General features: G+C 34.9%; 2 protein-coding genes and 1 long non-coding RNA gene across 4 annotated transcripts; 1 reads left to right on the top strand and 2 right to left on the bottom strand.

Moving 5' to 3' along the window:
* Positions 1–14,226: 14,226 nt before the first annotated feature.
* On the bottom strand, positions 14,227–54,034 carry LOC145771382 (uncharacterized). 2 transcript variants are annotated; one of them, XM_082583138.1, is made up of 30 exons: positions 53,946–54,034; positions 43,400–43,643; positions 41,223–41,339; positions 40,417–40,740; positions 38,937–39,125; positions 38,224–38,427; positions 37,823–38,064; positions 37,158–37,334; positions 35,961–36,186; positions 35,399–35,495; positions 34,616–34,765; positions 31,255–31,422; positions 30,722–30,846; positions 29,878–29,947; positions 29,311–29,366; positions 28,782–28,939; positions 27,772–27,868; positions 27,096–27,175; positions 26,539–26,673; positions 23,736–23,873; positions 23,176–23,324; positions 21,374–21,509; positions 20,164–20,270; positions 19,783–19,895; positions 19,369–19,445; positions 18,575–18,709; positions 18,102–18,245; positions 17,378–17,517; positions 16,615–16,750; positions 14,227–16,187 (listed from the first exon to the last, which is right to left on the bottom strand). In XM_082583138.1, exons 1-30 carry the CDS (start codon positions 53,985–53,987, stop codon positions 16,113–16,115), a joined length of 4,251 nt encoding a protein of 1,416 aa, XP_082439264.1. In that variant the 5' UTR covers positions 53,988–54,034; the 3' UTR covers positions 14,227–16,112. The 2 variants fall into 2 exon arrangements, 1 of the variants encoding a protein (XP_082439264.1); XR_014289200.1 differs by lacking the exons at positions 14,227–16,187; positions 16,615–16,750; positions 17,378–17,517; positions 18,102–18,245 and having other exon boundaries at positions 18,672–18,709; positions 19,734–19,895.
* Positions 44,717–46,325, top strand: LOC145771395 (uncharacterized). The gene is made up of 4 exons (XR_014289201.1): positions 44,717–44,770; positions 45,034–45,095; positions 45,240–45,406; positions 45,848–46,325. It is a non-coding gene; the product is annotated as an uncharacterized LOC145771395 (long non-coding RNA).
* LOC145770097 (uncharacterized) lies at positions 54,006–67,669 on the bottom strand (the record flags this gene model as incomplete). The annotated part of the gene is made up of 7 exons (XM_082581685.1): positions 67,486–67,669; positions 66,896–67,021; positions 62,195–62,314; positions 61,349–61,516; positions 58,960–59,085; positions 54,267–54,389; positions 54,006–54,145 (listed from the first exon to the last, which is right to left on the bottom strand). Coding segments are annotated over exons 1-7 (987 nt in total), but the record flags the coding sequence as incomplete, so codon positions are not given.
* Between the last annotated feature and the right edge of the window lie 4,420 nt (positions 67,670–72,089).

The raw sequence follows: 72,089 nt of genomic DNA, 5'->3' as shown, positions 1-72,089 counted from the left end.
CGCTCCCCTGTTGTAAATAAATGTCGCAAAATCGGCAAAAATGTACAAATATTTGAGCAAACTATGTTAAATAAAAAGTCCTAAACTGTGTTAATTAGAAAAATCAAAACTTGAATGAAGCATGTATTGTAAAGGTTTCATTTGCGTTCTGATATTGAAATGTTGCTTGGATAGTGAGGAAGTATTTTTGGTTATTCATGTAACAGGTTGATTTGGTCAGCCACCAGCTATAAAATACGAAATTATTTCAATCTGATTATTGATTCTGATATCTGATGTCAATCTGATTTTCAATGAAATTATTTCAATCAACTTATTTGTTTATACAACTGCAACAGGTTAATTTGGACGATCACAAATTGTAAAATTATTAAAGCTTTGGTAGAGAGTTTGCTTTGTTGAACCATAGAGAAATAAAATATAGTAACTTTAGCAGGTTTAGCATACTTTATTACACACAAAAATATAACATAATTAAATTAAAATAAACTCAAACGGTTTCGACACGTACGTGTGTCCTCATTAGGAATTAAATCTGCAATACATAAAATGAAAAACCGTAAGATAAGTTTGACTTTGCACTGTAACTGTAACGACACTCTGGACTGAAAAGCACAAACCGAATAAATGATACGAGAATGATAACGAGTAAATTATGTGGTAGGAAACAGATCACGTAAGGTGTAGACTACAGGCATTAGACAAACAATTAAAACACACACTAAAGGAACGATGAGCCACAGGCGAATAACTGCCGGTTGAGAGATGGATTGTTACGCTTGATTCTCGTTATATTTTTGTGTGTAATAAAGCATGCTAAACCTACTAAAGTTACTATGTTTTATTTCTCTATAACCTTTTTTTATAACAAAGAACCTTTTTGTTAAAAGAACCCTAAACGAACCTTTTTCATTTACAGTGTAGTACTAAGCATTTTGATAAAAAACGTCGTTGTTTGCCAAGGAAGTTTGGTTTTGTTTTACAAGCTGCCTCTAAAGATTTGCTGTGGAAAATTTAAGCTTGCAGCCATATGATGTTTTTGGATGAAAGCTTTATGTACCGGTGAGCGTATTTGTAATCTGCAGGTCGCTGCAGCAGATTGAGTGTTTTGACCAGACGCTTTAAACACAGACAATTTTCTCTTTGAACAGGCTGACTACAGACATTTTGATCTTTCTAGCACTCAGCCAGAGAGTTAATTCTTGCTTTGAAGTTTGTTTGGTAGCCTAATTACAAAAGAAAAATGAATTATGGCAGGGTTGGAAATCGAGCCCACGTGATTAAAATGATTGTATACTAGCCATAAACCTGTATACTAAACTGTCGACTGCGAAGCGTTCGTTTAAGTTACTTTCAAATGTGCATGAGTCGCATGAATGTAATCAGCTGATTTTACTCTCGCCTCCTGATTGGTTATTTAACAAAATGGGAGTATAATAGTAAAGTTTAATTACAAAGTAACATAGTTATTTTCAAGTTTGTTTAATAACTTGAACACAGAAACAATTGAATAAAAACACATGAAAAAGCATTTTAAGCAAACACAGAATCTAAATAACACGTTCATCTGAAACGGATTTCCGCATTCAGTTTTGAAAGCTTGTGCACGTTGTCTATCTCATACAGTATATTTTCGTAGGCTACGCATACCTAAATTCACACTTGATACACTAAGAAAGAGAACAACATTTTTGCAATCAAAGCAACCGAATCAAATAGAAAACGTTGATGTTAAACACAGAAGCCCAAGATACATTCTTTGTTTAGACAGTTTGTCACTTACATCAGCGGTTTCCAAACTTTTTTCTGTCACTGATCGGTGTTAAAATTAAAATAGCCTTTACACTAGCCTTAAAACACAATTTAAAGGTATTGGTGTCTTGGTTTTTGAAAAGCCCTAAAAAACTTCATTGGCAGGCTATTATTTCTTAAATCTATTGCCGAAACCACGTGTTCCCAGTGGCACCAGTAGTTAAGTTAACCACAGGGGATAGAGCGAACGTAGCGAGCGAGAAGTTTTTGCAAAAATGTAGAAAATCTACGATTTTTTTATTGTAATTTTTTGGAGAGCATGTGACTAAGTGGCCACTCCCTATAACCGCTAGTGCTTTGATAGATATACAGCAGGTTAAAGGTAAAATTTATACGTATTAATTGCATGATTGCAATTGCTTTTATTGTAATCAATTTATGCTATTGCCAAGGACATACTTTCAAACAATTCAACTCTTGACCACCATTTTGACAGAGCGTTCTTGCGACCCGGTACTGGGTCGGGATCCGGTGGTTGGGGATCCCTGACTTACATGTTTCACAATTTTTTCCACTGAAACCATCCGGACAAGTACATCTGTAGTTGCCGACACAATCTTCAAGCGGCGTACAAGTTCCACCATTTTGGCATGGATCGGATGGACACGATTTTTCACCTGACAATATAAAGTTTTATAAGCTAGCGAGTTAAGCAGTTTATTTCATGCTCTTGCGACAATTCAATAAATTTGACATTTGTATTATTGTAGCAAGTATTTCTTAAGGTTTGTTTTCAATGATTCATGTTTGGTGTGCCTTTAATATTCTTGTTTTTGTTTTACGTAATTATATTTGATTGTCTTATAGAATAGTCTCGTTTAATAAGTCCAATTTGAACAGGTTCACCCGCTTATTAATCCCAAGTTATTTCGGCCCTAAACTACTCCCGTTCATTCCTTTAGCCTAATAGAAAATGTTTCCTGCTCAATACGGATTACTGTTTTATGTCGGAATCTTTTGTCGGTAATATGGAGAATTCTGAGCTCACGTGGTCAGAGTAACACAATTTTACATTCAACGAATTATTTAATCAATTAAAAGTCAAAGTCTGAATTATCAAAGAAACTAGACGATAGCGATAAATCACTATCTCACGTAACACTTTAATCTGCTTAAAGTTAAAATGAAGCTGCTAAGTCTTTCTTACAAATATCATGCCTAAAGTAGCAATCATAGTTGAGAGAAAACCTTCTACAACTGAATAAATGTATGTGATTCAAGAAAAAATGCTAACCACAAATTGTCTTCACTTGACGACCGACACAAGAAAAGTGATCAGAAATAGGAGTATACAGACGAAGTTCATACGCACGCAAAAAAGGAAAAAGGTTTAACGCGATAGCAGTGTTTCACCAAAGAAAATATAAGAATTGTCCACTTGTGTATGGATCTATGATTTTTAGGATCCTGATCCGATCTTGTTCTTGCTTTTTGTGATCCTGATCCGATCAGGATCCGGCCGTTTGTAGATATCTCAGCTCCGAATCCGAAGCAAATCCGAAGTAATTTTATGTCTGAAACTCTTTTATAATACTGTTTCACCACACGACAGATTCACACTTTTTGTATAAGTTCTTTACAAAATGGATTTATGAAATTCAGTCGCCAAAAACTGAGTAGGCTAGTATGGTGCTTAGCCTACTACTGTACATCGTGCATCGCCGCCTGATCACCTCTTATAGCACTTATGGTCCCTGAATAAAAGCTTCCTGACCTGCCATGTGTTTTCATCATTGTAATGCATAATTGCAAACTACATGACATAATCACTGTGGTTACTGAAATATTCATTCAAAAATTAAAGGTTATTTTTATTTCTAACGAAATCACAAGTAGTAATGTACACAGAAACCAAAAAATTGCTGTGAATATATACCGACGAGTGTTCAGCAGCAGTTGTGACAGCACTTATTTTTACATTGTTGGCAAAAAACTGCTGAATGCTAGGTGCACACATTTTTGCTTCAGCTTACAGTGCACATACTGTCCGTGTTTTCATGTCCATCTTGGTTGGATAAATAAGGCATCCATCTCTTTGTTTTTGGTGGCTGCCTTTCCGGCTTACAAATTCGTTACGTAGGCTACTGTATTTCAAACAACTGTGGGCTTTCGCCAAGACAAGGCTAGAAATTATGATGGAATAGACGCTTACCATTACAATGGTTAGCATCAAGTGTGGTTGCCGGTGCTGATTGCAATCCTTCAAATCACTTTGTCAGCTGCATTATTTTCGTTCACTCTTACTGTTTCATGGTATTCTTCAACACAGTCCCTCTTTCTACTTTTTTTCCTTGTGTGCTTTCATTTTCCAACTTCCAATCGTCTCATTCTTCTTTCGATATAATCTTCATTTTTCAGTACGATTGGGACCTGTCTCTCGCAACGTATCTTTCAGTTCTTTGACTTGTATTCGTTTTCTGATAAAATTATTATGTACTCGGTCGGTCCTGTTGTCAATCCCAAAAACCAACGCAGCGTTTTCCGTTCAGCCGCTTACATTTTTCTGGATCTTCGTCAAACATACCATCTGCATCTTATACAAAATTGCTGGTCTTACCATCACTTTCTTTCTAGATATGCTATATTTTCATTATTCTATGTAACTAAACACAATTTAGGATTAAACAATGGGACTAGATTTAACATTTTACTTACCTATAGTTATGCAAAGAGCCTTAGCCCGCGAAACTTTATAAACTCAAAGTAGCAGCATTCAAACTTGCTGATCGGACCGTATGGCCATTTTAGGGTTAAACGATCTACTCGTTTTATTCAGTGTCTTATCGACTCAGAAACTCCCTATAGGTACATGCAATACACATCACACCACCCACTTCAACACAAATTAAATATTCTTAAAACACTTTACAACCGCGCCAACAACTTGGTCACCTCCGCAAAGAACAAGAATAACGAAAACAAACAAATTTATAACACTTTAAAACTTAATGGATTTCCCAAGAAAATGGCAGAACCACACACTCACTTCTCGACCAAACGTCAGGTCAAACAAAGCAACAGCAAAACTTATAACAGTTTCACCACCATTCCATTCATACAGGAGTTTCTGAGTCGATAAGGCGAGCATTGAATCGCGCCGGTGTTAAAGCAATGGTTAAAGTCGCTATGAAACCATTTCGAACCATCGGCAATATGTTATCACTACCAAAAGACCCTACCCCTTTTCACAATAAATGTGGTGTTGTTTATGAAATTCCGTGTAATGATTGTGACGCAGTTTATATTGGCCAAACTGAACGTAGTATAAATTCCTGGTTAAAAGAACATCGCAGAGCTGTCAAAAATATGGAACATGAAAAATCAGCCCTTTGTTCACACATGCTAAAAGAGGATCACAAAATTAACTGGTCAGAAACAAAAAACTTTTGAAAAATGAAAGTACCGTAATTATTATTATCAACGCACCACCGCAGAAAGTTGCTTCATCAACATCACACCCAAACATTGCAACGTACTCAACCGGAACGACGGATACCTTTTACCAAAACCTTATAAATCATTATTATCTCGACATGCAAGCTTCAAGCCTACTTAAACACAGTTGGAAACGTTATTGTAATCTAATTTTGTCTCGAATTTCTAGTGGTCTTCAGTGCTTCGAATTTATGTTGATTGTTGGAAGGTTTTACGTAATTTAACGTCGAAAGTAACCATACATCATCAGCCAATTTTTAAAACAGTGTGTTCTATTTCTCTTGCCTTCAATTGCATTTTTTCTGTTGGTCGTCACTGCTTCGAATTTTTATGTTTATTGTTGGAAGTTTTTACGTAATTTAACGTGGAAAGTAACCGCTCACACATCATTGGCCAATTTTTTAAAATAATTGCTTTTTTTATATTTTTTCTTGCCTTCAATCGCACTGCAGTATATAACCTTGTGAAATTTTATTTTGTATGTTATTCGCTCTGAGGATGCGCATTGTCATGGTGCGCGACACGTCAGTGAAGCAATAAACCATCTTGTTTGTTGTTACTTTTACTTTCAATTTCATCAGATGAACGTTGCAACTAGTGCTAGAAACGGAGATGTCGAAATCAACACCAGCTACGTTTTGGTGACACTACTGGTACACAGCTTGTGTTTTTAATGACATCACCAAAGAAAACAACAGATGAATTGTAAATAGAACGATTTGAAGTAATTTTTTGATGCAAGGCGTTTTACAAGCAGAGGTGTCTGGGCTGTCCGTACTAATCCACATAACATTGTGCGTGTAAAATCTGAGGTCAATTAAACTATGCACTTCAATCTAGGATTGCTATGGAAGTCGTTACAAATGCTAGGAGTTGTTCAATGATTAGGCATGCTAAAATATATACAAGCACATACCAAAAGAAAATCCAAAAAGGTTAGCTTGACTTTTATTCTCTTTTGAAAAACTACAACCATTTATAGCTTTGCAATATGCCAGAGGAATATAGGCTACGGCAAAATCATCCCGTCGAGTTCTTGTGGAGCTAGAAATAGCGTCCAAAAATATTTTCTGATACAATGCCAAGAGATGTTTAGGTGGAAGTAAAATAAAATTCTGAAGTTTGACAACAAAGCCAAAGATTGGCAACAGACATATTTGTGCATAATTGAGAGACTTTTGAAATATTTACATCTAAAATCCTTTACAAAACGTCTGGATGGAGCCTAGTCATTGACGAACAGTCAGTTGTTCCAACGAAATACAGATGCCCATTTATTATTTTTATGCCAAATGAGCCAGACAAATTTGGAATGTAATTTCGGATTTTAGCACAAGTCAGATCTAAGTACTTTTGCAATTGTTTGCCTTAGGCAGCAAATTTAACCGTCTATAGTTTATCTTGGAACTCGTTGATGAGCTGAGTAGTGCTTTTGCAGACAAAAATACAACAATCGAAAATGAAAAACAAAAACAAAAAAAACAAAAAAACAGAGAAAGGTCCCTCTAGCTTTTCCAGAAAGTGACAAAAATGTGCTGGGCAACAATAACACTGTAATTATTTGCCAGCAGCCCAGCACTGCCGAAAACCAATCTGTGAAAAATATTTGTTGGTAATGAAAAAGTTATTGAATGCAGGGAATGCGCCGCGCAGCAGTAATAACTGCTAAGACATTATCAACAAAATTATAATTTTACTTTTTAGAACTCTTAATTTGTTGTCCTGACTTAGATTGAAACCTAACAAACTACACATGCCTGCTGAAATAAACGTTTTACACTCGACTTAGAGTGATATTGTTTCATTAATAGTGTAGGTGTCGACTTCGATACTTTTTGTCGTTAATGAGGTAGACCAGTGGTTCCCAACCTTTTTTCAAAGCCATCCATATTTGAAAAATAAAATAAATTGTTGCAATCTTGCGACCAAAACCATGTTGACATATAAAATGTCATGTTGTGAAATTTTTATGATGACAAAATTACATTGCTCATAAAAAGCAGTCAATTTTACTAAACATTTATTCATTATTTCATAATTACACATTAATGAGAAAGCTGTGCTTTCCTTGTCGTCAGTATTTTTTTGAATTCGTGGTGTTACTTTACTCAAGCACAGTCGCAAGTTAGCTTCAATATCCAACAGATTTTGATGCTTCATTTTCAACACACACATTGCACTAAATCCAGTCTCACAAAGTCGTTGTAGCAAATGGAATCAGTTTTGAATTACAAACTTTGAAACGGTAGGAAACACTTTGTACATAGAAGCCCAAAAGTGGTTATTTGCAGAATATTTTGGATATTTTTCTTTGAAGAATGCAAAAGAAATACGAGTGGTTTCTTCAGCCGTCATGTCCAAAAACTCCTCAGCAACATGGAGAGGTAGTTGAGGCAGATCCGTGCCAGCAAATTCATCAATTATTCAATCATTTTCATTAGTAGGAGCCAGAGTATCACCATAATTGTCTACAAGCTTTTGGCCATGCTGCTCCAGGTGTTCGATGATGGTTTGCTTAACATCAACTTCTTTGCCACAAATATACTGTGTTAGTTTATGGATATCGTACTTATCTCTGGCCACATAGCTTTTCCAAAAAATCAGTTTTTGTAGTAAGCAGCAACTTTAGCAGCGTGATCAATTACTGTAAAACCAGGACCTTGCATTAATAAATTCAGACTGTTCAAATCTTCCCGACAATTTTTTTCATCTAATGCTGCAGATTTCTGTTGCCTCAGAAAGATAGCAATTTCTTCTTGCAGATCACAAACGCGCGTAACAACATGACCCGTGATGGCATCACACTCCCGTGTGCAGCAGTAATATTTTAACTTATTTGTCTCGCCCGCTGGCCAAATGCGGCCCATGATACGTTTTTGTATGGCCCGTGCCTGTTATTGTATAATTTGTTATTTTTGGCCCGCAGACACACAAAAACCAAATTCAACTTGTATTTTTTTTTTAATTAATCAAGAACTGCATTTTCTCACAAAGCCAGTTGAGAAAATTTTAAAATCATTGTTGCGTCATAATTGCGAAATCAAGTATCATTGTCTGGAAAACATACAGTCGAGCATTCATTTATTTTCTTGCTAGCAAGATCAACGACTCTACAATTTGTCGCAATTGTAAAGGATTATTGCTTTTTTCTTCTTTCTGTTTGAACCCTGATGATGCTCCACCTGCAACTATTTGAGCTTCTTTGTGAAGCCGGCAGTAACATCTTTTTCTCGTACTTTTTTATCCTCAGCTGGATAAAAACAAATTTAAAAAATAGCGAAAGTTTGCATGGAAAATGTTGAGCTCGTTCGGTTCCACATATTTGCGTGAGCAGACGTTCTCGTTGTGAACTTAAAACAAGAACCGCTTGAGATCAAAGCTGAGCGACCCCCACCAAAGTGACATTTTACGCTTGTCTACCACTAACCTTGGTATGGAAACCAAGACGTCAGTTTCATCCTTCACATTAACACAGATGTGTTATACAAAGTTTCTTAATATGTTAATTTCTGATGGAAAAGCAGATAACTTATATAGTCTAACATCATATTCTGTAATATTTAAACCTGCATATTGCTTTGTTGCATGAAAATTACATTAAATTATATTAGCATAGATCCACCTTTTTTTCAAATGTGCCATTCGCAGCTTACTCGTTAACAATTCCCCGCAACAGCATTATCTGTTAACCGGGTTATTGTGATTATTCTTGAATTGTTTGTTTTTGTCTTTTTGCATGAATGGTAATTAATATGGACTTCTTGATCTGATGCAAATAAAATAATAATAAATATAATAATAATTTAAGCAAAACAAAATTGTCAGAGGCTGTTGGTCCGTGGACACTTTTGCATAATCGCGTCTGGCCTGCCTGGGAAAAGGTTGAATACCCCTGCTTTACATCCATGAAGCCTCTCATTTTAATTATTGATCAAGACATAGCTTTGGGTTTAATTATCGAATAAAAGTGTTTCAAAGTTTTGTAATACAAAAATACTGTTGGGTTTTAAGTAGTGCGATATAATGTTTATGGGATGAGTCAGAGTCAATCATCAAACACAGTTGTAATTAAAGGTAAAGTTGGTCATGTACAAAGTTACTGGGTCTCGGGGAATGAAGATGAAAGCTGTCAATCAGCATTCGGCATTGAGAGTGGGTTGACCAGTTTCTTTCTTTAGGCGCCTTTTCATCATCAACTCCCCTCAACCAATTTATTACACCAATGGCGATCGGCGTTTTTTTAACAATCAAGTACTATAGCATGAATGGAAGGCAAGCGCGTTATACAGTACAATGTCCAATGCCATCTCTTCATTGCATGTAGGCGCTGTACATGTATGAGTTGTTACATGAACCTATTTTGATGCAATTTAAGTATCCACACTAATTTTTCCAAGCGTTATTACCTCAAAAATTTCGAATCAGTTAAATTAACATTTAAGCATTTTTATAGAATTAAATTCAGTTACTCATAATCAAACTTGGTAAGTTACCCTCACGTCCTTGACAATAACACCACTGATGATCTTGATATACTTTGTTATAGGAACACCACCGACGCATTGCGGAGGCGGCCTCAGTTTTGCACGTGGTGTTGTAAGTAATTCCAGTGAAAGTAAATGGGAAGTGGCAAGTTTTGTCATCAGGTCCGCAACCGCATTCACCTGGTTCGTGTACATAAGTATTCAGGTTGTTAAATTTCACTCAATCAATTATCAAAATTAAAATAAATTAACTTTAAATAGACAAAGTTCTTAAAATATTTAAAAAGAACAAAATTATATTTTCTTGAAATATAGGAAAATGCGATAACAAATAATTAATTACTGCGCTTTCATCTGTTTCACTTGTTTCATTTTAGGTGATATGCTAACATGAAATCAAGCCATTGGAAAAAATTTAACGATCACAGACATAAAAGAAACTTTAGTTACGTGTTATAATCAGTACAGTACAATCAAAGTTTCATGATAGTTTTATGATAGTTTTCAAAAACAAATTCATATTGTTGGTAAAAAGTTTGTTTTTATAAACATTGTAAATATTCAAGTGTAGCCCACATATTCAAAAATAATGAAAAAGACAATCTAACGCAAGAGAACAGTTGCACGCTCAGCAAGCTGGTGCCAGAGAGAACCCCAAATGGGCATATTTCAAAATTGTGTGACAGAGTAAGAAAAAAAAAAGAATGTAACGCAGTTAAGTCTGAGTGAATTCAAATGTTAGGGTAAAGTCTTTACAGCAAATATTTAACCTTACTGTGTTTTTATCATTACAGACAAACTTTTTCTTAATTTCTAAAATCTCTACCTTTGCAACAGCAACTACACAACTTACTGTTAGTGTTGTCTACAGCTTTAAATGAAGCTGTCATGGACTCTATACAACGGTAAGTGTATCAGACTAGTTAGTGGAAATGTGATTGGTAAAATTCAGATCTCAATCCTTTCATCACCATACTGTCATCATCATCAAAATAGTGTTGGCTGCATAGCCGAGTGGTGAGAGCTCTGGAACGGCACTCGAAAGGGCGCCGGTTCGACACCGCTCAAGAGCATGCGGCTGTGTCTTTGGCAGGACACTTAGAGGCATGCCTGAAGGTAGACATGAAGATTGGCTTCCTTGCCTTCCCGTCCACTTAATCTAAATCTTCAACCACCGGGTGTAAGCCTGGATACGACAAATAAATAATCAAAAAAGTGTTGCAAAAGATGTTTTCAAAAAAGAAGAGTTATTTCATAGCCTATTTTAATGTATGCCGTTTTAGCTTTGTAGTTTTCATGTGCACCACTATTTTAGATGTTTGAAAGAACTGCATTCAACTCATCCATTTGCAAGAAGCAATCATCACTTTTGTGAAAGTGCAGCGTTTAATGTGATGAATTGTAAAGAGATTTCGCAACAGATCCGATGCGCTAGCCTGGCTAAAAAGTTGTTTTGAACTCAGTCGAACATGCCCCAACTGATAATAAAAGTTCTATCTTTGTAACTTAAGATGTTATTTTACGTATTTGGGCCAACTTTGGGTGCGCTTTCTTTAGGAATAAGTAACCCACTTGGAGCATCCAAATTTACTTGTCTTAAAGTCTATAAGTAAAAGCACAAAATCTGGCGAAGGCTTTTTTCTTGTACTTTATGAAGATGATTTTGTGAATTTGGAAGTTATACCCCCAATAATGAGGTTTAGCCCCACCTTGAGGCCATTAGAAAAGTAGTTTCAAACTCAGTTGAACATGCCCTAACTGATGGCACATGTTCCATCTTTGCACACTATAAATGTTATTTTTACATATTTTAACCCTATCTGCTATTCGTACGCGGAAAGTACGTCACGGGCTATCTTAGCCCCGTGCTAATTAATCGTTAATAACGTGAGCTATCTAAGTCACAGAGCCAAAATATTTTACGAGATAATAGCCATGTGTATAGTTCATATAGAAATTAAATTTTGACCCAACAAATTTATTAAAATAAACTGTGCACAATTGTTTGAGATGAAAAAACGTCAGAAAGTCAGTTTTTGCTCTAATTTCCGAAAAATAGCTTCAAAATCGAAATGTTTTGAATTATAACATAGAATAATGAAAAACATTACTTTTGCTCATAAATATAAGGCATTTTTGGGCGTTTTTACATTTCAAAGTAGTTGCACTAACATTTATATTGCACTAACGTTAACATATATATAACTAGCATTGCACGAAAATGTCTAGCCAACTGAGACGAAATGCTAATTGTGAAGGGAAGGAAGATAGAAAATTGACCAGTGTACGTTTAGAAAATTGGCAAAGAATAAAAACTAAAAGTCAAGAAATTTCGCATTTCTAGCATATTTCATTCTGTGAAATATTTAACTAAGAGAGTGGGGCGTCTTCAAAAAACCCCGCGTCGCTACAGATAGGATTAAGCCAGTTTTGTGTGCTCCTTATTTAGAAGTGCCCTACCTGTGGCATCCAATGTTATCTTGCTCCAAAGTTTAAAAGTGAAAGCATAAAATATGGCTAAGTTTTTTTTTTTTTTTGGTTATAAAGATGTTTTTTGACTCCCAAAAATAGATCTTATTAACCATCCAGCAATCTACAGTAATAATATTTAAAATATTTTTCGTCCACTTAAAATAAATTACATACCGTCGCCTTGAACAATTTGAAGGACACGCACTAAGAAAATCAGGAGCATAAACTCCAAGCGACTTGATGTTTTCAGCATTGTAATATCAATTTTCTTTACACTTACATATAAATCAATTCATAAGTTATTCATTCAAACGAATCATATTTGTAGCTGAAAATAAAATGTACGTATAAATAAAATTTGATTCTCATACAGTGTGGTGTGAATCATTGTCTGGTAACACATTTCCTTGAGTCAAATGATCGAATGTCCATTTGAGTGTCAGATCAAGACCTTTTCAAAGTTTTCTCATTAGGCTACAGTGCAACGAATTGCTCACTGGTGTTAGTCGTTTTTGTGTTGAAGTGTTGGTTTGGAGTGTAGCAGAATGTATGCCTGTCAGTTTAGAGACGTGCAAACGAAAATTCATAATATCATTTTCTATACAAACCAGAAAATGTAATAAATGTCCATTAATCATTGATAACACACCAGGCAGTGGCTAACTGAAGAACGCCCTGCTTTTAATGCAGCAATACAACGTCTGAATTTTGTACACTACATTGGTTTTGTTTTGTGCTGCAATCGACTCCATTATTTTTTTTATTGTTGTTTGCAATTATTTGTATATATTCATTATTTCTATTGCCAGCTTGACAACAAAAATTACAAGAAAAGAACCAAACCGTGTTGATGACGAAGAACTATAAAAGCCGCTTGCTGTATGTGATGAATAGGCATATGCAAAGAGATAGGTTACTACAAACGAGAACAGCGCAGACAACTTTTTTGTATGTGTTTGCTGCATATGAAGTTATTACAGGTATTACTCATGCCTCACGATCTACTTTGAGTTCACACAATTTTTCACTTGTACATTTTTCTAGACTTTTGATATGTTTGGCATATACAGTAATGTTTTGTTGTGATGGTCAGAAATAAAAACAAAATGAGCTGAAATGATCGTCTAACAGATCTCAAAACGTATGAATCAGCATAATAATCTACTAGGCATACGTATATTATTGAAATGATCACAATTTTCCAAGGTTCATAACAAAGAAAATAACCTACCCTTAGCTTTTAGGTTATTTAGGTTTTAAGGGATTAGACTGAAAATTGCTATACAATAGTACAATAGTTAAAAAACAAATTTTAACAAAAGTTTAATAATTTCGTTTATTCATTTTTTTTAACAGAAAAAGTTTGAATTACTCTGGTCACAGGTTGAAGTAGACCTTGGATACAGTGGATCCCAGTATGCAAAAAAAATTTGAAGAAAAATGGTAAACGAAAGCATTATCTTAAGGTTTGTTCTTATTGATATTTCATCAACACATCTATAATTCAATCTATCCTTTGTTGATTCGATTCCAGGAAAACCATGCTGTACTTTTTTCGAAATGATCAATTGGAATTGGAATTATCAACTAATTCTCAATGATCCTCGTAACCTACGTTCATTCTTGCAAGTTTGAATCACAAGAAAGCACAAAGTTTATCTTTAGGTATCCAACTATCCATAGCCTACTGTACTCGGTGAATTGATAAACAAAAACTCTCTAAATGTAATATAATGTTTTATTAACTGTTTAACAAAAGCATAAAATACCAAATCTATTTTCAAATTTTGATATCCTCCAGTGTAACATTTCTTCTTTATGTTCTGGTTTATACACTTTCCTTTCCTTATAACCAGGTGATTACAGCAAACAAATCTTCAATGTATAATTAGAAACAGAAACTAAATATACTAAACGTTCTTTTGCAAAAGACTACTTCCTTACTTCCTTAATAAGAACGCCAACTTTCAGTAAGTATTTTGTGACGTCGCTAACTTAGTTTCCTGATAAAATTTGTGTGGGCTGCTTTCTTGTACAAAGCCAAACAAACCTCACAGCAATTGCACAAAAGAAAAAAATTAAAACAATAGCTTTGCATTGTTGAGCTCAAAATTGCGTAGGTTTATGACACATGAGCTGTATCATCAACAGATTTTTTAAAATCGATTCTATATAATCGTTTAAAAAACAACTTTTCACCATGAAATGAAAAAATAAAGCAGAAAATCTAGATGCTCTAGTCGATTTAATAATATTTTTCACCTACTTATTGACTTCAATAGAAAATCTATTTTCAATCAAACTACACTAACAATATTGTATGAGCTAACCTAATTTCCAGGTAAAACTGTTACTGCACTTATATGTTTCATTTATTTATTTATTTATTAAGCTACATACAACATAATCCAGGTAACCTACTCTCATTGCTGATGCTAATTTATTTTTTTTGTAAAAATGTACATTGTACAATGTTTTTTCTGTGTAATGACGTTTGCTCTATGACGATTGTCGTAAATTTTCTAACCGGTAAAATCTTTCACTTTGCAATAACGTAAATGAAAAGCAAACATTTAATAGGCTACACTTGAAAACGCACTTGCGATAAAGTGCTACTGAACTGGCCGACCGCGGTCCGAATCCGGATCTTCTGAGTGTTAATGTTGGACCTCGGGCTTTCGGAAGAATAAGCTCATTGCCACGTTTCTGGGCACAGATTTCTACTAGTCTTCTGTGATTATCCTAGTAGCTTGGGGCGGGGCCCTCCAACAGTGTGTGAAAAATCCTAGAAGAGTTACATTTTGGTTCGTTACTATCATTGATACTTTACCTTTCGTGGTTGCGTATGAAATAATTTATTCACCGGACCGCTAAAAGCATTCAATTTGTCACACTGGACCTTTATTAACATTAGTTGGGTAACCCTGGTATACACTAGTATACATATGCAATGGTGGACCAGTAAGTTTACCCAAATACTTTCTACTTGCAAATATCATTAATAATAAAATGAGTTGATTGTGTTAAATTAGTTTCCATGCCTATTTCACAAAATGTATATTTTCAAACATCCTACAGCTTATGCTGTAAAATCACAATTTCTGTTTTATGAGTGGAGCATTTAGCTATAAGTATAAAACGATTACGTTTAAGTTATCAAGCATTGGGCTACTAAACGTTACAAAGTAACAAATTAAACTCCAAAAAGATAATAAAATGCAGTTCCAGTACCAAAAAAATCCACAGCCATGTCAAGGTTACAATGTCATTGCAAAGCTTTTAGCTATTAGATTGTAAGTTAGTTGAAAGTCTAGCTGTTAGTTGAAACAAGATATGTAACAATCATATATAGAACACACAACATTGCAATCTACATTTTAAGACGACTGCAGTTCTCACGTCTGCTCGTTTTGTTTTTTCTCTAAGTGTTTTTGAAAAATTAATATAATGTTTGTATTTATGCCGAGGCATTATTATCGTGCAATACTAAAAATGCATAAACGATGATAAGATACGACACAAACACAAAACAACACAATTTTAAGACGCAAACAACATAATTTTAAAATATTGCGTAATAATAACAATTACATCTTATTCATAAGAAGATGGTAATAATACCGTAGGCCTACAGGCGTACAACTGTGAAAATTATTTTAAGGTTTTTAAATTTATAATAAACAATATTTCAGACACGGTTCAATTTAACAGAATGTGCAGACGTTATCAACTACACTATACGTAAAATTTTAAGCAAAATAAAAAGTTCTCAGGAATAAACTCGCTGCGTAAGATTACATATGGTTATAGCAGTTTGGCTTATTAGTTTGAAAGTATGCTTCAATCATGAGCTTGAAAATCTTCTGCTGGGAGCTTTAATAAAAGACGTTGAACACGAACTTGGTTCTTTTAGCGAAAGTTGTCATAGAGGTCAAAGGCTGCAAGGTGAGCTTCCATTGTGGTGTAACAAAGCTGATACAGCTCCTACAAAAAATTTAACAATTAAACTATGCATTGACATAAAAAATCGAATTTTATTGTTTGTTAAACAAAAAACAATGTTTGCAGTTAACAGTTTACAATATGTAACTCAAGAAATATGTGAAATATAATTTTTTCGATAATATTTGATGTATATATAATATAATATCAAACATAAACAGGAAATGCTATTAATATTACAAAAAGTGCTCAATGCCAAGCAAAGCGAATTACATCAAATATATCTAACATTCGATAATGTTTAACTATTTCTTCAATTTAAATACAGCTTTTAAGCAGTGATATTTTTTCAGTGCCAGAATTTTGCTTTATAACATCCCTTTACACTTAAAATAACTCTTTGTGCAATGAATATATTGAATTATGGATCTTCAAAACATTCTTTGCACCATATGAAATCGTTACTTACCACAGAAGATACAAGTCCAGGTCTCATGTCTCTCAAGTCCTTGACTGCTCGAAAGACGTCGACCTTCTGTTCTACATTCCATCTCTCGATGAGATTTAACAAAGCACTAAACACCCCAGTTTGCTTCAAGCCGTCACTGAAATTTGATGTGTGGTCAGAAAGGTTAAGTTGCTCGTATTTGAGTGTTTAATTCATTATATTCAGTTTCTGCCTTCAAATTTAGAAAAACCGATACTGAAGGGTCCCCAAAACAGTAACTAAAGCCACCACTGTCATGGTTAGGATGATTTAAAATGCAATTAGCCATTAGAATACTTGATAAGGTTAAAACAAAAATTTGCATTCATTTATACTTTGTCTGGTCAAAACGAGTAAATCAATACAATGTAAAGAATTATTGCTGACGTAGTTGGTCAGCAATAATTTTAAAATATAATATAAAAATAATTATTGTTGATGTTGTTGGTCGATCTGCCAATCGTTTGACCTGGTAAGAGTCCTTCCTTACATTTTGCTTACACATTGTACAACAACATTATTTGGCGTTTTCGCCTATGACTATAATATATATATTTAAATATGTTTTGTAGCATATTTCAAGCAACAATTTGCTTATGCATATGAAGCTCATAAAACTGGACACGGGTTAGACTAATACGTTAAACTTTGTTTCGAAACGTTTGGTTTGCCGTATTCACCACACAAGCACAAAAATGCAATGTGCGATTTAATCAAAGCACACAATGGATGTCACGTGACTAACCTGCAGTGGACCAGCATGTTTCCTTCAGCCAGATCGTTGTTAAGCATCTTTGCGTCATTGATGACGTGAAGAATATCTTTACCACTAGGTGGCTCCCCAAAGTTTGACCAGTTTTCGTAATGAATCTGTGTCACTCGAATCTAGAAGGAAAACAAAGAAATATGATGACTTTCAATTGATTTGAAAATGTGATGCATTAGCCTAATGAAAAAGAACACATTGTACATTCTATTTCAAACAATATTCAATTAAGTGACTGAAACAATAATAAAAGAAGGTTTATCAAAAATATCTTGATTTCTATGACTGTTTATGTTGAATCTTAGGTATCGAATTTTAGCAGCAACCAACATTAAATTCTATCTGGTTGTCGTCATGAAATAATGTTTTTCTTCTTCATCCACGTCTTGCCAAAAATATGAAGGTGTAGCATTTTATTTAAAACCTGACAAATTAATTTGTTGAGGAATTGCATGTTACCTCTTTGCATCGGTAACACATGAACCGGTGTGCAAATAATTAGCGTTACCTTGTTGCACAATTAATGTTACTTTTCGTTTTGTCTGCCCATTCGCTAAATGTCTCGCCAAAACAATGTTTTGCTAGACCGCGTCGAACTCAATTAATCTTTAATTTTCTTTTTGTTGATAAATAGAGACGACAGCAATCGACTGCATGTGTTTAGTTCATATGAAAGGTTTCACGAATAACACAACGAACGTACTGTGAGATTCTTCCTTGAAAGATCAAATCGCCGCAAAATGCAATGATTCCAAACCTCAATTTCGTCTACGAGTTTGATATTCAATGTTTTTAGAGACAGTTCAGAGCCTACATTTCCAATCGGCCAATAGCAATAACACATTTCCTGAAAAATGAAAAGTATATATACTGTAGCCAATATTAAAGACAATATGTTAAGAACTTACATATTTATTAATGTTAGGAAGAAATGTAAGGATAGTTGCTTTTTAGATAGAATGATATAGACTGGTTCAGCAGAGAATGATGAATTGATTCGAACGTTGCAAAAGTAGCCTATTATAGGCTATTGTATAAGTTGCAAAAAATTAGTGCATTGTTGGCAATGCTAGTAAGTCTACGAGAATGTTTACTGAGGCAAAATTCGAATGAATCTCTGTGTGTTTGGCATTGTTTTCTCAGAGTTTATTTAATATCCTGTTATTATTCGAATACCTGGCCACGTTCCTCCAGAGGAGTAAGCATAACAATTATCTTTACATCACATTCCAAGACAGCTCTCCAGAAGTTCAAAACTGTATTCGGCATTGGTCCTTGGGATGCAATCATTCTCTCAAAACAGAGATATTTCTGTTGAGGATTTGAGATAAGTAAATACGAGACAACAAATAGTTTTGTGATATCCGTTGCGAAAGTCTTTAAAAAGTAGAAAAATCACCTAACTTTTGAAAACTAAATACTGAAGTTTTGGGTGTTTATCAGGATTATTATCTTTTTTAGCATCAGTTGCAACGTTCACCTGATGAAAGTAAAAGGCAAAGACTAGATAGAAAAACAAGCATTTTTACGATTTGCTGTTAGAGTTCTCTTTTACAAAGTTTCAAAAAAATAACACATGGCAATATCATGCATTGTCACGCAGACGCGAAGAAGTGAGAGCTCAGTAAGATACTGTAATCAAATATATCAACAAATGCCAGTTTTAATTACAAATGTTGCCTGCAATGTGAGACAGTGCTTTACACTTTGAATTTACCTATAAATTTCAAAGATGTTTTTTTGCATTTATACCAATTCAATTTAGTGTATTCTAATTTAGTCTTCCAGATGCAATACAAGAACAAGAATAGAAATATCCACTCAAGAGCTTTCGCATAGTTTTTACCACGATGTAAGTAAGGCTTGTTTTTATTAGGTTATAATTCGATCAAGCAAACTCTGTCAAAGCTTCGAACTCTTTCCCGGTTGATAATTTTATTGTTATTGTAAAACTAACTGACAAAGCCCACCTCAACGTAGGAAGCGTTTGCATACGGGATGTCTTCATCATGAACTTCTTTGCTGAGAACAACTCGTGAATGATCATCTGTAAGGCAAATATTAGTTAAAACAAACTTAGGGTAAAAAGGTAAAGGCGAGTCTCATGGTTGAATCCAAGCATCGGGGTTTGACAAGATAGGGTTCTCATTATAGTAAGCCTTCGGCACTAATGAAAGTAAAGTGGCCAGTTCTTTTCCCTCGGACGCCTTTCCTTCAGCAACTACTCCCACCATGGTTAGAGGTGAGCAATGTATTTTCAACAACCTGTTTAATACATAAGTATTATGTAGGCTAATTTTCTTCAAAGGTTTTAACACATAGCTATTGTACGTACCCACTATAACACTGATTAGTGCAATCTAGTGATAATGTTCCAAGCTTACATGGCATATTGGAGGTCGTTCTATTCTGATCTTTGTAGCTATCTTGAGCTCCAAAGCTCTGTGATTTCTTTAGTGGTGGAATGCAATCCAACATGGCAAATTGTTCAGCACTCCTTAACAATTATTGTATTTTGGCAATCTTTATAGGCTAAGTAATTTATTCTAATAGATAGCATTCATTTAACGTACGCATTGCGAACGTAACCTACAGATAAACAAACAATAAAATAAGGAAGTTGTAACAAACAACAACCAAATAAAAAAAGACAGTAGTTTCATATTGATTTTGCTTTACAGTATTTTGAAAATAAATTATACAGATTAATTAACTTATAGCACTAATAACCAAATGCTCAACGTAATCTCTTTAGCAACACTCACTTTGCTTCAATTTCGCTCAAGACAACGTTAAACTCATTGGTATTGTAATCTGTTTCTCCGAACAAATATATCTCTGCCATGACCTTGTGAAAAAACACGTACTGGATCTGAAGAAGACAGAACAATCATTGTAAAATAATAAAATGTATGAAAAAGAACGCTGCGAAGGGATTACCATGGAATCATCAGCTTTTTTTTCGTTAGCTAGGATTTCAGGATTTTATGAGCAAAGGCTTTGCTTATAACATCCTGCAATCATCGCCTCAGTACGCAGTTGTTTGCCGCAGGCGCTTCCTATCTGCTTAACTTATTTTCTTAATTTATGATATGATACGTTTCTTGCCTGGTGGAATTAATCGCCATGTGATGTGCCATTTTCCCTTGCTTTGCCGTTTCTTCTTATGCATTTTGTTTTTCAATTCATTGTGTAGATCAGTTATTTACTTTTAATGTAGATTTAAAATCAGTTATTTTTCGTTACTTGAAAAGGGCTAGCATGTGCATGGCCGAAAACGTTCGTAGTTTATAATTTATGTTCACTTTAATGTATTATGTTCACTTTAATGTATTCCGTGTGTTTGCTTGGTTTTATCTGTTTAGGGTTGAAAAAAAAAATAACGTCATTGCTATTAGGCTACTCTGCGTGGTATGCTTTACATACGTTGCATTTCATTATTCAAATGTGTAAAGAAAAGTAGCTTTCGAGTTTAAAATTCTCTAACTTGACAAAGAAAAAATTTACTTTTGTCTTCAGAAATTCAATTTTAAAGTTGTAGCCAAAAGCGCTGTGAAAATATTGCCCACAAATCTGAATTTCACTATTTTTGAGAATTTTGATCAGTTACTGTAGTTCGAAGTTTAAAAAGATTGAAAATGCTTGACCCAGTTTGGTATTGTTATTTGTTTGTCTATAAATTTATACACAGCGCGAGTCCGTTACACCATTTTTTTAAATAGACAAGTCGTCGTAATAATTACATTTTTCCATATAATTACTGATGTTCTGCTTCTAAGTAAGTGCTGAAATATTGTAAAGGCATTTGAAAAGCTATTGAAAAAATGTTGTAACACATTTTTTTCTTTCAAATCGAGGTTGCAAACCCGATGAAAAATAATATGCTTTGTTTTTTTCAAGTTGCCTAAATTGCACACTACCATGAACCAGCTAGAGTAGTTTTTTAGAAACGCTACCACTTTTGAAAGTACTTACATTAGTCTGTACCATGTCACAACGGTTCCGTCTCATGTTTTTCACAGTTTCATAAATATTTATAGAGTAGCCAGACTTCATTTCTCGAATGAGATAATCTATTCCGATGAACGTGCCAGTCCGTCCTGCCCCAGCACTGAAAAGAATAAAAAATTGACATTTCCCAAGCTTCTTTACTTGCGCAAAATACTGTGCTTAGTTTAATGAATGTCGGAGGGTCTTTTGAAAAGTACAGGGGTTGGCAAAGTGACAGCATTCATTTTAATTAAACGATAATAAGAATAACTAAATACCCGATTTTAAAAACTCTCAAGTTGTATTTTTAAAACTTAAACTTCACCCAAATCTTACTTAATTGAATGATCAAAGCAGCATTTTGCAAAAACGTTTACTTCATAATAGGAACACAGTTTTGACAACACCAACCGGTAGTGAGTGTAAAGTATTTTAATTCATGATTTGTTACAGCTTTGCAAAACTTTAACTTCGTCTTTCTCAAAACTATTTTTTTGTAATTTAAGCAGTTTTTGATCTTAAGTTTAAATTTTTTAAACACAGAAAGCTCATCTTAGTGAAAACTTAAACTGCTTGCACTTATCACAAAGTCCCTATTCAAGCACTTGCTAAAAATCAAATTTAACATAGTGCTTGGTGGTTGCAGACTTGTAAGTTTTTCTGTGCCTATCCACCAGAGATATAGGCCTACTCTATAAACCCTTGACAGCCTGTTTCACCCTAAAAGGAGGATCATCAGAAGGTGGCAACAACTGAAATTGGCAACAACTGACATAATAATAATCATTTTATTTTTGTCCATTATTACAGCATATACCACATTTCACAATGGTATATGTACTGCAATAGCGTGTAGACATTCAGTATTCAATTAAATAATTAAAAAGGGGTTTGACACATTTAACCTTAAATAAACGTAAAGTTTGTTAAGGGATCCACGTAAAGCAGATACTTATGCGTCGAAAATTTAAGAAAAAAAAAATAGGTTGAATACTTTAACATATTAACGTTCACCTTGTAGAGTACAAGTCAATTCAAAGAGAAACAAGAATTTATTAGCTAAACTTCCATGTTAGATCAACTACAGCATTAATAGTTTTCAAAGTTTTCATGTCCAGCTTGAAATTATCTTGTTGCAGATCGCGATTTCGGGTATTAAACCCTCTTCAGTACAACTATATAAACAGGCAGCATAGTACAGTAAAATTTACCGCAGTTCACTTTAGAAAATGACAAAATTGTTATGTGGTTGCCAAGAAACGAATTAGTCTGCGAAATTAGTCTACGAGCAGTAATAATGACAATTTTTATGCAAATTATGAAGGTAATTGGGTCATACAATGTTAAAAAAAAAATACATTAAAAGCATTCCGGGAAGTATTTAAATTCTAGCAAAAATGGGGGTCAGTCAAGCTGACATACGCCCAAATCTGAGACCAGTCAAGCCGGCCTGCTGTAGAATGATCCGAGCGAACGAGATCAATGACCGAAATCGCGATCTGCAACAAGATAATTTCAAGCTGGACATGAAAACTTTGAAAACTATTAACGGTGCAATTGATCTAACATGGAAGTTTAGCTAATAAATTCTTGTTTCTCTTTGAATTGACTTGTACTCTACAAGGTGGACGTTAATATGTTAAAGTATTCAACCTATTTTTTTTTCTTCAAATAAATAAACAGAAAAAAAAGCAGTAGAAACCTATGCAATCATCTTGGTAACTGCTCAAGCTTTGACACTTTGATAGAAAAGCTGACAAGCAGCAACAAAACAAAAAGTAACTCACCTGCAATGAACAACGATTATATCATTATTGACTTCTTCATGTTTGCGCAAGACGTCACAATGGAGTCGTATAATTCCAGTTGTCGTCATGGGAACACCGTGATCAGGCCATTCCGTGTATTGGAACTGTGTGATGATCAGTCGTTCGCCCTTTTAGAAATTGTATTTGTATTACTCTTTTGTGTTTGTCATTATCAGAATGAAATCTCAAGTGAAAAAGCAAGTTTTTAACAAGCAATTCAAAGATTTATCATACATCGATTAATATTAATAAATGTTCAAGTTCGGATTCGTAATTCGTAGTAGGCTTGGTTTTGATAACATCATATCAAACAAATCTTTGAATTCACTTTCCAGGATGTCATTAAAAACTTATTTTTTGCTCATTGAAGAAAAAATAACTTGGACAGATTTTAATAGGTTCTAAAGTGATTTCTTGATGCAATAGCATTAGATGGGCCTACTCCTCTACTTGTCGTTAAAATACGAAATTAATATCGAAGTAATCCGATTGAATACTTTACCAGGCACAATTTTTAAAAGTTACATATCTTTTAAAACCTTTGTTTTATTTTTCAAGGTCATTTCAAAGGTTCTGATCACGTAACAACCCTTTTCAATTTCTTCCACAGACGTTATTGTGAAGTCATCAGTCTCCAGCGTAGAATCTTTATCCGGCCAATACATTTCGCATTTATGCTGAAAAAAATGCGCAAATTGAAAAACATTGTTGTTGCTAAAGTACTTTGAGTCATTGTCATCGATCAGCAATGCACAACCTGCGGCCGTACGACTGCATGCAGCCGTTATGAAATGTGCGGCCGGCCACAAGTCATTTTAAAAAAATAGGATTTGACGGCCATGCTTGCCCATATTGAAACAGTAGTGGAGGAACGCAACATACAATAGTCACAATGCTTAACTATTTGAATGGTGATATCACATAAATACAATTGTTACTCAGTAAACTAGAGTAATTTCTAACCCATGTAACAATCTGAATAAAAGTCTGCAAGAAAAAACACAGCAATTTGTCTCATGTACAAAAAAGTACTTGACTTTCATGACAAACTTCATCTCCTCAAGAATCATCTCCAGCAGCGTAATTTCCATTTTGAACAAGTGGCGGCTCTGATTGATATCAATGAAATTCAAACTGATGGAGTTCTACCGTATAGCCTACTATTCTCGCAACAGACAAAATAAAAGGTTTCTTTTGTTGTCTCTATTGAAGTTTTCGATGTGGTGTTGCAGGATTTCTCAATCGCTTTCAGAATTTGGAAAAAAATTTAAAAACATTAACCCTTTGAAGGTTGGGGGGGGGCTGTCAATTCAACTTTTTTGTATCAACATTTGTATCTCTAAAACCACTGAGGCTGCGACTATGAGACTTCTTGACTTTTCCTAACTTTTATTCACCTCTATTGAGCTGAAATTTTGAGCGAATAAAGGTTATAAATTGAGAGATATAAGGCATTTCTCAGCACATCCTCTGAAATATTTCTTATTCTATTGAACAAAATTTTCCCACCAGCTGGATGAAAGTAATTAATTTGGCCTCGTTAATCAAATGATTCGTTAATCAAATGATTCAAATTGAGATTATGTAAAAAAAATTTAATCACAACATTGCAATGCATGTTTTTCATTACTCTACCAAAAAATACCAAATAACCCAAACGTCATAAGTCACCTCAACATCTCAACGTATATGAGCAGTTCTAAAACTCACATAGTTTTAATTTTCGGATATGCTCAGCGTGAATAATTTTACAAAGTGAATCCCAAGTTTTGAAACCGTGCTTTAAAAAATAACAGAGATATCACTCCTAAAGCATAAGAAGAATCGACAGCCCCCCCCCAAACTGAGCAAGACTCCAGAGAGCCCAACCTTCTAAGGGTTAAAACTCGTTGCTTTTCCACATTTGGTGAAAATCTAGAGTTGTCCATTTCATTATCAAACGGAGCTGGTGGAGTTGAAATATAACGAGCAATTAGTGAAGCTGTTCAAAAACGAAGAAAATCTGCTTGAGACATGGAAACGTGCAATTGAGTATCTCATGCTAAGAGAACTGACAAGAAAAACTCCTGTACTTTTGGAACCACTTGTGTGCGCGAAGCAGCGTTTTTAAACGTCAAGTACCTTGAACAACCAGCACCGAACCAGATTGTTAGACGGCGATCTGTAGTGTCAACTAAGACTGTATCTAGCGAGGTAGCCTACCTGCTTTTGCAAGTTTATCTGCCAACATGCAAGACCAAGAGAGTCATAAGTTGAATAAGTCCTTCTTCTTATACTAGCGTAAACTTATAAAAATAAGTAGGACTCACTGCCGGCCTTACTTAAAAAAAATCAATACACTACAGCCGATAATAACTAAAAGGTTGTACACCCCTGTACAGATTAAAACAATTTTCAGGTGTTAGGGAACAGACAACAAATCACCGTCTTTCAGTCGTAATTCGGTACACAGTTTCAAATAATGAAACAATAGAAAGGTTGTGTTATGCCAGCTTTTTTTTAATGTAAGGTAAACGTCGACAATCGGGGTACAGTATAAAAATACACCCTAAGCGCAAAGCCATTATAATGAATCAGTTGAGATCAGCGATGATACTGGTGATAAAGTGCAATGTTGTTTGAAGTAAGACTATCTAGAAAAAGTGTGCTTTGTTTTGACTTAGATATTATGTTGCTTTGCTTTTGATATTAAACAATTTTGCATTGCTTTGAGCACAGCACAACAATAAAACATATCAAAACCTCACAACGCAAAAAAGCTTCAACTTGAAGTGTATGGTATAAGGCTTAGCCAATGAACATTTATCGGTACTAGTTAGTTATTGAGGTTTATCGGTGGCCTTAGCGTCAACACTTCGACATTCTTCATAAAGCATCATTCCTTTTTCACTTTGATGATAAAAGTCTTTGTCTGATTTTGACTTATCGGTTAGTAAAACCATGTTTCGACTTTGTTTCGCATAAATACAAGAAAAATTTTGTTAGAACAACCTTACGCTATATAAAAAATGTCGGTTTTTCAAACGTTAGTTCTAATGCATTTCTTTTATAAAGCCACACATTGATTTGTAAATAGCATGTACATTGTACAATCATTGTCTCATAATACCAACTTAAAAGTACCACGTAGCCTATTCCCTAAAACAATATTCTCACTTTTATTTTTGCAGTAAATAGTGTTCTCATTAAAACAAACTTTTGTAGTTGGTTCAGTCATATAAAGCAAGCTGAACACCGTACAGTAAACAAAATACCGTTGGATAAATCACCATGACTTGTAGGTGAAGCAAAAACTACTTGAGCAAACAAGCAGTTTAAAATATTACTTTTTTTCTTTCTTACCTTTTCCTTTTCTACAAGTTTAGCCAACATCACGATGACTTGGCATTTTTTCTGCCATATCATGACCCAGAATGCTTCCACGGTGCTCTTGAGTGGTCCTTGTGTTGCAATAAAAATATCAGGACAGTAGTTGCTCTGCAATCACAGTGAGAATTACTTCGTAAAACTTGTCACGGATCTTTACAGGGCCAAAAAACTAAAAAAAACTTTGCACAAAGAAGTAGTTTTTTTTATGCAAAGAACGCATAAGATACAAGTTTTTGTATACAACTTGTTGTAAAAGTGAAAAACTTGCTACTCACTTTCACAGATGGAATTGACTGTAATTAATTTCAGTCATTTATTGTTAACATTTTATGAATACCTGTTGTTTTTTTTAATTGAATTAAGTTATTTTCCTGACTAGAAAAAATAGTTTTGCCGAAAACGTTTGAATTTATGTAGTTACCTTTTTGTTTTCTATATTGTTTTAAATTATGCATTTAAATCCTATCAAGTTGCTATCAATTATCTGTCCATGGCATTCAAGAATTATCTCTCTACCAAAGCTATTTTACTTGAATATGTGATGCGTTGATGTATTGGAGTCCTTTGGAATTCCCTTTTCCACTTTCCAGATTCACTCTAGAATGATCGACTGGAACAAAACGATACAGTAAAATCTATTTTAAGTTGGCTGCAAAGTTCATTGTATGTAATAAACAATCATAGCAAAGAAATTAGTTTTGTGCAATATTTCACAAACGGTGAGCTCATTATTATAAATTTGAAAGAAATGTCTTAGCTTTAAAATATTATTGTAAAATCGTACAAATACAAATCTCATGAAAATGAAAAGTTTACATGTAATTAAAATTGTACGTAAGGAAATATTACAGGATGTCCTACAACAAGTAGGAGTAGGCTACACATGTTTTTACCGGTTGCATATATTAGGTTGTGCAGAATAGACCACAGATTCTTAACCCGTGGTGCAAGATGTGTTGAGTTGGACAACTAAGAGACAACCATGGAAGTGACTGGACGTTGAATCATTATAGTAATAAAACAGCGTGAGAAGCTTTGACCTGTCTACTGGAATTTTAACCCACATTCTGTATGGTAGGCGATTATTAGCTTTCATTAATTCTAGAAAAGGATTCAAAAAACTGGATTTGTGATTTAAATGTGGCGTCAACAAGAAAACCACTGCATTATACAGATTAAGAATAAATTAAAGTTTCAAGTACGTACATGGCAATATATTCTTGTATCTGTTTAGTTTCTTGTGCTTTTCTAAAGCAGCATACTCTGTTGGCAGTTTCAGTTCTGCTGAAAAAGCCTTCAATGCCTTGAAAGTAAAAGTTTGTTAACATGACAACATAGTATTTGTTGTTCGACAAGTGAATTATAGAATAAATTCTTTTAAATTATTCTTTTGATTCTTATTGCTGGTTTTGTGTAGACACAAAACATAAAGATTCAAAGAAAATGAAGGGGTGGAGCAGCAAACATCTATTGGATTGGCCCACGATACAAGAGAAGTATCCACAGAGGATACAAACTGATAAGAATAAATCAACAAGTGAACGAAAAAAATAAGAGTAACCTCTCAAGTGCATGTAGCTTCAGCTTCACACAAAATGAAATTTACATGACTTTTGACTCTTTTTTATTTCTTTAAAAGTAATGTCTAAAAATACATTATTGTAAAAATAGAATGTCTAAATTACTTTGAAAGATTGGATGAAAAAAATATAGTAGTAAAAAGTCTAAAAGATGTAGTGGCTGAAGATGCAAGAAAAGTAAGACCTAAGCAAACCTTAGATGAAACAAAAAAGAGGGATATTAGATGAACCAAAAAGAAGGAAATAAAAGGGTGTAAACCCAGGTTTATCGTATCAAACCAAGGACGCTTTAAGTAGAATGTATATAGTATATTCATGTGTTATAAGCATTTTGATAATACAAACGAGCATTTCGGGCCGTTAGGTTTTCAAATTTTTTTATATATTTTAATGAGAATGTCAATACATGTCTTTAATTTGTTTTGGATGAAATCCACTAAAACGTACCATATCGAGGCATGAATTAACATTAATCCAAGACTGATTCGTATGCAATTGAGTTCATTCAAGCAAAGGTAAAAAATGGGCAAAAAACGGATTTGGCATAAGAACAAACAGCAGTTGAACTACATAAACTTAGAGCCTGATTGAAGCTGGCCAGTTAAGATGGTTGATTGTTAAAAAGTAAAAACTCACCGAAAATTGATTACTTAGCACTCTGCTATCCGCGTCAACTAAACGAAGATATGTTGTATGAAAACTTTCCAGCAAAATTTCCGCATTACTTCCTGGGTCAGAAGTCGTGTTTCGTACGTTTTCGTAAATTCCATCCATTGTAATGTCTTCTGTGGAGTCTTAAACAAGTTTAAATACTTTACTATTGCAGTTTATACAGGAAGCTACGCTGTACGTTGCTTCTCATAAGTTTTGTAAAACGCATTAAAATAGCAGTGTTGGTTTTGGATGTTTATCGTCGGACTGACCAACCTTGATAGGTTATTCCTGATAGTTTCGCATACTTGTAGAGGCTTTTGACGCAGGGCCGGTTACCGAGATTAACAGAGTAAAGCTTCCGATTGTTGAAATGTTGTTGCCGGGGTATTATTCTATGTATTAGGTGCCGCTGAATGGAGAGCAGTCCTTATAACTTGTACTTGTACGAAAAACCGATATACAGTATATATATTTTTTTAAAACAGAAATAATAAATGTGTACAATTATTACTTCGATTGGCATACACAATAGCAGCATCTTCCTCAAGGACCAAAATCTTTTTATTTCTGTAATAAAATTATCTTAAATTAGACAAACCCCGCAAAGAATAGACTTCCCAAGAGTAAAAACTTTAAATAGCTTATCAGACCTTCGAACTAGCTCAGTGGCCGAGTGGTTATCGCTTTCGAGTCTAGTGCTAGCAGATCTGAGATCGATTCCAAGTCAGGTCATACTTGAAAACTTTAACAATGCAACCGATTGTGCTCTGTCTTACATAAAGCAGTGAATTTAAGTCGGGTAATAATGTGATGATATCCTAAATACGATAAAAATAGGCCTTGTCGCAAATAGACAGAGCGAGAATAAATGAACCATAACATTATTATCAGACATCAAAAACAAAACTCGGGAAATCTATTATCTTTCAAAGAAATATACTTTGAGTTTGAGGACACGTTTCATACCTTCTTGTGCAAAGGGCAAACTATTAAAGTATTTGATATTTAATCAAGTAACAAAATATAAAATAGCAGCTAAGCACAACGCGATTCTCACATCAAGTATGTCATTACTCACCGACGACGAAACACCAACACAAGGATCAAGACTAACAGTAATAGTAGAGCAACGGGAGCTGCTACCCAGCCTGGAAACAGTAACATATTATATTTAGTGTATTTAATAAAGTATATTTCCTTCAATAAACTTTTCAGATGGATATTTAAAATAAAGTGACATAGCAATTCTTGGGATTACATTTTCAAAATCTTCTAATCTTTTAAAACGGGTAATTATTTTCAGGCGGAGCCGCGCATTTGCTAACAGTTTTTAAAAAGTTTTTAAGTTTTTAATAAGCTTTTAAACATTGTGTTGCGCTTTTGCAATTGTACTATGTTATGCTTCTATCCCACTTGATGCATGATTTACTCGGATGTTTCTTCTCTGGGCACTTCAAATTATTTTTTGCCCGTAGTCAAAGGCTTGATCAGTTATGGTGTGTGACTTCTCTACTAAATTGTACAACAGTACTTTAAAATGCTGTCGCTTTCTACTTTTTAAGTCATATTTAATTATTACAATACTGCATTGCGCATAGCTCACCCCTCCGGCGACGGGCATCTTGAGCACTCTGGCAAGGTGGGTGAAAGTACCTAAATGTGCTTCCTTGCGTACCACAAATGAAAAAATCACCACGCTGAATTACTAATATAGAAATAAGGCTTTTTAATCTAAGGTGCGTTGATTGCACTAATGAGACCTTTAAACGTTGCGCGACAAGAAAAAAAAAGTTCTTTCTGCAGTTATTTATTAGCCTACAATAGATGTCTACTGAAAAATGTTACTTTGCTTCAAACCAAATTATACATTAGGCCTACTAGTCTACTTATGATTGAAATGTAATGATGGTATCATGTATTACTGATGCTTTGTCTTTGGGAAGGAGGTTGCTCTTCCTGTACAGGATTGGTAGCAACCATAACCACACCACTGGACACCAACGATATTTTTCCGTCTAATAAAGGTGTTGTAGATATGAGATAAATCCTAAAAAAATAAAACTTGAAGTTAATAATCAAACATTGTTTTGCTTTAGAATTAAGAACACTTTCAAAGAATACTATGGCTGTGAAATGCAGCGTGCTTTCGCATCGACTGAAAACTTATACCAAACCTAAAACTACGGCGTTATAAGATATCGCATTAGCGGTTTTATGAAAAATTGTTTCCAAAATCCTAAAAATAAAGTTATTTGAATTTCATGTTTTACTGTATTTTCTTGCCTTGTTTAGAATTGAAAAAACATCTATAAATGACATATCAAGTTGAGACTAAAAAGTTCAAAAAAAAAAATGTTTGTCAATTATTCAGAAATAATTTGTAGGCTCGGTTAATTTTTGAAGGTCTGCAGTTAATGAAGTGATTGCCGCAACAGTTGAATGTCTCATAGTTTACTTGTAAGTTTGATTTTGGGTAAGAGGAAAGTTTCGTGCTTGGTACACTCCATCGCTTGTCGTGCTGCGTCGTTGACGTGTCGATGACGTAGCTGTTGGCGTGTCCGTGACATCACACCTCGTAGTTTGGTTGTCACCCAGAGAAATGACAATGGGGTTCTTCTGCACACTGGTACAAGGCAAAGGCGTTTTTAAAGTTGGACAGTTTTGTTTTATTATCAAAATCATAAAAAAAGCAATGCCAGCAGTTTTTTTGGGAAAATTCGATGAAGCCAATTACTGACCAATTATGATATTTCATATTCATAAATCAACAAATAATGATATGTGTTTATTTCTCATTGTGTTTTGAAGAGTTTAATAATGACACAATATTTGAGAATGACAGCAGTGACAATACAGGCTAGCAGCAATATGCCGCCACACCAGCAGTACAAACTAATCTCCTGTGTATTGCAGGTTAGGCATACATGACGAGGATGATACAAACTCATTTAGTCACAATATTTAATAAAACGAATTGTTTTCAAGTTTATTTTGATTTCAGTTCAGATTTCCAGCTTTCAATGATATACAATAAATAAACATTTTCATCAGTGTAGTAACTTCGGAAAGCTGTGCTTATCATATGGCCTGTTACATAGAAGTTACATAAGAACAATCGCTTTTGAGAACATGAAGTTATGCAGTGATTACAGGCTAATGCAGTGGTACGCAAGTAGTGCGTTAAAATAGCGAGGAAGACAGTAGATGATGGCTTAAAATTCATTTCGTTTGACCTCTTATGCTTCAGAAGTAAGTCAAACACACAAATACTTATACTTTTCACCAATTTTCTAACTATCCGTCTTCATATTAACTAACCTTCTGACTTAAAGTAAATACAAATGTGCTGACAACAGTTGGAGTAGGTAATACAAACGAATTTGTTTTCACTCGAGTCATTTCAGTGACAAAACCTTAAAAATCGATTTCGCTCAACTAGCGGCTAGATCATCTTCAGTTGAGCTTATTCAAATAAATAAAATTAAAACATTTTATTTGAATTAGCTTAAATGAAGATGATCTAGCTGCTAGCTGATTGAAATCGATTTTTAGCTGTTTATTATTGACCTGATTCATGTGAAAATAATTTCGTTTGTATTACGACATGTAACCGAGCGTTCATATCAAGCTAAAATATTTCATTTTATTACTTTGGAGAAAGTTAACAATCAAGAAGTTTAAATGAGACAGCATTTCCTACTATAATCATATAAATTTTTTGGCCTAGAAAATAGCCACAAAGCAATCTTTGGTGATGGTCAAACATTAGGCCTACCATATTTTTATCGCCTAAAAAGAGGACATGTTTTGCTAGCAAGTAGAACTTTGCGCTTGAAAAATCTTTTAGGCCCAACATCTTTTTAGATCATTACAGTATAGGCCTACGCAGCAAAAGTTACTAAAAAAACAAAACAAGAAAAACAGATTGACTCAACGTTTAACTTATTTTTTCTTATATTTAGTGCTTCCTTAAGAAAACAAATGATTTTATATTATTAAGAGTCAGCACAAAAGTGAAAAAAGATATAATTTTTAGACAGTTTCAGTTCTTAAGTAACTTAACTCCTTAAGTAAAGGACTGGAAACTGACGATCTCGGGGTTTTTAACTTGAGTCCGAATGATTAACTTGAGTCCTGGCTTAAATGACTTCTAGAGAAGCTAGAAACACTATCTTGGATTTCATATTAGGGTTTTTGAGGATGGCGAGTTCAATAGTGTTATTTTCAACACCGTTTGAGGTCATTTTCAAGGTCAAAATATTATATTTTAAGGTCAAATTATAGAATTTTGGTCATTTTTGCGTCTAAATCGTAAAGCAAAACTGTTTGAAAGAAGTTTGTGACGAAACATGCTATTACATAAACATCATATGTATTTCTCAACACTATGGCTATTATCTAAAAAAGTCAATGATTACAATATAATACACGAATTGACAATACATAACAAGATGACACTATAATAGACAATGTCTATCACTAGTTGGAAAGCTTTTCTTGCCCTCTAAGGCATCCCAAAGGCTTTTCTTTGTCACTTACATTGAGAACATAAGCTTTCAATTGAATGTTAGCTAAAGTAGTAGCCTACAAGCAGCATTATACTACTGGCTAAACGTGCATCTACAAAGGATAACAACTCAGCAAAATGAAACCGGCAACGCATTTCAGTCTTGCCATGCAAATTACAGCTTTGATTTCAATAAATTGTTACGTCCCAAAGGCTTGGAACCGCAATGTTTTGCTAGGGCATATGAAATCACCAAAATATTTCCGAAAATAAACAGAAAGAACTTCAAAGAACTTACGCAGTGTAGAGAAAATATCTTACACAATAGATGCAGTAGGTGCACAATATCATATTTCGTCACAGACTTCTTTGAAACAGTTTTGCTTTACGATTTAGACGCAAAAATGACCAAAATTCTGTAATTTGACCTTAAAATATGATATTTTGACCTTGAAAATGACCTCAGGTATTATTGAAAGTAACACTATTGAACTCGCCATCCTCAAAAACCCTAATATAGAATCCAAGATTGTGTTTCTAGCTTCTCTAGAAGTCATTTAAGCCAGGACTCAAGTTAATCATTCGGACTCAAGTTACAAACCCCGAGCATGGGAGGTTCCAGTCCTTTACTTAAGGAGTCTGTGGTTACAGCAATGATCGCAAAATGTGACAAATCAGGCACGATCTCCAAGTAGCCAAGCCTTAACTTTTTTCAACAAGGAATGGTAAGCCTTAACGAAATTGTTAAATTATTTGCAAAAATATGATTAAAACAGTAGGCTGCACATAACCGTTACGATGCTAATTGCGCTTTTAGACATTTGTTTCAAATAACAAACGAACCAAACTGAGTTGGTAGTCAACAACGTCTACAAGCGTTGTATCAATATAAAACGTATGTAGGTACAGTAAAAAAATAATTTTTGTGAAAGTGTGAGCATATGGCCTTTAAAATGTCGCTTAATTTGTCACAGTGAACCAGGCAATGAACGTTCAACAACAGTTCCATAAAAGGCGCCAATTTCTTGTAGAATTTATAAATCAGCATGCTACATTGGTAAGCCCATACAAAGTGTTTAGAAAACAAATAGCCTACAAGCCGTCGCTGAAACGTCATCAAGCAATATAATCCCGTTGAAAATATAAGCATGAAAGCCAAAGCTGTCAAAAAAGAGGATATTTGAGCATTTTTTAGTGTCCTCGGAGGACAATTATTTTTTCTTGAAAAAAGAGGACAAATCCTCAAGAAGACGTATGGTAGCCCTATCAAACATGTGACATAACTCAAACTTTTACAACATATACTCACTGTTTAACAGCAAAGGCCAGATAAGGAAGTCCGTGTTTTGCTCCTGATGAATTGGTTTCCATCAAGTCATCGAGAAAAGATCGCGAAAGAGATGTTTGTTGGTTATTTGAAGAGGAAGAATGAGCAAGTTCCGCCACCAGAAAATAACAGCTTTGATAACAAAGAGATATGTGAAAGATAAAAATGACTATATTTAGAATCCAAATAAACTCTGATAATATCTTGAAAATTGTCATTCTATAGCAGAATTTTTAGACAGTTTCAGTTTAGCTAGACAGTTTCAGTTTAGCAGTTTTCCTTTATTCACTTGTTGATTCATTCATATCAGTTTGTATCCTCTGTGGATCCTTCTCTAGTATCATGGGCCAATCCTATAGATGTTTGCTGGTACACCCCTTCATTTTCTTTGAAGTTTCAGTTTAGTCTACCAATTCGACAAACACTGGAGACAAACTTGCAACGACAGACAAAATTATAAAGATATGGGGAAGGCCTTCATCCTGAAGTGGAACAACAATGGCTGATAATGATGATGAATGATGATAGCAGAATTACATCAAATCTCAGATGACATGCAAAAACTGTTAATCACATATATGCGGATAATAGTTCGATCAAATATGGTTATAACTCTCTAAACCCTTGACAGCCTGTTTCACCTTAAAATGAGGATCATCAGAAGGTCCTTATTTAAATAGAATCATATTATAATAGTTCAAATAATAGATAATAGATAACAGATAGATAATGGATAGAAAGTAGATAACAGAATAGTTCATATACCTGATTGGACCATTGATTTCGTCTGCAAAGTACAGTGTCACAGTGACGTTATTCGCTGATGACTCATTTTGCGAGGGAGTTTTCAAAGAAGTAGGTCCTTTTAGATAAAACAAGTATGTTAGGCAGAATTCAATGCGATTCTTAGTCAGTTGTTAAGTGAAGGTGATGCCGAGTTTGTGAATGTTGTAGCCTACTAATGCAAGTCAGTAAAATGACAATCGACAGCAAAATAATCTTATCGCTAAAAGCGTAAAAATGCACTGAAACTAGTGCTGCTAGTGCTGGGTTGTGAAAAGTGTCCTATTTGCTACAGACAATGCGTCCTTTGATGAGTCAGATGCTGAGTTGGAGCTGCATTTGTTGTTGCAAAGTTTCCAAATGTTTGTGGTTGCTAATTCTATGCATTTTGAAAACCTGATGAAAATGATGTTCGCTGCCTTCTACTGTACCAGTATGTCTCCCAAGGGAGCGTCCACCTCAACAGAGGGATTCATCTCTTTTCTTTCTTTATCTTGTGCTTATTAAATTTGAATATTATTTAAAGATATTCATTTAAAAATACCTGACATCGGTGCAATACATTCTCCAACCGCTTTGGCTGCTATTCCATTCCCTGCACATGATTGGCCAAACACTTTAATCACGTGACGACGATTTGGCAAGGCCTTAAAGGAAATGGATCGTTTGTGTGACGTTATATTTAGTTGAATGTTTTCTTCTGTGAGCGACCTGGCAATTGATTCGTAGCTACCATTCCTTATAATGTTGGGGAACTTCATGACTTTCACCTATTGATGAACAGAGTTCAAGGAAAAACGTTTATAGAATAAAACTAAAAAGTCAGTTACAGTAACATAGCCTTGAGTGGTTGTGTACATGAGCAATCAATATTCTGACATTTTACTTTGTTATTTGATTTAGACGTGCACTGGCATTGTAAACTTTAAATGCTTTATGAAATCATTACTCAAAGTTGTAATTGACTGTGAATATTTACAGGCAGACTTTTCTAACCAGCATGTTGTATATTTGACATTAATCTATCTTCGGTTTTATTTTTATTGATTGCTCTTTTGTCATCCAATATTTTTTTATCAAATAGGAATTTGAAAAAAAATAACTAACTTGATACTTAAATACCAGTGGTAATAATAGTTGACTGCTACTGCAAACTACACCTGAAAATAAATTCCTTGTGCAATTGTAATATTGTTCTTTAAACAAAATTTTGCAAGATTTTTGGGATATTATGAGAGTGATTGAAAACTTTTCAAAAAAACAAAACAAAAGCAATGCTATTGAAATGAATTCAGAGATAAATTCATTATAGCGTGATACTGCATGCCTATTTATACAGTGCAGAAAAGGAGTAACGCATAACAACAAAACTATTTGTAAGGTAAGTAAAAATTGTTAAAACCAGAATTTGTTGTTTCCACTGAAAATAATTAAAAAATCTGTTAAATTGAAACAAGCAGTAAACACAACGTTCATTATAACACGAGTAACGTCAGCAAATAATATTACTTGTTTTACAGGCAAACGTCTGTACAAAAATATTGCGCCATTATTGGCTTTCCAAGCTTCGTCAGTACTAATGAAGGTTCAATGATTTAGTTAGGAATATTTGTTATATCATTGCTATTGCTCCGACGCACCCAGAGACTAATAAATTTTTATGTGTGTAAGTCGTTCATTAGTTTATTTATATTTTCATTTCTATTTATTTATGATAGAAAATAGAAATCTTTACTCTTACTACAAAATGTTCAATTGTATGTTCCTTGTCTTGTGGCCACGTCCACGTCACTATGCAGGTATTGTTGCTGGTTTGTTGCAACGTCGCATTGCTTAATGGTTCAGGTGTGACGTAGCCTGTCATTTGGGTGGAACTTGAGATTATTGGTTTCGAGCAAAACGTGGGAGCAACGGATAACTGGAATAACAAACGATACGTTTATTAATCTATAACAAAATTTGATAACAAAGATCACCGATGATGACAATTTGCAATTGATGTTTAAAAAAATAGAAAGTCAGCACACAATATTTTGAGGAACTCAAGTGTAGTATCAGTTGTTAGTCGCAAACAAGTCACAGAATGCAAGTGAAAGCAAATCTGTGTATAATGCAAATTTGGAAGCTTATGATAACACATGTAGTGATTGATGATAACTTTGTGCTTTCAACAAATTTTCACGCACAAGAATACATCACGCACATCAATTTAGAATGATTACTTTAGTTTTTACTTCATTCTTATCTAACTAGTTTATATCACAAAATTATTTCGATTTTTTTGTCTGAACATCCAGAGAATATGGTCTAATTAATATTGATTTAACGTCTGTAAAATGTAAAAAGGAACAGTTTCGGTAGCTGGGTATGCTGTATGTATTACAAGTTACTGTGATGATAAAGCACCTTTAACTGGAAGTTTTCCCGAGGTTTTAATCCACAAAATGAATGTAAGTAGGTTTCTGTTCTATTTTGCTCGTCACTCAGGTTGTAATGGATCACTTCAATTGTGTCTTTCCCAGTGAGAGTGAGAGTGTGGTTTATTTGTGTCATGTATGGAGAAGGACGCCAGGTAACGTGTAATTCACTTTTGTTATCACTACCACAAAGAGGCGATGTGATATCCATAAAAGTAGGAATTTCTCTTCCTGATCAAGAAAAAAAAATTATTAAAAAAGTAACAAAACTGTAAAACCTCTAAGATTTAGAGTGAATCGATCTATTGTTCAGTCTAGTCAATCAATTATTAACATTATTTTTTTGACATTCATATCCAGGCCTATTTAATTATTTTTTTATGATTGTACCTGGTTTTTGACAAATATAATGAGCTTTAAAATTGCCGCGTCTTTTTGAACAAATTTGTGTTTTCCACTTGTTACTTTCAGACATGTACGTGCAAGAGAAGTTTGTGTTTGGTTCTCCTTCATCCCAAATAGAGTAAGTTATGTTTTGTTGGTCAGGCCAAAGTCTAACGTGGTCTTCGTTTAGTCGTAATCCAATCCATGCATCTGAACAACCACATTAGATAAATATAAATGAAATAAACTATTAAACGTCTTTATTAAAAAATGTAGTGTGCAGAATAAGTTAAAATATGGTTAAAGAAAATATGACTTTTTAGATGCAATGGAATGAAACCACTGTTTTCTAAGTACAACTTACAATAATGAGTTTGTCAAAGCTTGGTTTAACTTCAAATAAAAAATCGCTCCCAATTTCACGTCTATGGCTTCAACTATTGTGGTAGGCTACATTATATAAACTCATATCTACTTTGTATAGCACAATATCAAGATAAAATTCCCATAGTATCATAAATTTCAAAGATTTCTTAGAAAAGTCCACTCTACAGGTTGGCTACATTGCAAATAAAACATTTAGGCAACAACTACTCATAATAGCATTGATAGAAGTTGCGATTATTTAAATGCAGAAAAAAATACCCCTCACTCCACAAATGTATCATAAAGAATAAAATATAACGAACTAATACAGTTTAAGCAACACAAACATTTACCAGCTGATTCCCATGTTGATTGATTTGCACGTTTGTTGACATTTTGTCCCAAAAATCTTTGTGTTGCTTCATCGTGAATATGAACAAGAGTTGAATCTAAGTTTCTACAGGCTTCATTTGCATCATCAGCAGAAAGTGTGTCAGTAGATGAAAACACAAAATAGTTTTCTTCGAATGGTTCGTATGAAGCTGAATGAAACGTATAGTATTTTACAGCTTTGTATGAAGTAACGATGCAGTCTGTGGTATTATCTACTTTTGTGATTATCAGTTTGTATTCATATTTAACTCGTTTTGCAGACATAAACAACAAATCTAAGCATATTGCAAAATTCAAACTATTTTTCAGTAAACCAATGCTTTTATTAGACTTGTCATAAAGAGTACGTTTATAATAAGCTTCAACAATTTAATTTACATTTAAAACTTTCAAATTTTGGAAGTATAAAACAAATTCTCTGGTATGTCTTTACAACGCATGTCATTTTCTACTCAGGTTGTACATTGCATGTATTTTATTGATAATTGTCAGTAGAATTACGTGCATTCAACGTCATTATTTTGCATTTTGTGATGTAAGTTTCCTGTCATTCAATAACTTTAATTAAAATGACAATGTTTCAGAAATAGTTATAAAGTATCTCATAAAAACCAATTAGAGTAACATAAATAATCTGGTCAGGTAAGTCTACTATATAACATGCTCCGATTGCTGTATAAAAATTTAAGTAAAGGTCGCTTAAACAAATTTTATAAAAACAAGTTCACTCAAAATATTTAAGCATACATTATTTATAAGTTCATGTACCATTATAAAAATTGGTAATAGTGTAAACTGGCAATTAGAGAAGTTCAGATTGAGTGTATGATTGGCTACCTTGGATTCTTAAAAGATTGTTAAAGTTGTTACGACGCACCGTAAGTGAACAAAATGCTTATAGGAAAAAAGGTACTACGACAGTTTATCGAACGACAGTTTATCGAACGACTATTGATCGAACGACAGTTTATCGAAACGACAGTTTATCGAACGACAATTAATCGAACGAGGGTTAATCGAGAGGACTGTTTATCGAAACGACTGTTTATCGAACGAAAATTAATCGAACGACTAACCCTAACCCTAGATAAAATTTGTTTCTTCAGATTCGTCGTCCGATAAACTGTCGTTTCGATAAACAGTCGGTCGATGAACTGTCGTTTCGATGAATTGTCGTTAGATAAACTGTCTTTCGATAAACTTTCGTTCGATTAACTGTCGTTTGATAAATTGTCTTTGTATAAATTGTCGCGTCATGAGGACAAAATGGTCCAGCATCAAAATTCATGTTTTTCAAAATAATTTTGAAAATTATTCATTCAGGGTTTTTCCAAGAAGTTTAAAATTCTGAAAGACCGCATGCTTGATATTTCTTCAAGGCCTTAGGAATAAAAAAGGAATGCTAAAAATCATCGCTTTAAGTTATCAAGCAAAACTCACGATTATTTAATTTGAAAGAATGCATCGTTGTTCTCTTTGACACGTCATTGGTTGCAAAGCATGACATTTTACTCATTCCCAAGCACAATCCACCAGCAGACATTGTCAGTTTCGATACAACTTTAAATCCAGTTATTGAAGTTTCAATGTTGAATAATGTTCCATTAGAAATCAATCCATTCTCAAAAGGATGTTCAAACATTTCCTCATACGCGATTTTCCAATTCACGGTTGGAATTGGATTCCCTTCTATCACACATTGCAATGTAAAGTTGCTGCTGAAGATATAGGCTGATGGTGAAGATGTAATGAGGCGAGGAGAGACTGAAATTATACAGCGATCATGGTTTATGACAATAAGCAGTTTTAGCAAATAAACACTTTTTATAGAAAAGAATAGTTAAAATTCATATTTACAATATAGAAGAAGTCCTACAGCTTAAATATGCTGTTGAGAATGATGGGATACCAAATATCCACAAAACAAGTTCATTGAAAAACCAAGCAAAATTAGAGTAATTAAAATGAAAGTCATGAAAGCAGAGTTTCCTACAATCACGAATGGCATTTTCAAAGTTCATCAAAACCAAACTTTTTGACTTTTTCTGTATTCAAACGTCATGAAACCTATTGTGATATACTACAATAAATAATTCTTATAAATGTGTCATTCCTGCGTCAAACGATTGGCAGAATTCTGCTTTATTGCAAAATCATAGAAAATATGTTTAACTCCAATTAGGCTACTGTGTCTACTGTCGGATCGTGAAATAACATCAATAAAAATTGAAACATGTACGACTCACATAATTCGCAGTGTCGGCCTTCATAAAGTTCTTTGCATTGACAACGATATGAACAACCAACATCAACACAAGTAGCTCCGTTCTGGCATAGAGAACTGTTACACGGTTTGCCTGAAACTAAAGTAATCATGTATGAGATGTGGATCGAATGATAGTAGCTTTGTACAAATGTACAATACTTGACAAGAGGTATTTGTATAGCTAAAAACGTTTGTTATTAACGCTGAACAATTATTTCTTGTTGTGTTACGTTTTATTTTAAGCTTTTTTTGTACTTTGTCTGAGAGCTAGTAAGTTAAAACTAAACCCAGAGTGAGAGGCAGACCTCCTGATAGGGATTTATGATTATTTTGATAAAATTTTATCAACATCAGATCATCTAAAAGGATAACTTCACTTTGAGAGCTGCGCATTTGTATCGAAAAATACAAGAAAATGCCATGAAGACAATTTTTCAACACTTATGTCAATTGAGTTACCCAAAATCCCTGTGCTAATAAGAGTTAAAGATATGTATATTTGTCTAAAAACTTTTACGATGACTTGCCACATTTTTCTTACACGATCAAAAGATATCGATTACAGCTGGCAGATTACTGCTTTTGAAGTCAACAAAAAATTAATAATATTCTTCCTTGAGGACCAAACTATGCCATTGTACTTTAAAATGCGTTGGTAACCAAAGCGTGCCTCACCAATTAGAACAAGACATTGCAAAGCAAAAACACTAGCGCAGTCGAATCTGATGAGGAGTAAAAGTGTTTGGAAAATCTATGTTCATGAGGTCCTGCTGGTACGCTTGAATAAGTAATGATGCAGCCAACTGCTACTGTTAGCACGTTCTTGTCGAATTTTTGAGAGTGCAACATCAGCTTGCGTGTAGTTTTGGATGTTTGTTGATCTGTCGGCAGCTTGCGATAAAGCAGCAGTCCTTGTGCGTTTAGGAAAATGTATATACTGTGGACTGAACCTCCTCACCACCCAAAATTTATATCTAACAGTTTAATATACTTGTGTTTTCACAATGACAAGTGGCACACACAAACTTCTGTAACGTTGTTGAAGCATGACAATCCTATATTTGGAGATTTTTTGTTAAGAAATCCAAAACAAGTTGTCGGACCTACTGGACACTACAGTACATAATTATGTTATGATTATGTATAACAATAACAGCAATAGGAAAACAATATAACCTGGTAGGATTGCATTACAACGTTTCTTTAATCAGTAAGTTGTTGTCAAGTTGGTAAATAAACCAATCAAAAGTCAAATAACTACCATAGATAAAACAGTGCAAGAACACTTGTAATTATTGAATTACAATAAAATGTCACTCTACACCAGAATAGTAAGTAGCTTTTGTAGATAAATGCTACAAGAAAACTTAAAATGTAAAATAATGTAAAGCATCAACAACACTTGTATTTGACGATTGAAATTAAACAAAAGCCTGAAATTTTTTTTGTAAAAGCAAGGAAATAGATTAAGACATTCCATTTTTGCTATGTTTGAAGTGTGTTAGAGCTAAAGCAGAGTTTTCCAGTGTGTCTGCTGAGATACACCGGTGTGCCTCAAGACGGCGCAAGTGCGGTGTGAAACTATAGTGATTTGAATTTTGGAGCCGTAGGGCAAAGCTGCGAAGTTTCAAATTAATTTGGAAGAGATCACTTGGTTTTATTTCATGTTATAGTAAACCAACAATTACCTGCGAAAATTCCTTGATCAACCGCGACCAACTGATCTCAAAGATCGAATCAATATTATTTTTAAAAGCAGGCACACCTTTTATATTGCAGTAAAAGTTAATTGTTTTACTGATATGCATTATTTAAAATCAACTTAACATATCACTATCATGCAATTGTATAGTTTGTTCTACGTAACAACTTTGATAAAAAAAATTGTGAAAAGCAATCTGAACAAAAAAAATAAGTGAAAAACATTGACCTCGTAAGTCAATGTACCAAGGTAGATACCGAAACAGTTTGGTGTGTCGTAGTCCAAAATAGTTTTCAAATTTTGTACTAGACATATCTTTTTAAAAATATTTTTTGATTGCACTGTCGTAGTGGTTGATTTTTAGTTGTTTTTAACCGTAGATGTGTAACCAGCGACAATGTGACAAAAATATTTATGAATAATTGCCGACAAACAAACATAATTTAGTACTTTACCTAGTCTTTCACACATCACTCCAGCAGCCCAACCTCGTTTGAATGATTTCCAAACAAAGTTCTTCATTGGATTATTTGCTGCTTGTGTTGTTAAAACGATCACGCCATATGGGTCTTGGTCAATCGGTTGGTTAGTTCCCCATCTTGGAAACTCATCAGTTTTATTCTTTGGAATATTTGTTCCGTCTCTCCATTTCAATTCCTTGCTATTTTGGTAATATATTCCACCGGTAAACAAGGTAATCTGTGACCATTACCGTTTAAAACAAAAATATATTTTAATCCGTTATGTTTCAAACTGCTAAACTAATTGCACAAGTAATATGAACTTAACCATGAAAAAATAGCTACGGCAGTTCTCATAATGTTAACCCTATCTGTAGCGATACTAGGTTTTATGAGGACGCCCCACTCTAGTAGTGAAATATTTCACAGAAGGAAATATGCTAGAAATGGAAATTTCTTGACTTTTCGTTTTTATTCTTTGCAAATTTTCTAAATCTAAACTGGTCATTTTACTACCTTCCTGCCGTTCACAATAAGCATTTCGTCACATGTGGCTAGACATTTTCGTGCAATGCCAGTTATATATAATTATGTTAATGTTAGTGCAATATAAAGGTTCGTGCAATTATTTTGAAATGTAAAAATTCCCGAAAATGCCTTATATTTAAGAGCAAAGGTAATTTCTGTTTAGCTTAGAATTACTTTATATTATAATTCAAAAATTTCAATTTTGAAGCTATTTTCTAAAAACTAGAATATAAACCGACTTTCTGATGTTTTTTCATCTCAAACAATTGATTTAAATAAATTTATTGGGTAAAAATTTAATTTCTACACGCACAATACACATTGCTATTATCTTGTAAAATATTTTGGCTCTGTGATTTATAGGCCTAGTCAATGCCCAGGACTGTTAAAAAGTGAGAACTAAATAATTGAGTGGTTTATCCAGCTGTGGTGATAAAACTTGTGGTAGGCTGATCTTTCGTGTGTGACCAGCGTGAATAATTTGAGCAGCAGGTCCAGGGTGGTAAACGATAGACCCTCAGCCCTGGCCAAAGATCAAGAAGGAAAAATCCCCATTAGGCTACAGGATGAGGACCAGTACTTATTACCGGTATTATTCGTGACAACGTCTCATAATACATGTTTTAAACCAATTTAGGTTTTTTCATGCTTTCCTGAGCATGTGTTGTATTTCATTTCATTGAATAACTTGATACTTGGATGTTATCCTTGTGCATTTATGATGTGCCGGGAGACAACTGGCGGCTGGGAGACAACTTGCCCATCTCAGTGGGATTAGTGGAACTGAGTACAACATATTTTAAAGAAGATTGCTCAGCGATTTATCAATGCTTTGAGGTAACGTACATCTATTATTATTTACTTGCAAACACAGATTTTTTAATACCCAACCTTCCCATTCCCAGAAGAACATCCGACACATACTTTGCAAATTTATATATAGCTTATATATAACTTACAAGTGTGATATGAACACCATGCTACTACTGCTAATAAATTCTATTTCATTGCCTTCTTAGCGATAAGAGTGCGGCTATATGAGTGTTTGACAATGTTTGTATTATTTTCAATATCTTAAAAATGTTGAATTCAATTTGTAGGATTCAGCTATCTCCCAGTTTGAAGAAACTCGTGTACCAGCATCCAATAATTGTGTGTTTTGGTAAGTTGTGAATGAGCGTTTGTACAATTTTGACTGATGTACAAGTGAACTTTTGAATTGCTCACCTAAATATGAAGTTGGTAAATGTAAATATGCACTAATTTCAGTCTTCGTAGTTTCATTTGTGCCTCATTGCATCTGCAGGGCCCACTCTTGCCAGTGCAGTGAAGTTTCTCGTATTCATCGAAGGCAACCTTGCAATGGAAACCAAGTCGTTTTTTTGTAGCGCTGGCTTACTTCTTCTGCTCATATTACGTCTTTGCAATGTCATATCCAGATAGTGCAGCTGCAAGTCTGGAGTTTATACAGAGGTATGTAAACCTGTAATGTGTTTAATTGTTTATGTATGAGCTAAGGAATAACAATAATGGAACTCCCTCCTTCACAAAGTCATTCATACCAGTGACAAGCTGGTCTGGAGTGGAATTCAAATCCACGAAGTTCTTGACAGTGTCTCTCTACTGCAGCTAGTAAGAACTGCACCCATTACCGGAGGGATTGCGTCTTAGACCACTCGGCCATCCAGACTGATTATTAGAGGTGTTAAACTGTTAATACTAGTTATGTACGCAAGTTCCAAGCCACAACTCCAGAGGATGACGATTATTTTAAGGTTTGTGGAAGTGACAACGCATTCTGATCAATTTGAAGGTTTCACTACACGATGGTATTGTGGTGTAGTTACAAACATTGCTAAATATCACGGTCAAATTTGAAAAGATCCACTGATATAACTTGTGTTGTTTCCTCAGATACTTTGCTCGCATTGGGGTCATCCGTCATGACAAGAAAAAGTGGGATGTGCACCCTAAAGTACCCCGACTGTGCAATGAGGTCATGCTTCGGCAGGGATGTTTGTTGTGAAGATTGAAGCAAGTCAAGAAATTCACTGTTCAGTCGCTGCTGCTTCATGCTTCGCCAAAATATAGCCTCGGCTGAACTCTGCAGTTAAAAAAGCGAATTCACGTGTTCGTGAAACATCAAACAAATAGCTATACTTGTAACATCTTGAGAAATATATTGTGAAACATTGTCGCCAGTGAGGTCTGCTGTACACAATAAATTTATATCTGCAAATGCACGTGTGTAATATTTACTTGTAGAGAAAGTCATTTTACTCTCATAATGCCGTTTGTCACAAAAACTATTCGGGAAGTTATTTTGCTGCCTGTCCAGAGCAGTAATTTTACTGATCAGAAACATTTAAAAAATGACTATCCGGAGCAGTAATTCTACTGATCAGAAACATTTAAAAAATGACTATCCAGACCAGTAATTTTACTGATCAGAAACATTTAAAAAATAACTATCCAGAGCAGTAATTTTACTGATCAGAAACATTTAAAAAATGACTATCCAGAGCAGTATTTTTACTGATCAGAAACATTAAAAATATGACTGTCAACGGAAGTAAAAATACTTCCATTACAGTAAATAAAATTACTACTTAGGAAGTTATTTTGCTGCCTGTCCAAAGGACAGTAAAATTTTTTAACAGTGTAGGTGATCATTTGAAACACTAGAACGACGGAGGAGTTGAAATTATCGCTTGTGGCATCTGAATTTAGCATTTGTTTGTTCTACTACTTCCATAAGACTTTAACAACGGAGGTATCGACATCAACACCAGCTGCTTATTGGTAACATTTGGTATTCAAACTGTGTTTTCGATGACATCACCAAAGAATAACAATATGCAGTATAAATTGTAAAAGCCCTGATTGTAAGTAAAACGATTTGCTGCTGTTTGTTACTGCAAGGCATTTTTGAAGGAAGAGAATTTCGATAGTCAATTGAAAAGATAATATGCAAAGTGTGAACGCCCAGCCATTTGACAAATCGATAGACAATTGCTAACATAGGTTTGTGGTAGCTTACAACACAAAAGGTTCACCTGAAAGTGTTTCATTGCCGATGGAGGTATATAAGTGTTTATTTCCGAGAGATATAATCTTCTATCCTTCTAAACTATTTTGATTCTATTGTAGAAGTTGTGTCTAAGCTGCAGAAGGACTCTCAAAATGATTGGTGCATGAACAAAGCTATAAAAAGAGGTTTCCTATATAGTCCAATCGTCCTAATGATTAAAACGACTGAAGGTTTAGTGCTATTTTAAAGAATCAGATAAAGTTAGATTCCTCTGTAGTTTTCCAGAGCTGTCTGCACTAATCCACTTAACATTGCGCGTGTCTTCACATTGTTTTCTATTGTAATGTTACTTATTATGTCTGTACATGGCATGTGCTTATTATGTTCTCTTGGAGAAACTGTGCTTAAAGTGCCCCTGACAGGTTGGACCCAAGTATAGTAACTTTTCTAAGCATTTTCTAGCGCAGGATTATGCTTAGCGAACTTTTTAATTTTAACCTCGAAGCTCGACTATTTAGGGCGAAATTTATACAAAACGACTGCTCCGCAGCGCCACCACAGGCGAAACTCCATATTTCACTGCTCTGGGACGACTTTGGTGGTGTTACGTCATCCTGGGTGGGCGTCGTTAGCGACGAATGAAACAAATGCTTTCTAGATGCACTTGATAAATCACAATTTGGTCGGAGTTGGTACAAGCGGTTGCTTTTTTCAAAGATTTATTGTTTTTTGCAGTTTAATAAAACTGTACAGGATACGTTCCTACAAACCTAAAATATACTTGACGTGAAAAATGAAGAAATGGTACGAATCATCATTCATATTTAATTCATCATCATTCATCACTATTCATAAATGAATAAAAGTTCTCTCTCTCTCTCTCTCATAATGTGCCTTCAGTTGGTCATTGAAATCCGGTGTAATGACCATCTGGACTTGAAAATTGTTTCGGATTCGCCAAACAATGCATGACGGCAGCACAATCCGATTGTTGCTTCCGAGGGCACCACCTTGTAGTATCCACTCCAAAACATGCCTGTAAGCGACTAATTACCGATACTGCCTGCAAGGAAATAAAATCACTTCTTTTAGTGTGCATTCTTTAGCGTTTAGGGTATTTTTAGCCTAATGTAGTATCCTTACTCTTTTGATAGGTCTACGTTTTCTCCTTTCGGTTTATTGCTTTTTCTCCAGTTCTTTCTGCTCCTTATAAAAAAAGTCCTCAGAAGTGCAGGATGTAAGTGTGCCTCAAAATAGGTCAAATTGGTAACACAGCTAGATGCGTCTTTCTTCAAAAGTTTTTTCGTCTGTGGCACTTCATGGAAACATACATATTCATTGAGCTGGGACATAGACTCGCACTTGTGGCAAACGCACCATGCACCTACAGTTCCCAGCACGCCACTCATTGCTGGGAAAATCCAAATCAGGTTGGTGGTGTAAACAAAATCATCTCCAGTGAAGTGAGGAGAACATATAGGATTAGTTTTGTATGGTCCATCCCACTTTCGAACACTTGAAGAAAACTTTGACTATTTTCTTCTTACCACCTTGTTTTGTTTGAAAGCATGAAAAGATAGCACACGCCTACATAAACATCAATTTGCAGGCATTACTACCTCAACCATAAATTAAGGGTAGGCTACTGTTTGTGAGATACTGCTGTTACACTGCAAAGTGCAAATGCCTATAACCAGATTAGGACAAATAAAAATTTATCAAAATTGTAGCCCTACAAGAGTTTAGAAAAACTGCAATTTCAATTGAATTGAGATGCTGTCTGATAAAAATAAACGCAACCTGTTTGATCTAAACCTGACAGTAATAATAAGTTGATTTTTTCTTTTCAGTAATTCTCATTTTACACATGCTTTAGACCAATAGAGCCCCACACATTCACGTTTTGAAGTAGTCGTACCATACCCAGTCCCGGATTAAGGTCAAATGGGGCCCCTGTGCTAATGAATTTTATGGGGGCCCTTACCAGCTTACGTGGAGCGTAATGGAAGTGAGCTTGTTTCGCTTACAGAGGAAACCGAGCCTTGCTTAGGTAAGTTAGATAACTTTGAAATAGCACGTGATCGATGATTAAATAAGCATGTGCAAATTAAGTCAACAATGTTTACGTTATAATAATGGATGCAAAATCACACACATTAAATCAACGAAACCGTGCAAGAGAAAACATTGTAGCAAAGGACCACTGTTCGTACTGCACACTACACGGCAAATTGCAATAAAAGGTTATTCTGAATTTCTATTCTAAACTGCTCTTTCATTCACTACTAACTACCAATAGGATTTAGAAAACTAACATGAAATTCAGTCGAACGACTTTTTTCTGGCTTTCTTTGCTGCAAAGTCTTTGTTGCCAAAGAAAAAATACAAGAACCATATTCTTTTATTTCACGTGAAGGGGGAGATATATCGATAAATGTGTTATTTTTTTTAGACAGAGGGGCCCAACTTTTCTTAATTTTTTTTCTTGAAAATTTTTTTCAGGAAAAATTTGTTATTTTATTTTATTTATTTCATTTTTAGGAAAAGTGAAGCCCTCTGTCTGCGGGGCCCCTGTGCTTTAGCACACCCTAGCCCAATGGTTAATCCAGGCCTGAACATACCTTACCAACTCACCACAGAGAAAGAATGTATCCTTCCCACTCATGGTGACGTCACAGCGGAGTTGCCGTTTTTATTTTCGCATTTGAATGACTGCCAGATTCGCCGAAAGTGAACGAAAGTTTGCAAGCGTGTAACTTAGTAGCCTGTTGATATTTTTTACGATTTGCTGGTCAGGAAAGTTTGTTAGTGTCATCTCTTTGGTATCTTAGGTAAAATTAGCGAATTTATTTTTCTGTCAGAGGCACTTTAAGCTGCAGGCGGAATCTGGCAATGATGAGTGGCTTGAGAAAAATAACGAAGAAGAGCTGTACCATTTTAATGTTTGAGAAAACAATTAAATATTTAGGGTAATTTAGAATATATGTAGAAATTAGAAAAATTTAAACAAATTAGAAAAAATAAGACAAATTCTCTGTTAGCTGCCAGAGCTATTCCCACTAATCCACCAAACATAGAGTAAAACATGGGGTCGATCAACCTGTTCTTCGAATTAGGGCTGCTAAAACTTAATAATGCAGTGCTAAAAAATGTATAGGCTAAGCAGTCTAAGCACATACCGCAAGAAAAGCAAGCTAGACTTTGCAGTGCTTTTGAAAAAAATCCTTAGCATTTGTATGGTTAACAAATGTTTTCTGACTCAATGCCAAGAAATTATTTTGTAGAAACAAAACTATTTCTGAGGTTTGACAAAGAAGACAAACTAAGCCAGAGATTGGTAACAGACAAATTTGTAGTCTGTATATTCGAGAGTTTTGAAGTCTGTACTTCTAATATCGTATGCAACTACACGCCCAAATGGAGCCTTGCTGGTGAAGAGCAGTGAAGCATGAATTGTGAAAAAAATATTAAAGCAAAGCAAGCCTGAAAAATTTGACATGAAACTTTGAAGTTTAGCAGAAGTCAGATGCAAGCACGATACGTTTGCAAATGTTTACTTAAGGTAGTAAAATTATAGACAACGTGTGCTAATCTTACCTTGTTTGATAAACTAAGTAGAGCTTTTGTGGAAAAAAATGCAAGATCAGACATAATAAAACAGAGGAAGATCTCCTCAAACCTTCAGGAATCGACAAAAATGCACAAGGAGTACTGTCGAAAGCCAAACTGTAGAACATTCGCAGAGACAATATCAGTAAGACATTACTTGCAAAACTGCGATTTTGTGTTGATGAATGATGAATTGGTAAAGAAGTCAGATTACTTAAAGGAATATTGATTCGTATAAACTTTGTACTGTATGTGGGTATGTTTTTAATTTCACTGGTATGCCTCATATGTTCTTTGGTTTTATGTTGTTTCCTTTGAAAATAAAAGAATTAGTTTAGGAATAATATTTTTTTTGTAAATGTTCTGAAAACCTAAGTGAAAAAAGGTTGGAAAGCCTAGGTAATCTAATTAAGAAATAAAGAACCCAAAATATAGATATTAACCTTCCGATTATTGAAAACAAAACTTGCATCTTTGACTAATTGGGTTTATTGAACCCCAACTCTACTTGTAAAAATATCACCACATTACATTCAAAGTTTATGTCTAGTAGTTTACAGCAACGTAAACTACATCGTTGTTTTTTAAACTAAATTGTTCGCTTTCAATGAATAAACATCAGCTCAACACTGAATGCTAAGAACCAAAATCAACTCAAAAATTTGAAGAACACTGAAAATATGTTGTGTACTTAGTTTATTTTACTGCTAAACAGAAGTAGCCTATATCGGTTCTGGCAAACGGTGTTAGAGTGGTCTTCACACACGTTCACGTTCTTGAGACGCTTGCAACAAATCGTTTTGCATTTCCGATTTTTACGTCTCTCACAAATCCCAACAGTTTGCTATTTTCGAAAGCGGATGCATCACCATTCTCTGCAGCAACAGCTTGTTTTCTAGAAGTTCGTTGAGGGTTGCTTGCAGCTTGCAGTAGATCAGCTTGTTTCAGTATGAATTTCAGGTAATAATTGTTTAGCAAGCGTAGAAAAATAACTTTTTTTGTTTTACGCCACTCTGCTTTCCCTAACGTTAAATTTTTCCCACACAATAAACGCATTGAAAGCAGACACGTCAGCAACAACCATGTTAAAAAAGTGTTAGAGACCACCATTTACTCATTTTCTTGATTCTGAATGTTTTCATTATTTTGACAAAAAGGTGCATCCTGCTTTTGATTTTGTGACGAAACAAAATAACATTTGGCTTTTTTATTCCAAGTTGTCACCAACATCTGGGTTATCATGCGTGAAAAAGACTAGAAAGCGTGCTTACAGCAGCATTTTTCTTTACACAGTAGCCTACGAAGCAATCATTGTGTATTTTTGAAATCCAGGCAGCGTGCTTGTTACTTTCCTCTTTTTGTGAATTCTGGTGGTAGTTCTGACTTAATTGTTTTTTATTGTGCCAAAAATAATTGCTTACTTTTTGCTTTGAAACTTTTTCAACTTGGGAACAAAATTCCTCATCTGGCAGCACTATGTAGCAGCAAAATTGGTTAGTACTTTCGCGAAAGTTATCACTTGCATCAATTGTGATAATATTATAAATTTATAATGATAGCTAAATGCGGTTTTACATTGCTACAGCAACTAAAATACTTAGCTCAAGATTATTATACTTTCAAAAAAGAAAGTTTATGAACATTGGGAGTCAAATAGATCCCATTAGTAAATGTCGCTCCAACTTTCTAAGACCATTTTAGCATTGGACAAGACAATACCGCATGAAAAACTTCTATAAATAGTGCAAAAAGTCAAGGAAGATCAGTTCGGCCCGGTAACAGATATAAAAGGTCTATCAATTCAAAAGTGGGTTTAGAGTTTATTGGACCCCACCGTAATCTAAGGGTTAAGCAAATGTTTAACTATTTTGTCGAAAACTAAACTGTCTTAATCTTCACTGCTACAAATATAAGTAAGTCTAATATAAGTAAAGTGTGATTTTTGAGTAAAAAATCATAGGTGTTTACTTCTGCTGAAGTACAGTTATTTGAACTTTAGACAGAATCAGAAGTGTCCTAATTGCAGTGCAAATTACTTTTTCCAGCACTGCAGAAAGGTGTTGGTTTTCAAAAATATGCTTAGTATATAAACAAACATTTTTTTATATTTCTTAAGTTTTCCATTTCGTTTGTTTCCACTATTTATTTCTTAGCAGTCTTCTCCGGCCAGGCAATTCCAATCTTACTCTTGAGTTTCAGGAACTGTGTCAATATTGACTCAAAACAGGCATTCTGTAGTTATGCAGTGTGTTTGTAAAGGTCTCGATACATAATATAGTGATAGATGTAGTAGGGACACTTACAGTACATCGATAGCACTTGAAAATAGAAATTATTATATTCAACTTTGTTTTCTACTGAGTTGACCACTTGCTGTGAAAATGAAGAGAAGGTGATCCTCAATTGTGCTTGAATGCAGTTTCACTCAAACAAGCAAAGAAAACTAAAGGATTGAAAATAAGAAGCAGCCTATTGATCCTGAAATGAAGTTGGTATTTCTTGATGTCATAAACAATAGCAATGCGTTCATCCTAAGTTTGCACCCCTAGTCTGCAGATTTCAAGGTCAGAAATGGTATTATATGTTAATGTAAAGCTGTATGATATGCATTGCCATTTTTATCTTTAAAATGGCTGTTTTTACCCACTTGTTGCCATGGTTACAATCAGGGTTGACAGAGTTAGAATTAAAGTTAGGAAGGGTTAAGGAAAAAGGGTTAGAGTTAGGAATAAGGTTAGAGTTTTGATCTTTGCCCAGGACTAAAAAAATTTCCAAAATACAAGTTTTTGTTTTCAACAGCTATAAACTTTTCCTTAAATTAGGGCAGAATTCCTTATCTGGCAATGCTATAGGCACAGCATTTTATCTTTGTGTATGACTAGTGTGCATCTGTGAATTTAAAGTCATATTTACACCTCGACAATACTGCATTCTTTGTGAAATAATGGAGTGTTAATACTTATTACTTTAACCTAGTGCATTCTTTGTATTAATTATTTTTTAAACAGATCTGATTTTAAAATAAAAACACCGTCCAGAACACCATGTATGCATTGACCTTGTGGATTTACGTGCACTGCAAATTTTGCTTGTGATTTGTGGGATATCACGCGACATGTCGCGCTGGGGGGCCCGGCAGCAACATCTGCACCGGGGCCAGGCAGGGCTCTTGGAGGCCCTGTCCACATATAGATTACGACACAGGTCTTATTTAAAAGAGTGAAAAATGTGAGCTTTTTAAAAGCAACATCGAATTTGCAAGGAATGTTTTCTCTAAAGATTTACTAACAAAAGAGTGATTACTTTCCCTTAAAAGTTTATCAAAATTGCATTGGTAGCCTACATGTCATCATATAAAATAAGTCAACTCACATCATCCTCTGTTCCATATGCATCTCTTGCTAAACTTCCCATGTCTTCCTGTTGAGTGAAGTTCCTCACAATTGCCAAGTCTGAGTCGAGCGATTGACATAATTCCCGTGATATATTGACGTTCATCCTTTGCCAGATGGGCTTATTTCGCATGTGATAAACACAAGAACCACGTTGTGTTGGTAGAGGAAGAAAATGTGCTGAAAAACAAAATCAAACATATATTTTTGTTTCAAAGAAGTAAAAGTATGATCGACGAAGCACATCACTGACTATTTTCAATTCGCAGAAACGAATTCTTAAATATGCATTAATGCTCACATGTTTCGCAGTTCAATCCTGTAAAAAAATTGATACACGTGCATTTGTAGTCATTGGAACCTCCACAAGCTGGATTACATGTCCCTCCGTTTTGACAACGTGATGAATCACATGGTGTGATACCTGAAATGAGGAAACAAGTTTAAGAATACATTCAACCCGCAATCGCTTCAGTGTAGACAATTAATTAAGTTAATTTCTAAGCATTTCTTGTTATGAACGACAAAATGATAGATTTAACAAGAAAAACTTACACTGTTTTTTCGAACACTGTTAATTCAAATCAATTTATTTTTTATTACATTAAATTTGGCAGCCTTTGTTTGGTCACTTCTGGTCTGGCATTAACTTTTTAACTAAGTATACAAAGTTTGAAAGTTACGTTAATTTGTGGACCGCAGTAGCTCCTGGACCGTTACACCGGTAAACACACACTCCGCATACACATGTTATTCTACAGGGTGGTCCACAAAAATGTGACACATTTCGTTTGTTCATAATTTCTACAATCTGAAGATTTTTCAAAATCCTTTTAGTCTGAGATGGGTCATAGTTATAAGTTTTTGCCCTCAAAAGCACTTTTGAAAAAACGAACCGGTTTCTGAGTTATTTCAATATTTGATAATATATTCGATCCATGCTCCTCGCTGCTGAATCATCGCTGCCACTCTCACATTGAAATTGTCCATTACTCTCCCTAACATGTCCCTTGGAATTCTTCTAATTTCTTTTCTAATGTTTTCCTTCAGACTGTCAATGGTATCAGGATTGTCCTGGTAGACTCTATGCTTCAGATATCCCCAGAGAAAGTAGTCAGGAGGGTTAAGATCAGGTGAATATGGCGGCCAGAGGTTGTTGGTCATCCTTGAAATCAATCGATCCCCAGGAAAGTACTGAAGCAGATACTCAAGGTTACGATTGGAACAATGCGGTAGGGCACCGTCTTGCTGGAATACAGCTGTATTCGTCGGTCCCCCTTCTCCTTCTTACTGCTGGAATGAATTGTCGTCTGAGCAATTTGATGTAACGTTCAGTGTTAACAGTCACCTGGCATCCCTCGTCGTCCTCAAAAAAGTAGGGACAAAAAATGCCATTACGTCCTATTGCACACCAAACTGTGACTTTTGTTACACTCAAGGGTGCTTGCACATGCGCATGAGGCTGTGCTTCTGCCCAAAATCTCATATTTTGTTTGTTCACATGGCCACTCAAATGGAAGTAGGCCTCGTCGCTAAAGAGAAGCACATCTAAAAGACCGGGATTGTTCTCAATCCGTTCACTGATTTGCTGACCAAATTCAAATCGTTCATCCTTGTTGGCTTGACTTTGAGTCTGAAGAAACTGAATTTTGTATGGGAAAAGTTGCAAGTCAGCATGAATAATTCTATTGACAGAAGATCTTGAAATCCCCACTGTCTGAGAAAGTCTTCTGGTGGATTTCCGTGGAGACTTCTCCACACGAGTTCGAACATCGTGAACTTTTTCGGGGTTTCTTGCGGTGGAAAGTGGACCACTATGGTTCTTATTGTTGTTAGTCACGCTGCCATTGTCTCTGAACTTCTCCAACAAGCGTTTGATAGTATTCCGAGACGGTGTTTTCTTTCCAGGAAAGTCACGACGAAAATGTCTTTGGGTCAAGATTACAGATTTTGTCGAAAAGTAATGTTCAATGATTTTTGTCCTCTCAGCCACTGAAAATTGATATCCCGGCTCCATACTGCTACACATAAAACTTATAGCTGTACTCTATAACTAACCTGAAAATCAAGAGATAAAATTAATTTTTATGGAAATGACAGATAAAGAAAATATGTTACATTTTTGTGGACCACCCTATACATTTATTGACACTTGGCTGATGGCATCAATGAAATTACAATCTACAAAATTTGAACCAGAAACAAAATTTGTTGCCTGGGCAAGTAAAATTTTGGCCAGTATTTTTGTTACCGGAACATAAAAATTAACATTAGTAAAAAAAACTTTGGATTTCAAAAAACTAAAGTTGCTTGTAGGCCTATCACTTTGATAATTTATTTCACAATACGGCGGTACAGAAAATAGACGGCTTTAATCTGGGTTTCTTGATATTGATGCCGCTTGTTTGCTTTTTTGCCACCAGTACGTAGAAAGTCGGTAATCAAACAGCATGTTCTGAAAATAATTAGAAAACGAAACAATACAACAAGAAGTCAAATTTCCTAAAGCCAAATCGAGCTTGCAAAACTATAAATGACAAAAATACATATAGTGACGCTGCAATGGAGCAATATCTGCTGGATAACAAGGATGGTGCTTTGAAATTCAGACTAGAAATGTTTTCAATACTTGCTAAAGGCCGCTCCTTGTTCCACCCTGCAGCACTGGAAGCAATCTTTATAAAAACTCTTGATCCAATCTTATACCGCCAAAAAGAATTTGTTTATGCCATCAAACTTCTTCGTTAACTTTGAATTATTCTGATTAACCAAATTTACACTTCTTTTTTTTCTACTATACTGTAAATACCTCACCAATTTTAGGCTTATTTTATTCTGGCGATAGCTCAGGCAAAAACCTGCAACTTCGAGCATTGAGCTTCAATTTCAACCATGAGCATTGATCAACCTTCTACTATGCAATCTACCTTTCTTGTTGGCAATATACAGTATTTCTGATGACGGCATAGAGTTTGGCCAATTGCATTTGAATATAATAGATTGGTGACTGTATTGTTTATAATGATACTTATATCCATAGCTAGCTTATTTTTGTTTTTACTTTTTACCATTTTCACTGTGACAATGAATTGTAAGTTATACCTGAACGTTGCATTCGCAGAAGGTTACTAGCAATGCACGTAGAAAGTGAAATCTGATAAACTGTTGTTGTAAATTGTAATACAAAGTTACAATCCCAATACAGTTACAATTTTAACAATCCCATTAGTAATCAAGTAAAGTTTTCGCAAGGTCAATCCTACTACCAATCGAAGGGTTGATTTGAAAGCAACTACAGCAATACCGTCCTCCATGTACATAATTTAAGTATTGTTATAAACGTTGCGTGTGTTTAAGGTGCATAAATTTTATTAATAGCATTTGTTTCTATGTATATTTTGTCTATTAAACTTGTTACGCAATTCGTTTAAAACGCAACTATCTTTTCCCTTACTGCCGATTATATCAGAAGTCCGGATCTCTAATTGTGAGGATGATATTTTTGACATTTAATAATATAGAAAGTTAACATTTTGTGAGAAGAATTTCCATTCTTCGAAGCTGTAATTCTTTTCTGAGTCTAAAGTTAATCAACCTTTTTCAATGTCCAGCAGATGTAGCCTAGTCTAATTTCAGAGTCAATAGACATAATTGTAACTAACAATTTTGCATGCACAATTTGGTTAATTTATGGCTTTGTTGTTTTCTTCGCAAATATGTTCCGTGACATGTAGTTTGATACTTTCCTCCTGACTTTGGGACGTGCCGGCTACATAGCGATTATCGCAGTGTCATATAAATTGATAAATTAGGTCACTGCACTGGGTTATGTGGTAGGCAAATAGTCTTGATTGATCGAACAGAAAGCTTATTTGGAAGTGAAGAAAATAGACGTGAAAATAGAATTTGACGGCAAAGGAACTTTGATTGACAGCTTTTGAAATGTGATTTTCATTTTTTTTTTGGAAATAAAACTCAGTCAAGGTACTTTCGTGTACACTGGGTAAACTGGGTATTTTGTCTGACGAAGTGTGGTGAAGACGTGGATATACGGATACTTTTAAAGCAAAGAAGGTCCAACTTGCATTATTGGCCAGAAACTGTGTCCCTAACAAACAAGATAAACTATGTTTCCACTTTGATACACAGAGCACTTAGTATCTGGTCAAAATGCAAACTTATTCATTTTGCGTTTATTGCTACAACATATTGTAAGTGGCCTACACTGTAATCGCAAAAGAACCACAACAAACAGTGGAATGCAGCTACCATAATTTTGAGATGCCATAAGGTGTGTTTGCTTGGACACAGCCGCATGCCCTGGACACAGCGTGGAACCAACCTCCTTTCAGACGTCTTGCGGAGGTTGTCACTGCTCAGCCAAGCTGCCGACTGATGGCAGAAATAACAGAGAAACAATATGGCGTATTATTAACCTACCCACTTAATCAAACTTAAAAACATTGATGCAAAAAAGAAAACAATGTTTATTCAGGATACTGTTGTTTGCTCATCACTTGCATGTTCTGTGTCACGATCTCTGCCACTTCAACCGATTGAACTAGTACATTTTGTTGTTGTCAACATAATCTTCTCACGACATGCAAGTTTCATAATTTTGACATGGCACATGACATTTAGACACAACTGAATAAAAAAAAATATGACATGTTTGCAATTAAAACAACCAAATCAAATAGAAAATATTGATGTTCAACACAGATGCTTGCAACATCTTTATTGTTTAGTTAGGGAACGTTCAAATATTATGTAACGCTTTTTTTCCAAATTTTTGACCCCCCCTCCCCCATGTAACGCTTTTCCACTACAAAATCAGCACAAAAAACTACCATTCCGTACTCGAAAGCGTTACGTAACGTTTTGCTTGAACCCCCTCCCCCGATGTGACGCGAACGTAACGCTTTGCATAACCCCCCCCCCCCCCCTCGAAGACGTTACGTAATATTTGAACGTTCCCTTAGTCTGTCACTTACAAGTTTCACAATTGTTTCCACTGTAGCCAACTGGACAATCACATCTGTAGTTGCCGGCACAATCTCCAGGCGCGGAACAAGTTCCACCATTTTGACATGGATTAGATGAGCACCCCTGTTCATTGCCTGAGGATATTAAGTTTTATTAGGTTGCAAATTAAACAGTTTGTTTCAGGTTTGTGACAATACTTAAAATGAATGTGACTTTTGTATTATTGTAGCTCGTATTCTCTAAGTTTGTTTTGAGATAATTAATTTTAGGAATCCATTTAATTCTTCCTTTGTTTTGCGAAATTATGTTTAGTTTTGTTATATGAATATCTTTCGGTTTCAAGTTTCACACTTAATTGAATGTTTTGCGGTTCAAAAATAAAACAATACAGTAGGCTACTAAATACAAATAAACACCATTTTTTTTAGGCTATATGAAGATATAGTTTATGATATTATTTGTAAACAATTTACTCGTTTTCACTAGTAGCCGTCCTCGAAAAAAAGTTAAGGCGAAAACACTCCTTCATTTCCACGCTAGAATTACAAAACGAAAATAACTTGTCCAAAATGAGGTAGTATAGTCTATACAGCATGAATTAGTACGTCAGATACACTGCAATAATAATTTGATGCAGTTATAGTATTTTGTACGGCACAAGAAAAAATTTTTCTATTGTAGTCGCTTTGTAAAGTCATCAATCCAACAGTCTTATTTTATAATCATGTTTAATTTTGTGTTCACTGCAAAAACATACAACAACCTACACTGCCATTACTAATGCAAAACAATAAACAGCAAAGGGTTGTATGGTTATCAACTTACTGCTCCCATTATTTTTAGTTAGGTACATTGCAATTAGAAATCTTCAGGTGTCTTTTCGAGAAACACTCTCATATGTTAGAACGGTGCCCCGAGAGTTAGTGTAGTTATATGCTGACTTGAGACGTACAAAGCGGCCTACATTAGAGTGAACGTCAGAAAAGTCATCCAACAATTAAGACATAGTTTATTGCAGCTGTTCCCACACTGGGATCCTCAGAAAAATTGAGGTTTGTACTGTAGGTTACAGCAATTTCAGATCATCTGCAAAAATAAATCCTCCTGCCTGATTCGATATTTAGTGTTTTCATGTGTAGGCTTGTAAGAATGGCCACCAAGATAATTATATGCAGTCATTAGGTAACAAAGGAGTCTAGTTTTTAAAGATATGATTTAATTGCTTGTATGAGGCTATAGCCTACCAGAGAAGTAACCAAAGCCCATTTAAAATAACAGGAACAGCCGAAGGTGATTGTTCTGCCAGTTATTGCGTTTATTCTGCAACCTGTTTTGTCGATGATTTCAGAGTCTGTTGCTAATATTCACAGTTAATTTTGCTACTGGCCAACGACTAGTGCCCAGCAAGGTCATTTCAATTATTTCCAATTGAAAGGTCCATACTATCTTAGTAGGCTACCCTGTAGTAGAAACTAGAGGATCAAGTGGGGCAGTCGATCACATTTTTTTCCGTTTTTGCATAAACGCTTTGGTGGCTACGCTCACATAATTCCTTTTTCATCAATTTAATTGAAGCATTGGCTATATGTGTTTTTCACAGCAGACTTACGCGATAAAAACGTTTGATATGGCACTTTTTTCATCGTGTCTAGGCTTGCACCTGGTGGGGATAGACTGATTAACTGAACAGGAAAGAAAAGATATACAGTAAACCAGTCCAGTACCCCAAAATACACCAAAATTGGCACTAAGATGTGTGTTGACAAGTGCAATCTTTACACCCACCAAGCATCCCAATCTAGGTGTTCTGTGAAGACAGCGCTTCCTGCTTACTTATAATACTGAATCGAAGTCTTTCAAGCTTTTGTAATATAAAATACTATTGGGTTTCTTTGGTCTGACATGAAATTTACAAGGATAAATCAATCATCAAACATAGTTGTAATTATGAATGGAAGTGATACATTCAACTAATTAGCCCTGGAATAATGAGATAGGTAGTCTTTGTACTTTGTATTCGGCACGGAGAGTAGGGTGGCCAGTTTTTTTCCCTCGGTCGTCTTTTTTTTATCAACTTTATTTCATCCACCCTATTTATTACACCCTTGGTAGTGGAGATCATTTTTTTAAACTATCAATTTCAAACTTGAATTTAAAGCACTATAGAATGATTAGAAGGCGAGCGCGTTATATGGTGCACCATTCCGTCAACTCATATGTAGGCGTTATATTACAGGTAGTTGTTGTATGAACTCACCTTTGATGCAATTTACGTATCTAAATTAGCTTTACCAGTAGTTATCGGTTCAAAAAGCTCGAACAATTGAAATCAACGTTTATTCATTTTTTTCCATGAATTGAGTTTTCAGGTGCTCAGAATGACATTTTATAAATTACCTTCACGTTCTTGACAAATGCAGTATTGATTATCAGTGAACACGTCGTTGTAAGAACACCACCGTTCCCCTGGGGTGGCATCCACACTGGTGCAACTGTTGTAATTATTTCCTTTGTAAGTAAATGGGAAATGGCAACTGTCGCTATCAGATTGGCAGCTGCATGTACCTAAATAATCAATCAGGTTCTGAACTAGTTTCATTTGTATGGATAAGTATTCAAAAGATTAAATTTTGCACAATAAATTAGCAAACTTCACATAAATTAACGTGAATAATCGTGAGGCTAATCTAATAAAAGCACTAAAGAGCCCAAAAGGTAGATACTAAACTCATGTTCAACAAACTTTTAGAAAACTAAACTGTTTTCATCTTCAGTGCTATAAATGTAAGCAATCCGTGGAGCTTCTAATTTTTAATCTATATTGTGATTGACGTCACAAGGACTAACCAACAAGCTATTATGAGGGAAAAAGCTTGATAAAACTCAAGTTTTTTATGAAATGAAACGTAACAGAAGTCAAGTGTTTGATGAAGCAATGTATCTCAACCAGACCGATAGACTGCATGGTAGCTTTCGTGGGATGTTTTCAAACACGAATACAAGTAGATTGATTTTGATTGTTTTGTTTGTTTGATATAATTTTCTACAATACTAGATTTTACGCAAGAGGTAATACTTGCAGAATGAAGACACACATTATTTTCGATGATTTCAAATATGAGATGGAAGCAAAATATAGTCAGCGTTTAGTAATCAAGGCATCCAAACAAACTAAACCATTGATGAAAAACATAAAATAATCTTAAATCAGTTGGTTATAGGCTTATGTAGTTCATCACTCACCTATGGCACAATTTTCGCCACGATAACCATCCGGACATTTACATTCGTAGCCACAACCTTCTAATTCCATGCAAGTTTTGCCATTTTGACATGGATCGTTTGAACACGGAGAAGGGAAACCTAAAAATTTACCATGAATTGAATTGTTATTTTTGAAGCAAGTTAAACTTTATTTTCACTCACATATTTTACAATCTTTGCCACTATAACCACCCGTACAATCACATGCATAACACTGTGCTGCGTAAATTCTATGGTAGCTAAAGTGTTGACGGTTTCTAGTGCACTTTCGATGCTAAATCCAAAAATTTGATCCGTTTTCTTCTATCAGATCGAGTTTTTAGGCAAATTGTATTTGAAATGTTCAGGACCTTGGGATTATGAGTTGTGACGTAATAAAAACATTCGGCATTTGAATTAAGGTTTGATGACATTACAGTAGAACTTCAGTGACATCACAATGAGAAGATCATAAGAAATGCAGGTTATGCTCGAAACGTTAAGCATCTGAATTGTTTAATAAAGGCTAGTTAATGTGAAGTTTAGATGATGGTATACTGTATTTTATTTGGAATCTGGCTCTACAAATTATGTGCACCAATAATTTAACCCGTTAGTATATATGACAAGTTCGTGTTATAATAATAGGTTTTGTTTTTTTAGTACAATCAGAATTCAAAAAGTGCAAAAATTATCTAAACAAGTTCTGTTATGTATGTGGCAAGGTCACCCCAATACTTTTTGCATAGTTACCGCGCAAAAACTGTTCCGTTTCTAAAGCACCCATACTATTGGGTTAGAAGGTTGGAGGAATAATTTTAATTTCAACTTCAGCTCTCATTTTAGGATACATCAGCATATTTTAAGACTTGACTTTTTGTTCTTACCCCCTTCCGCCGTTGAAAATAGCTTTTTGTCTAAAATTGCTTTGTATTGTACCAATCGGCGACACCGAAACTTGCAAAGTGATTTTATTTTGTGTTGAACGTGTTGCTTATCCATTCATCTAACGAGAATGTCTGGAGGTGGCTAAGGAAAAAAGGTTTGGGAAAAGGAGGCGCCAAGTGTCACAGAAAAGTCTTGCCTGACAATATCAAAGGGCAGGGTTACTTAACTGCCAGTACCGAACAACTTTTTTTTAGGTAACATGTAACTTGACTTGAATTTGTGACAAAGTGTTGAGGGGTCTGGAGAGCGAAGCCCCCCAGCTACTATGTTCATCACAAAAAAGAAATGCTTCCTCGCAGTAGAAATCTGTAAACCTATCTCAGTACGAGCTATTTTCGTACGTGTAAAGAACGTCACGAGCTATCTCAGCTTCGTGCTAATTAATCGCTAATAACGGGAGCTAGGTTTGGGTTTTTTCAAGCCCTCTTCCAGTCAAATTGAGGAAATACAATGATCTCTAATCTATGAAACATGTTATGCCAACAGAGTACCACTCCTTTTTTTTTAAATTTGCCTCATCACTGATAATTAAATTTATTCACCTTGTCTTGCCAACTCTGGGTTTTGCGCGAAATATGCAGTCTAGCTTGAAACATAACTCCTATCGTTAAATTGGAGTTGCTATTAGAGATTTTCCTGTTAATTCTAGTCGTATTATCACTGTTATTATGTCACCGTTAAAAAACTCATATTGACAAATTCAAAATATCGAATTGCCTATGTCATGACTGTGCATTCGGAAAATGGCCTAAGTCATGAAGCAAATCAAAGTATACATGCTCATTGTACTTGTGTCGACATGCTATTTTCTTTTAACTGCACAATAAATATGATAAAAGCAACTGTGTAGTCAGTTTTCTTCGATTATCTCAAAACAAGAAGAAATCAGTTCCGCCATTATTTTATTAGTCTGAGGATATATATAACTAGCATTGCACGAAAATGTCTAGCCACCTGAGACGAAATGCTTATTGTGAACGGCAAGAAAGTAGAAAAATGACCAGTTTAGATTTAGAAAATTCACAAAGAATAAAAACTAAAAGTCAAGAAATTTCACATTTCTAGCATATTTCTTTCTGTGAAATATTTTACTACTAGAGTGGGGCGTCCTCATAAAACCCCGTGTCGCTACAGATAGGGTTAGGCAAATACAGATCCAAATAACACGTATATCTGAAATGAATTTCTGCGTTCAATTTTGAAGGCTTGTGCACGGTGTCTATGTCATCTATTTTCGTAAGCTACACATACCTAAATTCACACATGATACACACAAGAAAAAAAAACGATATTTTAGCAAAGCTACCGAATCAAATAGAAAACGTTGATGTTAAACAATTAAACATAGAAGCCCACGATACAATCTTTATTCTTTGTTTAGTTAGTTTGTCATTTACATCAGTAGTCCCCAAACTTTTTTTATGTCACGGACCGGTTTTAAAATTAAAATTACCTTTACAATAGCCTTAACACTAGAGCGGCCGAGGTGTCGAAATCGACACTTTTAGAAATTTAGTTCACTATTTTGGTCCTTAATTGTAATCGCAACGTTTTCAAACTTTTAGTAGCGTCCCACTTATGCTTACACTTTATAATTCAGTATTATTTTTCTAAAAAATCTTTTTATGTTATCTACAATGTGCGGATATACCTCCAACGGCCGAGGTGTCGAAATCGACACCTCATACAAATTAAAGAAGATTTGTTAAGTATATAAAAGATTTTCTGTGTGAAAAAAACTAATTCAATAGTTTTCCCAATTACTTATAGCGTTTCTTATGGTAATTGTCCAACGCTCTGCTTGATGTGTGCTATCGCTCGGCTTGATTTTAGGTCATCCTACTGAGTTTATAAATACCTTCCACATATCTATCAGCGATTTGCAACAGATAAGTTTATTCATATTCGAAAGCCACTGGAAGGACTTGTTACTAGTTGCATCAACAATTACACTCCGGATTGCAGCCTGCCAATCGATGAACAGCTATTTCAATGAAAAACAGATATCCTTTTATCGTGTTCATGCCAAACAAACCAGACAAGTTTGGCATGAAATTCTGGGTGTTAGCCGAGGTTCATTCCAAATACGTATGCAATACCTCGTACCGTACTTATCGTACCTCGGAGCTATTAAAAGAATTCAACGAAATGGAAAGCTTCTCCCCGAGGATTTAGTGATCAGCATCACCACCAATTTACACAGACAAAGCGGGTACAACGTTACAACAGTTAACTTCTTTAATAGGGTGAATTTTGCTGGTTTACTAGAGAAAAGAAATATAACCATTGTTGGAACTGTTCAGGCTAACAGTAAAGGCCTGACAAAGGTGATGACCAAGGGTGGAGGAGAAAGATTTTCCAGTAAATTCTTCTACAATTCAACGAACAGCTGCATACTTGTAAACTATCAGTGCAAAAAATGCAAATGTCCTTTCTATTATGCATGACAGCCCCAGTATTGATGCAATAAAGAAGAAGAAACCCTCTGTGGTCCATTTTTATAACGACAACAAAGTAGCAGTTGATGTGTTTGAACAATTGGCAAGAAAATGCACCACACATGCAGCAAGCAAAAAATGGCGGCCTCTTGCAGCTTGGACAAATATGCTATAGATATTGCAGCTTTGAACTCTTAGATTATTTTTAGAAAACGTTCCTGCAGCAACATCAGCCGACGTGATTTTTTCCTCAAGATTGAGAGCTTGAGAACTACTCATGTGCTGAAACGAAAGTCGACACTGCAGAGAGAAGAAGAACAGCGACGACCATCTAGAAAACGCAGAAAATGTGATGGATATTATTGCAAAAACAATACAGTTACCATTTTCCACCACTGTCGTAAAGTGGGAAGTGTGATAATGGTGACTGGAAAGTCATAGAGTGCAAAGGCTGCACTGCGTAAAGTGTTTGTTGGTTTGTTTGATTTTTTTTTCTCCTCAATAAGAAAACTTTGCGCTATTTTTATGATAATTATTTCTTCGCTCTTTTGAATTTTTAGATCATCGTACAGAGTCAAGATACAGATACAACCAAGCTTCAAACTGATCAAAACCTGGTAGCCTATGTCATAATTTTTGTCTAAAACAAAAAATGAACAGCACAAATAGGTGACAAAAGTAATAAGTGCTTCAGATAGTTTATCAGTGTAAAATTACTGTTAATTTTGCGGAAAAATAAAGTTTTTGTGAAAAGTGTCGATTTCGACACCAGCGGCCGTTGGAGGTATACTTTTTTTCAGCCGTTCTAGTGTTAAAACATACTATAGTGATTGATATCTTGGTTTTTGAACATGCGACTAAGTGCCCTCTCCCTAGATCCGTTAGGGCTTTGATAGATATACGGCAGGTTATTCGTAAGATTGTTTGTTTGTCGTATCCAGGCTTACACCCGGTTGTTGAAGATTTAGATTAAGTGGACGGGAAGGCAAGGAAGCCAATCTTCGTGTCCACTTTCAGGCATGCCTTTAAGTGTCCTGCCAAAGACACAGCCGCATGCTCTTGAGCGGTGTCGAACCAGCGCCCTTTCGAGTGCCGTTCCAGAGTTATCACCACTCGGCTATGCAGCCGACAGTGATACGTGGTAAGATTGATACGTTTTAAGTGCATGATTGCAATTCCTTTCACTGGAATCAATTTATGTGATGGCTAAGGACATACTTTCTAACAACTCACACACTTGACCACCATTTTGACTGAGTGTTCTCGTGACCCGGTACTGGGTCGGGATGCGGTGGTTCGGGAACCCCTGACTTACATGATTCACAATCTTTTCCACTGAAACCATCCGGACAAGTACATCTGTAGTTGCCGACACAATCTTCAAGCGGCGTACAAGTTCCACCATTTTGACATGGATTGGGTGTACACGATTGTTCATCACCTGACAATATAAAGCTCCATCAGCTTGTGAATTAAACAGTTTATTTTGTGTTTTTGATACAATTTAATAAATTTTAACATTTATATTATTGTAGCAAGTATTTCTTAAGATTTGTTTTCAAATGATTCATGTTTGGTGTGCTTTTATTATTCTTTCTTTGTTTTCTAAAAATTATAATTGGTTGTCTCATACAATAATCCCGTTTACTAAGTCCACTGTGAACAGGTCAACCTGCTTATTAAGTTCAAGTTATTTCGTTCCAAAATTACTCCCGTGCATTCTTGTATCTTATAAGAAAACGTCTCCCGCTCGATAGGCTACTCCCATGAATTACACATTAATGAGAAAGCTGTGGTTTCCTTGTCTTCAGTATTTTTTAAATTCGTGGCGTTACTTCACTCAAGCACAGTCGCAGGTCAGTTTCAATTTCCAACAGATTTTGATGCTTCATTTTTAACACACACATTGCACTAAATCCAGTCTCACAAAGTCGTTGTAGCAAATGGAATCAGTTTTTGAATTACAAACTTTGAAACAGTCGGATACACTTTGTACATGGAAGCCCAAAAGTGGATATTTGCAATAATCTTTTGGATATTTTTCTTTGAAGAATGCAAAAGAAATACGAAGGGTTGCTTCCGCCGTCATGTCCACAAACTCTTCAGCAACATGGAGAGGTAGTTGAGGCAGATCCGTGCCAGCAAAATCATCAATTATTCAATCATTTTCATTAGTAGGAGCCAGAGTATCACCATAATTGTCTACAAGCTTTTGGCCAAGCTGCTCCAGGTGTTCGATGATGGTTTGCTTAACATCAACTTCTTTGTCACAAATATACTGTGTTAGTTTATGGATATCGTACTTATCTCTGGCCACATAGCTTTTCCAAAGAATCAGTTTTTGTAGTAAGCAGCAACTTTTGCAGCGTGATGAATTACTGTAAAACCAGGACTTTGCATTGATAATTTCAGACTGTTCAGAAAATCAAATATATCGCTAAGATAAGCAATGTTTGTATTAAAATCTTCCTGACAATTTTTTTCATCGAATGCTGCAGATTTCTGTTGCTTGAGAAAGATAGCAATTTCTTCTTGCAGATCACAAACGCGCGTAAGAACATGACCCTCGTGATAGCATCGCACTCCCGTGTGCAGCAGTAATATTTAACTTATTTGTCCCGCCCGCAGGCCAAATGCGGCACGTGACACGTTTTTGTATGGCCCGTGCTTGTTATTGTACAATTCGTTATTTTTGGCCCGCAGACACAGAAATCAAATTCAACTTGTATTTTTTTTTTAATTAATCAAGAACTGCATTTTCTCACTAAGCCAGTTGAGAAAAGTTTAGAATCATTGTTGCGTCATAATTGCGAAATCAAGTATCATTGCCTGTGAAACATACAGTCGAGCATTCATTCATTTTCTTGCTAGCAAGATCAACAATTCGACAATTTGTTGCATTGTAAAAGATTATTGCTATTTTCTTCTTTCTGCTTGAACCATGATGATGCTCTGACTAATTGAGCTTCTCTGTGAAGCAGGCAGCAACATCTTTCTCTCATACTTTTTTATCCTCAGCTGGATAAAAATAAATTTAAAAAATAGCGAAAGTTTGCAAGGAAAATGTTGAGTTTGTTGGGTTCCACATATTTGTGTGAGCAGACGTTCTCGTTGTGAACATAACAAGAACCGCTTGAGGTCAAATCTGACTCCCAACTAAGTGACATTTTACGCTTGTCTACCACTAACCTGGGTATAGAAATCAATACGTCAGTTTCATCTTTCACATTAACACAGCTGTGTTTTACAAAGTTTCTTAATATGTTAATTTCTGATGGAAAAGCAGAGAACTTATATAGCCCAACTTATCAAATACTGTAATATTTAAACATGCATATTGCTTTGTTGCATGAAAATGACATTAAATTGTATTAGCATAGATCCATCTTTTTTCAAATGTGCCATTCGCAGCTTACTCGTTAACAATTCCCCGCAACAGCATTATCTGTTAACTGGGTTATTGTGATTATTCTTGAATTGTTTGTTTTTGTCTTTTTGCATGAATGGTAATTAATATGGACTTCTTGATCTGATGCAAATAAAATAATAATAAATATAATAATAATTTAAGCAAAACAAAATTGTCAGAGGCTGTTGGTCCGTGGACACTTTTGCATAATCGAATCTGGCCCGCCTGGGAAAAGGTTGAACACCCCTGCTTTACATCCATCAAGCATCCCATTTTAATTGTTGGTCAAGACACAGCTGCGGGCTTGCTTATCGAATAGAAGTGTTTCAAAGTTTTGTAATACAAAAATACTTTTGAGTTTCATGTATGTGATTGTGACATAATGTTTACGGGATGAGTCAGAGTCAATCATCAAACACAGTTGTAATTAAAGGTAAAGGTGGTCATGTACAAAGTTACTTCGGCATTGAGAGTGGGTTGACCAGCTTCTTTTTTTAGGTGCCGTTTCATCATCAACTCCCCTCAACCAATTTATTACACCTTTTGTAATGGCGATCGGCGTTTTTTAACAATCAATTACTATAGCATGATCGGAAGGCAAGCGCATTATACAGCACAATGTCCAATGCCATCTCTTCATTATATGTACTATGTAGGCGCTATATGAGTTGTTACATGAACAAATCTTTGATGCAATTTAAGTATTCACACTAATTTTTCCAAGAGTTTTTACTTCAAAAATTTTGAACCAGTAAAATTAACATTTAAGCATTTTTTTTTATAAAATTAAGTTTTAGTAACTCATAATTACATTTAGTAAGTTACCCGCATGTCCTTGACAATAACACCACTGATCATTCCCTTCATATTTTTCAATAAAGGCACACCACCGAAGGTCTGAGGCGTCCTCTTTTTTGCACTCAGTGTAAGTAATGTCAGCGTGAATAAATGGGAAGTGGCAAGTTTTGTCATCAGGTCCGCAACCGCATTCACCTAAATAATAATTCAACGTTAGGAAATGTTCTGGTTCGTGTAGATAAATATTCAGATAATCAAATTTCACACAATTAATTTTTAAATTAAAATAAATCTACTTCAAATAGACAAAATTCTTAAAATATTTATGAAGAAGAAAATTCTATTTTCTTAAAATATAGAGATATGCAATGGGAAATAATTATTAATTACTGCGCTTTCATCTGATTCACTTGTTTCACGTTACGTGATATGCTAACATGAAATTAAGCCATTGGATGAAATTTAACGATTACCGACAAAAAAAGAAAGAATTTCTGTGTTCAGTACAGTACAATCATAGTTTGTTTCATGATAGTTTTCAAAAAACAATTTCATGTTGTTTTGGAAAAAAGTTTGTTTTGTATAAAAATTGTAAATATTCAAGTTCACATACTCAAAGATTATGAAAAAGGCAATATAACGCAAGAGAACAACTGCACGCCCAGCAAGCTGATGCCAGAGAGAATCCCAAATAACGATCCATAAGATGCACTGCCTGATAATCATAAATTTAAGACAAATGTACGACCAGTCCAATTGATGTCACGTTATCTTGTTGTGTTTCACGATTTCGAACACTAAATTTTATCAGCACAACTTTATAACATGCATAGTAAAATCTTCAGTAGGTCAGTTCAAGAATGCAGCAGTTGCAGCAGTAAAGTTTAGAAATATACTAACAATAGTGTTTTTCGGTTGCTAAGAAACAAATAAATTTAATCTGTGAGCGGTAGTCACAACATGATAACTTGATATAATTTTGACTCTTCATACATTTTTCTTAAATATATAATTATCAGGCAGTGCATTCTTTGGATTCGAAATTGGGCATCTCTCTAACACCAGCTTGCTGGGCGTGCAGTTGTTATGTTGCGTTATATTGCCTTTTTCATTATTTTTGCATTTTAATTGATAGTGACTGTATCATTTTGATACGTTGTAAAGAAATTTTGTGTCACTTTTGTGCTAGGATGGCTTGCCTCCCCAAAATCCCTCCTTGGCGTTTGTCACTCTGTTTTACTATTGTATGACTTAATTCCCTTCATAATGTACATAATTATTGGAACTACTGCTCGCAAACTAAATTTATTTGTTTCTTAGCAACATAAAAACACTATTGTTAGTTTATTTCCAACTTAACTGCTGCATTCTTGAACTGACGTATTGAAGATTTTACTATGCCTGTTATAAAGTTGTGCTGAAAAGAATTTAATATTCGAAATCACATATTCAAGTCCGTTTAAGCAAGTGAAAAATTCTTTCTAAAAAGTTTGTTCCAATTTTGGCGATCTACACACATAGGCCATGCCAATGTGCAAGCTTCAAGTTTGACTGGAGGCCGCTCTGCTATTTTTAACTTGAGTCAAAATCGCTAGTATAATTGGTGTTTTGAGTAGGCTAGTAGTTAATCACTACTTGCAGCTTTTTTGTATATTTGGAGCTACAATTGTGCTGTTGTTGCAATGCAATTAATGAACTAGATTTTGGCACTTGCGTTGGAAATCGGAAGCGCATCTGGTAACAATACTATCAGATAAAATTTTGTCATGTTTTCCACGTGAAATTAAGTGTTTTGCATTGATTTGGCAATACAGTTTGTCTTCTTAAAACTTTCATTTCAAAGGGACATACTGCAAAACACATTTAACTTCGAGTTCAAAACTAAAATTACATGGACCTACAGACATGACATCATCATCATCATCGGCCATGCCTGAATAAGGCGTCGGCTACCGTGAGTCTCCACAACGATCGATTGTCTATAATATATTGTATATAATATATTGTTATAATATATTGTTTTACGTTATTTCTACGTACTTTGTTTCTGTACTGGTCCTTGTTCTACTGATTACTTCGTTGGCGTGTTTTGTCCTTCTGGCTGTTCTCTATTTTGTGTTGCTTGTTGTTGTGAGCTACCTGCCTTCATTTTTAGTATGTTTTAAGTCGGGATGGCCGCATTTTAAGTTGGTTAAAACTTAATCAATAAAGTCATCTTTAGTTTCATGACAATTTAACCAACTTAAAAATTTTCAACTAAAAATCGCAAAGGATGGAGAGGTTGTTAAAACCTCAGCGATTA

Source organism: Aplidium turbinatum, chromosome 5 (assembly GCF_918807975.1).
Source record: "Aplidium turbinatum chromosome 5, kaAplTurb1.1, whole genome shotgun sequence".
Classification (NCBI taxonomy): Eukaryota; Metazoa; Chordata; class Ascidiacea; order Aplousobranchia; family Polyclinidae; genus Aplidium; species Aplidium turbinatum.
This window is presented reverse-complemented; position numbering and strand designations above follow the sequence as displayed.

Coding starts and splice junctions, on each gene's coding strand:
- LOC145771382 (XM_082583138.1), bottom strand. CDS start 53,987: ATGGGAAGTTTAGCAAGAGATGCATATGGAACAGAGGATGAT. Junction 29,948..30,721: donor TTCCCAAAGACAAAGCATCA/GTAATACATGAT, acceptor TACTGTTTCCAG/GCTGGGTAGCAGCTCCCGTT. Junction 26,674..27,095: donor TCAACGCATCACATATTCAA/GTAAAATAGCTT, acceptor CTGTGATTGCAG/AGCAACTACTGTCCTGATAT.